This window comes from Prunus mume, linkage group LG6 (assembly GCF_029339155.1).
Source record: "Prunus mume cultivar Tortuosa linkage group LG6, ASM2933915v1, whole genome shotgun sequence".
Taxonomy (NCBI): domain Eukaryota; kingdom Viridiplantae; phylum Streptophyta; class Magnoliopsida; order Rosales; family Rosaceae; genus Prunus; species Prunus mume.
This window is the reverse complement of record NC_142703.1, coordinates 18062975-18135063: the sequence shown is the minus strand read 5'-3', so window position 1 is coordinate 18135063 and position 72089 is coordinate 18062975. Positions and strand designations below refer to the sequence as shown.

The 72089-nt window shown below is 38.6% G+C and overlaps 3 protein-coding genes and 1 pseudogene across 4 annotated transcripts; all 4 read right to left on the bottom strand.

The window, feature by feature from the left end:
* Window positions 1-11842: 11842 nt before the first annotated feature.
* On the bottom strand, window positions 11843-13616 carry LOC103335679 (S-adenosyl-methionine 4-1-methyl-2-pyrrolidinyl-3-oxobutanic acid methyltransferase-like; annotated as a pseudogene). The gene is made up of 4 exons (XR_016127949.1): window positions 13520-13616; window positions 12917-13321; window positions 12419-12680; window positions 11843-12329 (listed from the first exon to the last, which is right to left on the bottom strand). The product of XR_016127949.1 is annotated as an S-adenosyl-methionine 4-1-methyl-2-pyrrolidinyl-3-oxobutanic acid methyltransferase-like (transcript).
* A 21036-nt stretch (window positions 13617-34652) lies between these two features.
* On the bottom strand, window positions 34653-36502 carry LOC148916313 (S-adenosyl-methionine 4-1-methyl-2-pyrrolidinyl-3-oxobutanic acid methyltransferase-like). Its single transcript, XM_089054639.1, has 4 exons — window positions 36342-36502; window positions 35731-36135; window positions 35232-35492; window positions 34653-35142 (listed from the first exon to the last, which is right to left on the bottom strand). The coding sequence occupies exons 1-4, from the start codon at window positions 36414-36416 to the stop codon at window positions 34783-34785; spliced, it is 1101 nt and encodes a 366-aa protein (XP_088910765.1). The 5' UTR covers window positions 36417-36502; the 3' UTR covers window positions 34653-34782.
* Window positions 36503-43657: 7155 nt separating this feature from the next.
* Window positions 43658-45479, bottom strand: LOC103335680 (S-adenosyl-methionine 4-1-methyl-2-pyrrolidinyl-3-oxobutanic acid methyltransferase-like). The gene is made up of 4 exons (XM_008238701.2): window positions 45365-45479; window positions 44782-45186; window positions 44237-44497; window positions 43658-44147 (listed from the first exon to the last, which is right to left on the bottom strand). Exons 1-4 carry the CDS (start codon window positions 45437-45439, stop codon window positions 43788-43790), a joined length of 1101 nt encoding a protein of 366 aa, XP_008236923.2. The 5' UTR covers window positions 45440-45479; the 3' UTR covers window positions 43658-43787.
* A 17721-nt stretch (window positions 45480-63200) lies between these two features.
* On the bottom strand, window positions 63201-65062 carry LOC148916312 (S-adenosyl-methionine 4-1-methyl-2-pyrrolidinyl-3-oxobutanic acid methyltransferase-like). The gene is made up of 4 exons (XM_089054609.1): window positions 64910-65062; window positions 64327-64731; window positions 63780-64040; window positions 63201-63690 (listed from the first exon to the last, which is right to left on the bottom strand). Exons 1-4 carry the CDS (start codon window positions 64982-64984, stop codon window positions 63331-63333), a joined length of 1101 nt encoding a protein of 366 aa, XP_088910735.1. The 5' UTR covers window positions 64985-65062; the 3' UTR covers window positions 63201-63330.
* Window positions 65063-72089: the final 7027 nt, after the last annotated feature.

The window sequence follows — 72089 nt, the reverse complement described above, 5'->3', positions numbered from 1 at the left end:
AATCGAACTCATCAAAAACTCAAAATGGAACCGAAATCATAAACACCCACACTTGAAAAATTACTCTATGCACCTAACCCCAAAATAGAGATTCAACCTCTTCCAATTCAATTTCTCCAACACTCAAAAGACTCAAAATACTCTTTAAGGGACTAGAAACACACAACACAAGGTTGTAAATCAAAATTTGAAATTGACTCACCTTAGAGATTTTTATGCTCTTTGTGGGAGCGATTTTCGTCCCACTAGAATATTCACCCAAGATTCCTTCGTGTTCTTCACTTCTCTTTCTCCTTGCAAAACATATCGGAGTAAAAGGACCACACCCGGGGGGTGTTGGCCAAAAGCCCTCCGATACCTAAGTTGGGTTGGGTGTTTCAAGGAAAACCGAGTGGGCGGAGCCTTGTGTGAGAGAGAGAAAGAATATGGTGGCTAGGGTATTTGAGAAATAATTTCTGCAGAGTTTTAGTAGGAATTTAGACGTACCTCAACCCTTGTGTGTGGCCATCCTTTTATAGTGGTCTCGGAGGCTAGAGTTTCAGAGGAGTAATTCTGTAGATGGAAAGGAATTATTCCTCCCCGATTTGGAATTGATTTGATTAATTGATTTGATTAATTAGGGTAAATCAAACCCCTAATTGTGGTAGGTATCAAATCAATTCCTAATTTAATTAGGTAACTCCTCATTTAATTGGGAATTGTAGTAGGAATCAAATCAATTCTCAACCTAATTAGGTAACGTTCAATTTAATTGGGTAGTCCCCAATTAAATTGAGTAACTCCCAATTAGGATGAATAATTCCAAATTAGGTCAAATAATCCCTAAATGGAAGAAATTATTTGACCTAGGGTCTGATTTAATTCGGTTCCCACAAATGCCCCCCCAGCTTCTGCATGGTGAGTGGGGCCATGTAGGAGATGTGGATTAACCGTTGGGCCATCCAACTGCAACTGAGCTTCCTTTTTGATCGGGCTCCTACACGGAGGGGTTTTTTGTTTGTTTTTTTTTTTTTTGCCGTGCATCGACTAACTTTTGTCTTCTGCTTGTAGATGATACCATTCGAAAGAAGCTCGTTCTCGACCCAGACATGACAAAAGAGTTTGGCAAGCTTTGAGCATCCCCGTCAAGTTTCGTGAATGGCGATGGCTGCTCCGCGAACATCGAAAGAAAGTCGTTGGCCTGCCCCCTGCTGAAGATATTGAAAGGTGGAAGTTGCACTGCTTGGAGCTAAGTGACTTGCTAGTTGAGCAAGAAGAGTCATCGACCGAGTCCCCCGAGGATAGGAAGGCGTGCAGTAAACCTGCCCGCGATGAAGCTATAGTCTCACGATCTTTGGATACATCTCCACAGCGAAGGCATCTGAGATCTTCTCTTGTCGCGAACAAATCTTCCTCAAGGGAGGTCTCGTCTGCTAAGAAGGCCCTCATGCCGTGTTGAGTGGGATCAAATGCCTCGTTAGTGCAAACAACAAGAAGGCCAATGGCATGCAGGAGGTTCGGGATATTCTGCTCAAGTCTCGCCCGTACTGCCCAAGTCTCCACCGGCCTTGCAAGGAGGCTGAGAAGCAAGGTTTGGGGCGTCTGCAGTGTCTGGGGACCAAATTGAGTGGTGTACCTCTGCCTAGCAACCATGACTCGTCTATGGGGCCACGAGCAATCAAGCGTGGAGCTAACTCAATGTTGTAAGTTACTGACCAATGGAGTTGAAGAGTTATGCGCTTGAGCAAAAAGTCCTTGATTCTTGCGAATCGGTTCGGGATTTGGTGATAGCTCTGTGGGGTGAGCCCGTGTATGATCTGCTAAAAACAGGCTTTCTGTCAAGTCCATCAACTTGCACTAAGCTAGTTGACCACGTGTATCGAGCTGGTGATCTTTGTGCCTTCTCGAGCCTTCCCTTGGATAAGCAAGAAGAAGCTGCCACGTATCATCTTCAAAAAGGGATGGTTTTTGCTGTTGGGGCTATGCGGAACTTGTGTGATGTTGCCCCCTCTTACCTTGACGAGTGGTGAAGAAGAATGCCGACTGATTGACAAGCTATCGAACGAGCGGATTCGCCATGACGTGAGGATTTATGAGATGAAGGAGAGTATGTCCACGCTCAAGAGTTCTATTGGCCAAAAGGATGGTGAACTCAAGTCTCTTATGGCTACCCTGCTCGAACAGAAGGAAGCCTACTTTTGCCTCAAACGTAAGCATGCTGCTGTGGCCTAGGATTGTGACAAATTGCTGGTTAAGTTTAACACCTATGTGGAAGCCATGGAGGCATCCAAGCATGAGATTTTTGCTAATACGTATAAGCTAGGATACCTGGATTGCTAGAATGGTGCTTCTCCTTGCTGCCCTTTCGAAGAAAATGATGGTGGCTTGATCTGTCTTGACACCCCGCTTTCGAATAGGCGGTCAATGTTGTGGATCACGAAGCGGTTGAAAGCAGATAGCGGATGAAGTTGCAATGGAGGAAGACAAACCACAAGGTGGGTCAGGTGATGAGGCTAAGCGCAGATCGAAGGAGCAAATGGCAAGGCAGTTGAGCAAGTGGTGGTAGTTATGCAGTGAGGTGTTGCCCGGCATAGTCGAGGATGTGATCGGCCAAGGGTCACCTGCTGAAGTTCCCTAGTAGATGTAGTTCATTTTTGTTATTTTTGAACTTTGTAATTTTCTTTCAATAAGTGGTCTTTGGTTAACCACCTTATTTCTTATTGAACTCGGCTGGTTGGCCGCTTTGTTATGGAATATTCAGTTGTCTTTCAAACTTCAATTCTCATTGTATCTTGTAAGTGTATGTCCAAAGACATAGCACTTAAAAGCGACTCCATTAAGTTTGTACTCGTGAAGTAGCTTGCCTACAATAGAAGTAAGGCTTGCCATCTGTTTGCGTATGTCGGGGACATAATGCTTGAAAAGACTCTATGAAGTTTGTACTCGAGGAGCAGCTTGTCTTCAGTGGAGATGAGGCTTGTCGCCTGCGAGTATATGCCGAGGACATAATGCTCAAAAAAGGGCTCCATTGAGTTTGTACTTAAGGAGTAACTTGTCTGCAATGGAGATAGGGCTTGTCGCCTGTGTGCGTATGTCGGCGACATAACGCTTGAAAAACTCCATAAGGTTTGTACTTGAGGAGTAGCTTGCCTTCAGTAGAGGTGAGGCTTGTCGCCTGCGAGCATATGTCGAGGACATAATGCTCGAAAAACTCCATTGAGTTTGTACTTGAGAAGTAGCTTGTCTGCAATGGAGATAAGGCTTGTTGCCTGCATGTGTATGTTTGTGGGACATAATGCTCGAAAAAATACTTCATTGAAAAGCTTGCTTTTGTATTCATGTTGGTGTGAATACGTAGCTTTATTGAATAAAGGAAATTAACAACATAGATAACATCGAAATCAGTTTGTCTTCAATGGAAATACGGGAGGCTCGTCGACTGCTAGGAGCCGAGCTGGTAAGTGAAGAGTTTCATGGATAGTATCTCCGAAGGTGGTGGGCATTCCATTGTCTTGGAATTTCTTTCCCTTCTAGAGTGTCGAGGGTGTAACTTCCTTTGCCCCCAGATCGGCTGATCACGTAGGGACCTTCCCAATTTGGCTTCATCTTCTTTGACCCTTGCATTGGTCTTTGTGATGAAAGTTTTTTGAGCACAAGGTCTCAGTGGCTATGCGATCTTGGCCTTCTTATTGTAGTAGGATGTCAACTGCTGCTGGTAGGCTGCAACTCGAACAATGGCCTTTTCTCGTTCTTCTTCAAGCAGATCAAGGTTGACTTTCATCGCTTGTAGTTTTACTCAGCCTGCCTCAATGATCATGGAAGGGATTGTGATGTGTGGGGGGAATGATTGCTTCCATCCCATATGCTAGAGAAAATTATGTCTCTCCGGTCAATCTCCTTTTGGTTGTGCGATAAGCCCATAGGACTCTTGGCAGCTCGTCGACCCATTTTCCTTCTGCGCCTTCCAGTCTTTTCTTTCAAGCAGTCCAGCACGATCTTGTTGGATGCTTCTACTTAATCATTGCCTTATGGGTATCTGGTTGTTGACAAGCGCTACTTGATGCCGTACTTCTCAAGGAATGCGGTGATTTGCCTGCCCACGAACTGTGTACCATTGTCGGTGACTATCGATTGCGGGCAACCAAATCTGCAAATGATGTTCTTCCAGATGAATCGCTCAACATTAGCTTCCTTGGTAAAGGATAAAGCTTCGGCCTTGATCCATTTGGTGAAGTAATCAATGACGACAATCATCATCTCCTTCTTGGCAGTTGCTGTCGGCATAAGTCCCACCAAATTAATGGTCCCTTTGCATGAATGGCCATGGATTGTTACTGTCGATGGTATTCCTCAGCTGGCAGGCCATGGACCGACTTGTAGCGTTGGCATCGATCACATCTTTGAGCATACTCCATGGAGTCTTGTCGCATGTTAGGCCAGAAATAGGCGATCTTGAGAGCCTTCTATCTTGGTCAAGGTGCTTAGCAGGGATAGAGCGTCTGGCGGGTATCGGCGCTAATCTTAAGCTTGCCAATGCATCTGCGCGCGCGTTCTCTGCTCGGGGCACCTGCTGGATGGTGAAGGTGGGAAACGCCTTTAATAGCTCTTGGACTTTGTCAAGGTACAAGATCATCCTTGGGTGCTTCGTCATGTATTCTCCTGAGGCTTGACTTGTGATCAGTTGGGAATCCGAGTAGATGGCTAGCTTCTTGATTGATAACCCCTTTGCCAAGCGCAAGCCCGCGAGCAATGCCTCGTACTCTGCCTCGTTGTTTGAAGCCGGGAAGCTAAGCGTGATAGCTTGCTCTAATAGGGTCCCATCCGGTGCGATAGCGGCGCTGCTCGCTCTTTTTAGGTCGACGCTCCATCTACGTGCAACGCCACATGTCTCTGGGTTGGTCGGTTTTCGCGAAGGTCTTATCTGCTCTCGAACTTTCCTTATTTTTGCGACCACTTCTCTTATTCGGCCGATGGTGTGATTGCAACAAAGTCGATATGGCACATTGCTTTTATTATAGTCTTCGGCGGTAGGAGGTCATATTGGCTAAACTCTATAGCCTACTTCATGAGTCATTGAGAAGCATCGAGGCTGTGGAGGATTGATCTCAAAAAATTGATTATGCGATGACTCGGTGAGCTTGGTAATAGGGTCGCAGCTTTCTCGCGGAAACCACAAGGGCTAAAATGAGCTTCTCCAATTTGGGTAGCGAGTCTCGCATCGAGGAGAGTTTTGAAGTGTAGAATACGGATGTTGGGCCCCAAGTTCTTCTTAGATGAAGCGGGGTGAGTCTAGGTGAAGTGAGGTAAGTCTTTAGATTATGAAAAGCTACTTGCCTCCTCGTCCCACTTGTCTTTTGTCCCTTCTTCAAAGTTTTGAAGAATGGTATGCTTGATTGGTAGATTTGAGAGGAATCTGTTGAGGGCATTGCTCTGCTAGTCTTTAGGGCATGCTTTGTTAAGGTCGGTGTAATCGACGCACTCTCCATTTGCCCTTTTCTTGTTTCACCACTAGAACAACGTTGGCCAGCCATTAAGTAGGAGACCTCTTCAATGAAACCGCGGTTAGAAGCATCGATCTCGGCTTCAATGATCGCGACCGCTCGGGAGCTAAATTGCGTCTCTTTGCACCACAGGCTTGCTAGCAAGGTTGACATGGAGCCGGTGGCGATATCTTGTTTGGGTCGATACCGAGTATGTCGGATGGCGACCATGTGAACATGTTTTGTTGTTCTAGAAAGGTGGTCAACTCCACCTTCGTCTGAGCGCGGTGATCCGCGCTTTCTTGTGGTGATAATGATCGAGGGTACTAATTTAACGTCTTCATAAGGCTTCAACCTTCTTCAAGAAAGCCTTTGGGCAGATTCCTTGTCTCGATCCTTCTTGTTTGGATTATGGCGCGAGCCGATCTACGCTTCTTTGTCTAGCTAGCGGGATCGGGGTACTAACTCGACGTCATCCTTAGACTTTCAACCCTTTTCAGGGGAGTCTTCCGAGTGGATTCCCTCGCCTTGATCCAGGCTCCTTAATTGCTATTGTGAGGTAGTAACTCCTTTCTGTTCGGGCTTGCTTATGCATTAGGATCACTTCTGCCTCATTGGCCATTACCAATGTGAACTGCAATGCTTGCTCTTCTTGAGCCATTGGGCTATGCATCTCTTTGCCATGGATTGGTCACTGCGATCTGCGGATCCGTCCCTAGGGATGGGGTAGCGGATCTTATGGTATATAGCGGATGTGATGGCCTCAATCTTGCGATTTCGATCGCCAAGATTCCGTTGGCGAAACCTCGTCGATGACTATGAAGGTTTGCGGCGACCCTTTGGGGGTGAGTGGACGTCAAGGTCGATCATTCCAAGCTGTGATTGTGAGGCCCATTGAAGCTAGATGAGCGATCGGCGGTTTGCTAATCTTGGACTCCAATCCTATCATTGGATAATAGATAGTTGTAGGATGTTGGCTGCATTACTCCACCTACATGAACTTGCCCGATCACAGCTTGTTCAATTTGGATGCAGATGACTAGGCGTCATTATGCGGCCGATAAAGCCCGATCAAGTCCTTCTTTGGAAGCTGAAGATGGGTGTATCCACAGTGAAGGTACTCCGTTGTGACTTGAGAGATATAAGTTGCATGTGATATCTTTCTCTTGCACTCATTGGTGGTTAGCCCGGACTCCTGGGAGTCAGCTAGAATGGTGTTGATTCTAATGACCTTTTGGGGAGGTTTCTTGGCACTTGCATCACGATCCTCGATTTGCTGGATGACCTTCTTTGCGATGAATTCGGTGCAATGGCCTTCTCTGACTAGCTCCTCAAGGTGCCTTTCCAAGCGTTGCAGTTGTTGGTGTAATGACTATGCTCCCCGTGGAATGCGCAGTATTTACAGGTGTCCCTCTTAGAAAGGTCTCCCCTCATGGGTGGCGATCTTCTCACCCACGGCTTGTCCTTCACTTGTGCCAGGATTTGGTGGATCGGGATGGCGAACTCGATAAATATCCCTGTTTCTGAGCCTCCCTCTTTGGGCTGCGATCTGCGCTTGCTCCTGGGCTTTTTGCTCCAACTTGTTTCTCTTTTAGCTTGCTGCTTCGTCTGCTGTGATCAACTTGCTTGCTTGCTTTCTTCGTTGCGATACGGTCATCGTCCCAAAGTGCGTAGGGCTCTGCCGTCGTGAAGACTTCGCCAAGGTTTGGCTTGGAGTTATAGCCAACTCCCGGTAGAGGTTGTGCTCGGTTGGCAAGCCTTTCTTGAGGTCGAGGATGCAACAGTTGTTGCATCCTATGATGTTAGCCTTCTTAGCCTTAAACCGTCTCGGGTAGTCTCAAAGAGACTTCGTCGGCTTTGTAGGTTGAAGCAAGGTGGTCGCATGCTTTCTGACTGTCTTGTAGGAGGTGTACTCCTTTATGAAGATGAGGCTAACTCCTTGAAGTTGCCTATCGATGTGAGCGGTAGAGTGTGGAACCAGTCTTGAGCTGCTCTCGTAAAGTCGCGAACACTTTTCACATCAGGAGGGCCGTCGCCTAGGATCATGCCGCTTTTGAAGTGCCTCGGATGGCTCTGAGCGAGAGTCCCCTGAGTCCCCGTTAATCGAAGTGGAACGGTTCCACAGTAAAGCGAGCAATCAACTTCGATCAATTTCCTTGCATGGGCCTCCTTCGTGCTTCCTTTAAGTTGAAGACCTTAAGTCGGTCATTTACTAGCTTCTCAACATTTTACGCCCATTAGGCTGGAGGCTTAGGCGATGTCCTTAATGCCTCGAGCGCCGGTGGCTAACTTGTTCCTCGGCTTCTGGGGTTGATCCTAGTTGGACTTGCCCATGGGGCAAATTAAGAGATTGAGCTTGTGAGGATTCCTCTCCGACTTTAGCCTCATCTTTGGTCCTCGAGTCATCTGGCTGGTAAGTGTCGATCGACATCTTCGCGCTCGCATAAGGAGGTCGTTCGGGTCGACGTTTTCGATGCCTCGAGCGCGACTGGCTAACTTCTTCCTCCACTCTCAAGGGTCGATCATCTTGGTTGCCCTGCCCGTGAGGAGATGAGAAGATTGAGCTTGGGAGGATCTCTCTACAGCTTACCGCCGCATGTTGGTCCTCGAGCGGGCTAGTGGGCGTCGATCGTTGCGCTTGTCACGTGACTGCTCACAAACTCGAACTCCTTGTGGGCCCAAGCTAGCGTGGATGTTAGACTGTGGGCCCAATCTCTCGAGCACATTGGTCCTTAGACCTAACCTCGAATGGCTCAGTCTGACTCGCATTTGTTTGCATCTCGTTGCACTATCTCGTTCTCTCCCAGACCTATTTGCCTGTCTAACTAGCCTGAGGACCTCTCGAGCTGCTCTCCAACTTACTCCGCATCCTCATCTCCTCGTCACGGGGTCCAAGGTTAGGGCCTTGATTCAAGTTGATCTGCCTGAGTAGCTGACCAATTAGGTTGTTTTGATCGTCGACCCTCTGTGTGAGTTGATAAAACCGTGAGTTAATATCCACCTGACTACGCAGGTCAAGTAGAGTGGTGTGCATTGGGCCCAACGGCATATGAGCTAGGGCTCTGTTAGACTTCGTGCAGGTGCATACATCAAGTGTGGTTACTGAGAGGAGGGAAGAATGGATCTGCTCCAAGGCCCTGGGACGGCGTTGAAATAGCCGTGGGGCTATCTGCAGATTTGGCGGTGAGTGGTGTGGCTGCTGTTGTGCCGGCGCAAGATAGCATGGCGAGCAACTCCAGCAATCGCCCTGCGGTTTGCAAGGCTGTGAAAGTCGCGGGATCATGTGGTGGCTATTCTACAATTCCGGGTTTATCTGTGGCGGTGTTATGCAATTCGGTTCATTCATGCGTGGTACACTGCCAGCAGAAAGCGGAGACGGCTGCAAGGGAATTGGCAGCCACGATTCTGTGCGGTTGCATTAAGGTTTCCACCACGAAACCATGAGATGGCCCGTCGTGGTGGCGTTACTCTTCGTACGTCTTGTATCAACCATGGTTGTTTGAAAAAATGTATGGAAGATGAATTTGGAGCACGCTTTGAGTATTAGCGGACGCTCTCAATTAAAGCACCAATTTGTGGGAGCGATTTTCGTCCCACTAGAATATTCACCTAAGATTCCTTCGTCTTCTTCACTTCTCTTTCTCCCTGCAAAACATATCGAAGTAAAAGGACCACACCCGGGGGTTGTTGGCCAAAAGCCCTCCGATGCCTAAGTTAGGTTGGGTGTTTCAAGGAAAACCGGGTGGGCGGAGCCTTGTGTGAGAGAGAGAAAGAATATGGTGGCTAGGGTATTTGAGAAATAATTTCTGTAAAGTTTTAGTAGGAATTTAGACGTACCTCAACCCTTGTGTGTGGCCATCCTTTTATAGTGGTCTAGGAGGCTAGGGTTTCGGAGAGAAATAATTCCGTAGATGGAAAAGAATTATTCCTCCCCGATTTGGAATTGATTTGATTAATTAGGGATTTGATTTATTAGGGTAAATCAAATCCCTAATTGTGGTATGTATCAAATCAATTCCTAATTTAATTAGGTAACTCCTCATTTAATTGGGAATTGTAGTAGGAATCAAATCAATTCTCAACCTAATTAGGTAACGTTCAATTTAATTGGGTAATCCTGAAATTGGTACTTAGGTGACGAGGGGTAAATTTAAAATATATTCAACCAAGAACGCAACAAACTTCACACACTCTAGACCTTGACCAAATATTCTTATGACTAGTCAACTGTCAGATATGAATTATACCAAACAATAACATACACAGAGCATACCAAGATGTACCTGCAAGCCTAGAGAATTACTAGTGACAACCTAGGCACTCAGAAGGACCGGTCAATCTAGGCATCCCCTGTGCTAGCAACAACTATGGTGAAAGTGTGTGAAGACAACATAATCAAGCAAACACCAAATAGCAGAAAAAGATGACTAGTCAACCGCACAAACCCAGATGACTAGTCAACTATCAAGAACACAAACTCAGAAAATTTACAGAGATGGAAACCAGAAATTGTTCACTCAGAAACTCACCTTTGGGAAAAACTGGGGGCTATCAACCGACCAGGCAATCTACTAAGCAAAAAGATTCTTACAAAGAACATTAGCAAGCTCAAGAAATTCCTAAGTCTATTTAGGAAGATGAGCTATACCTCCTTTGTGCAATCTTCTTTTCCAACTTAGCAAAGCTTGAAACTCAGTTCTTCATGGCAATGGCAGCTCCTTCTCCAGCTTTTTCATCCCATGGCACTAGCTTGCAAGATCTAACTTAGACAGAAATGAAATTTGGATTCATGGAGAAAATGACCAATTTCTTCAAGAAACCATACTCTAAAAAAAATCAATCTTGAATCTGACTTAGATATATATGATAGAGTGTTTGATCTAGCAAGATGAAGTTTTCATATTTCAAATGCAGTTTTCAAAAAGAAACAATTTGGAAAACATAAAGATGAAAAATATGAAGGTTACTCTTGAGGAAGAAGAAGCGAAAGTTTGCTATGAAACTTTCCAAAACTTGTCCCCCAAAGTGACGGCTACCAAACGAGGAATGCATGTGTTTTTACACAAAAATTCCTAGGTTGGAATCGCACAGGCAGCAGGAGGATTTGAATAGGACAAAAAGTGGGTAGGATCCAGCTGGAAACAGTGGCCTGGAAAAACTTACTAATGCAAAGGTTGACTAGTCATATGGATAAAGGATGACTAGTCATAATCTTCAGGAATAGGTTAATGCAATGTGATGCAATGCAAAACATACCTTTGTCAAACACAATGTTGTCCATCATAATGTAGCCAGATAAGAACACACCTAGAGATGAAATTCTTAATCTAAACTTGAGCTTGAGAAAATATAATGATTGTCCTATTACAAACTTGTCAAGGGAAGCCAAAAGAAAATTACAAAATCCATACATTTACAAATCCCCACTTAAATTGAGTAACTTCTAATTAGGATAAATAATTCATAATTAGGTCAAATAATCCCCAAATGGAAAGGAATTATTTGACCTAGGGTCTGATTTAATTCGGTTCCCACATTCTTATCTTCTTCCTATTCTCCTTGTTCTTAGTTTTCTTCTTCTTCTTCTTCTTCTTCTTCTTCTTCTCTCTCTCTCTCTCTCTCTCTCTCTCTCTCTCTCTCTCTCTCTCTCTCTCTCTCTCTCTCATTATCTTCTCCCTCCTACCAGCAATTCACCTCCCCTAGTTCTTAGCTTCATCAAGAAAAATCCCTTAGGCTTAGTGACTCATCCTCATCCCTTCATGATGGAGGTTTTGAAATGAGGCAATGGGGGAAGAATGGGAGGAGGATGGTTTAATTCCCTCCACGTTTTAGATTCTTCTTCTCTTTCTTTTTTTTTGGCTTACATGGATATTTTGGTAATTAACCACACATAAGGGTATTTTTGTCATGTTTGTCCAACTTCAAATTAAACACATTTAATTTACTAATCTCCATCCAAAATCACTTAATAAAATACCCATAATCAGTCTCCACTATGATATTATTTTGCACTAAAATATGAAAAACCCCCTTGAATTTTTCGGGGTATTACAGGAGCAGTCCATTTCTCTGAAGTCTCAATAATTTCTCGTCCATGTGATATCACAATCACACCTGTGTGGGGGAATTTTATTTTATTTTATTTTTAAAAATATTTTTAAAACTTGAAATGGAGTTTCTAAATCTTCTTTGTGTGATTCTAATCAACAAAAAACATCTAATTAACAATCTTGAACATGAACTTTTTTCAAGGGTCTTAAATTTGAGTTTGGATAGCTAGTTAGGGTTTTGGGTTTTCCACGAATCGAAAACTGAAGCTAAATTGATAATTTTCCGAAGAAACACTTCCATTTCCTTTAACGCGTTTTAAATCGAAGTATGAATAACACAAAGATGACCAGATGTCAACAACTTTATTCTTAACAAGAAACTGAAGTCCAAGAGACCTGAAAGGTACAAACGTTACATAAACAAAGCATATGGAACATAAGCCCCATTTCTTGAATATTCATCTCAACGCTTCTTTGTCAACGAGATAACCAGGTTAATGAACTGGCAGTTTTCCCTTTCCATGTGATCAAGAACATCTGCTTCAAACCTACTGAAACAAATCGTCCATGGGTGCTTCTCCGAATTGGCTAGCCAGAATCGGCTCTCCACAGCCCTTATGTCAGTGGCAAATATTGCAGCCCTTGTCTTCTTATCAACACTATTAGCTTGCTTGACATAAGAGTCCCAATCATTTTTGAAAACTTCAAGCTTTTGCAAAATAAAAGATCCTTCAGCCTCGATCACCTCTTCGATCTCCTTGGTTGTAGGTGCATAGTATGGCATATTGAATGTGTCCAATTTTTTCTCTTCAATCAAACCCTGAAAATTCATCAAAGTACATTTCAAATTAGCAATAATTATTGTGTCCCAAATCTATCGGAAATAAATGTGATCTAATATTTGATTACCACTAAAACCATGTCACTGAGCTTCATTCCTAAAAATTCCCAAATGCAGAGGGGATCGTCACTCTTAATGCTGCCCATGGTTGTGAGGACCATACTGCCCCCAAGGGACGAGCTCTTCGGCACGTGACCTCAAAAAGACTGTGAAGTCCCTTTTGAATTGCTCCAAGTATTGCTTAAACACAGCTGGAGGGCTTGTCTTTGCTATATATATGTTCCCCTTGTTAAGTCCCTCTCCTTCTTCGGTCACCAAGCCTTTTGGAACCTACGTACACACGATTTTAGAATTATAATTATTTTACCAATTGAATAAAGTAATTAAAAAAAATAAAAAATAAAAAATCATAGAAGACTGGTTGATAAAGCTAAAAAATTAGACAAACTTGCAAGATATATAATTTTTTTTAAATCCCTAGTTGATTGAGAAAGTCTTCTCATGGAGACATTTTTATGTTTAACTGGAGCATCCTAACTAATGAGTGATTGAAAAAAGAAATCAACCTCAGAGATCCAGTGAAGAGCATAAGAAGAGTGAACAAAGTGGAGAGAATTGTTGGGGAAGAGCCTGCCATAGAAAGAACCAGGCATTCCTGCAATAAAACATGACCCGAACTTCTTCTCATATTCGTCATCAAGTTTCTTATAGAAGCCTGGGAATGACCTGAACAACGTGTTGAAATCGTTTCCAGGAAGATCATTCAAGAAGGCTTGGAGTGATGGAGGTGGGCGGTTGAGTTTTTGGTAAGTTGTGTGGATGCTGTCTATGATTTCTGATACCACCAAAAGGGTGTTGGGTCCTGAAGAGCATCCCAAGTCCGCTACTTTCAAACACTCTGGGAAGAGAGTGCAACATAGCTCCTCTATGCGTGCACCAACTATGGGCTTCACCATTGAAATCACTGCTCTCTGAAGAAAAAAATAAACGAGGTTTGAAGGAAGCATGAATATTGCATAATTCCTCCTCTCTACCAGATTTTTTTTTTGGGTGCATAATTTTGGTTATAACTTATAACTATCAAAATAATTTTAGAAAACCATGTTCTTTAAGTGGTGGATATATATATATATATATAGAGAGAGAGAGAGAGAGAGAGGGTGACTAACTTGAAGTAGGGAATTGTTTGCATAGCTTGTTTTCCCAACTTCTCCATTCATGTGTAGGACTTGCTCTACCTTCATTTTTGTGTTCTCAAATAATACTTCTCTCCTTCTTGGTACCATTTCTACTAGAAGACTCCCACATACTTATAGCCAAAGCCGAGACTTTTAGCAAGCCAACAACTTGAAACGTTTACCCTCTCTCTAAGACACTACAGGTGTACGATCTAAGACACTACAGGTGACGTGAAATTAACCACGTCATAAGCTAAAGAAAAATATAATATGATTAGCCAAGTGCACAAATTTAAACACCCTAATTACGTAGGGCTCCATAGGTCACAGATAGTGCAACTTATTACGTAGGGCTCCATAAGTCACGGACTTTATATATCCTGGGCTATGAGTACTAAGATTCCTACGTAACTTAACACATCTTTGGCATCATTTGACAAAAAATAATTAAAAAAACAGCGGGCGCTAATTAAGTAGATCGCATACAATAAGATTCCTTGTTTAACTATCACTTCTCTTGAATTAAAAAATTGATGGAAGTGCTGTCTCTACTCTCAATTTCCCTATGATTGACTAATCAAGCTACAATTTTGACACTTATAATTGGCTAGAGGTAGAGGGATTCAAACTTAGGTGTAAAGGTGTCCTTCTAAGCTTTTCTACTCTAAATGCTCAAAATCCCATATTTTAAAAAAATTAAAAAAAAAAAAAGCATTAAAAACGACGAACTACATGATGAGAATGATAAAAATAAAAATAAAAAAAAAGTTTAAGAGTGCATTGAGCAGCCTTTGGGCTTGATTTTGAGTTGGTGTTGCACCCTCGTTTCATCATCTTTTCTCCCACTTTGCATCAGCCACATCGGAGGGCTCCGAGAAGAGATATAAAGAAAGGGAGAGATTGACCTCGAAATTTGATGTCAATCACCTCAAATTTGGAGTTTGGCAAGCTCGCCGCCGCTTCCACTGTTGTTGGATTGAAGAGAGAGAACAAGAGGGAGAGATGAGAAGAGATAGAAAACACCAATGATGGAGGAGGGGATGGGATAAAAAGGATGGAGGATGGCGGTGTCGAATTTGACGCCGAAGCTGACAAATATGGCAAGGAGCGGCGGTCGTGATGAGAAGGGCTTGAATGTTGGTCTGAAGAAATTTTTGGGTTCAAGTGTTAAAGTAGAGTTGCAAAATTTGCATAGGATGGAAGAGCAAAGGCAACAAATTAAATTTTTTTTGTAAAAATATTAGTGGGTTTAGGCGGGGATACTTAGCTGGATTGCTTACCTTGGCACGGGATTTTTCTCGTTGAAAAGGGTGGTGAAGATACCTTCGGTTAAAATTGTGAGCAAAAATGCTCTTGGCCCTTTATGTGGCACATGATTGTGATGACCATTCAACTCTTAGGCACCAGTTCTTGCACACGTGACCTCAAAAAGACCATGAAGTACCTTTCAAATTCCTAAGTATTCCTTGAACACAACATGTTGAATAATTTTTGTATGTTCCAGGTCACCATGTGACTGGTGTACCATCTTACACATGGGATCATGTGGAAATATTCTCCAATACACATAGCATATAAAATAAAATATTTTAACGTAGCCATGTGTATTGGATGGTACACCAACCACGCGGTGTACTCGAAACATATAAAAATTTCTCCAAACATGTGGGCTTGTCTTTGATATACATATGTTTCCCTTGTTCAATCCTTCTCGTGCTCTGTTGGAACCTACACAAATTAATTTTTCTTAATCATATAATAAATAAGTATGATCTGATTAAATAATCAGACACAACTTTAAAATTTCCACGTCCATTTCTTAATGTCATAGAAGACTGGTTGATAAAGCTAAATAAATAAAGTTATATACGACTGGTTGATTAGTCAATACATGACCCGTGAATTGCGCCTTGATTAAAACATACTAATTTGACATATACTATATATATTTTTTTTTTCAAATGATGGACAGATTTTATTTTAAATGATTAACGTTTACATCTTTTGCTTAAATATTGAAGAACTAGGCAAAATTGTAGCAATGGTTCCTAGACTAAGACCAAATTTTACTTTTTGTTTCTCATATTGCTAAATTGTTACAGTGGTATTTTAATTATGCCTTCACTTTCAAAAAGCGTCCTTTCCGTCATCTCAGTCAACTTTTCCGTTAAAAATGAGGGCATATTTGTCTTTTCAATAATTTTAAATTGATTAAAATGTTAAAAATAAAAAAAACTCTATCTCTCTCCCCACTGATTTCTTCTTCCCCATTCTCCATGACCACCACCTGCCCCATGAACCCAGAGCCCCAACAACTATGCAACCCCAGCAACTACTGGAAAAGAAAAAAATCATTCACTGAGGCTTTCTTTATATATATATATATATATATTCTTTTCTTTCCTTTGTTGTTTGGTTTGTTGGAGGATTTGGGTCTGATGTGTGTTATCTCATCAAATAGATGGGTGTGGGGGAGAGAAACTTGGAGCCAGATTCCACATCTAAAGGAGAAATTGGTGGGGTCGATGTGGGTTATCGGGTGGGAGAAGAAATTGGTGGGGTGGGGGGAGAAGAAATTGGGAGAGAGAGAGAGAGAGAGATTTATTTTTAAAATTTTGTGCGAAAATACATTTTTGCCCATGCCATGTTATCATTTTAATGGACAAGTTGGTGGTGTGACGAAAAACGATTACTGAAAATAGGCATAATTAAAGTACCATCGTAACAATTTAGCAATATGAGGGACGAAAAATAAAGTTTGGTCTTAGTTCAGGGACCATTGCTACAATTAGCCGAAGAACTATTATGGTCGCAATTGACACATTCTCAAAGCCTATTCTAAGGCTTTGACTTTTTCATGATAAACAACTTTATCATAATGTCTTCTAGCACATATCATAATGTGAGATTTGTCTTCTTACATGTATCATAATGTGAAAGCATGTGTGGCCATGAGGCGTAACACGTGAATAAATTATATTCTTATACCATGATTGAATTAATTAGAAAATTCAACAAACACGATCTAGTAACAAATGATTCGACTCATAAAAAACTAATTGAGAATAAAGTATGTATTACGTATATCATAAGCTAAAAAAATATGATATAATTAATCCAAGGCACAAACAACCTAAGTCTGACGGATTAAGATTGCTCTAACTAAGGCATCTTTGGCATCATTAGTTGTCTAAGTGTACATTAATTAAGCTTAACATGGACAGGGCATACTATACATTAAGATATTGATAAACTATATTCCTATAGCATGACTCGACTCAAAAAAACTAATTAGGAATATGGTGTGTATTATTAGGTATATCATAAGCCAAAAAAAAATGATATAATTATACTATACATTAAGATATTGATGCTCCTGGTCGATCCTTTCCTAGTATTGACTAATCAAGGAGCAATTCTGAAGATTATTAATATGCAAACTATCAAAATCAGTATTGAAAAGGAGGCATGAAATATATATGTATATATATATATATATCGGAATTCATACTTTCTGATTCTTACCTTTGCACACTTTGACAACTATATATATTTTTATTCAAAAACACTTGGAAAGCCCAATATTGGAGGAAAAAAAGTCACCAGCTAGCTTGTTATCTTTGAATTGGTTCTTACTGCAGGAACCAATGTTTTCTTTACATAATTCTTGCAGGAAGCTTTTAACACTATACATGCATTCTAGCGCAAAGCATCTGCTTCTTTTTCTTTTGTTTTCCTTATCGCATTTTAAGACAAACTTTGGTTCACGTGGCCATGAAATTTTTTTTATGTTCCGGGTCAGCTTATTTCCATGTCTCATAGCTAGTTGTTGGTGTTGGCCCCGGACAGTTGCAGGCAGCGCGAATGCTCTGAGCCCACTACCTCCAGGCACCAGCTCTTGTGCACGTGACCTAAAAGACCATGAAGTCCCTTTTGAATTGCTAAGTATTCCTTGAACACAACATGTGGAGTAATTTTTGTATGTTTCGGTTCACCTCGTGATTGATGTACCATCCAATACACATGGGTCATGTGGAAATATTCTCCAATACACATAGGACATAAAAATTTAAAAAAATTCACATAACCCATGTGTATTGAATAGTACACCAGCCACATGATATACTCGGAACATACAAAAATTTCTCCAACATGCGGGGTTTTCTTTGATATACATATGTTCCCTGGTTCAATCCTTCTCTTGCTTTTGTGACCAACCACTACTACATTTTACGCTTTGAGCGATGAAGGGACTTTCATCGCGGAAAGTTACCTTTAGTCGCACATAACTGCGCGATGAAGTTTCGTCACTCACATTCTGTCACGCAAAGAGCATAAAGAAAGACTTTGTGCCACCAATTTTTTTTCGCTTCGTCATAGCAAAACTGCGGCGTAGCACTTCGTTATAGAAAGGGTTTGAATGACACAACTGTTCGCGCACAAACCTTTGCGCGACAAAATGGTATTAGTCGCACAAGTGCGTGGCGGAAACTTTAAATCGTGCAAGATTCGTGTCCCGGACATTTGCGCGACGAAGATCCTTCGTCGCACCATTACTCTTTAACGTGGACGAAAATCCGTCGTCGATACATATTCAAGATATGAAGACCGTCGCATGATTAAATTAAGTGTATTTAAAATTTATTTTTAACGTTTTTTTAAAAGTAAATTTTTTGACGAGATATTTTTCGTCACGCAAAATTAATATATATTATATAAATTTAATATTACTTTTTTTTTTGGGTAAAAAATAAATTTGGTTTTTTTTGTTTGTAATAAAATGAAATTGCAATAAAAAAATTGAATCGTAAAGAATACATTTATTATATAAAATAAAATAAATGTATAATACAAGAGAAATATTTTAAAAATAATTATGAAAATAAAAAACTAATCAAATAATGTTCCAAAATCTACATGGTCATGCCACATGCGACTCGAAGGTGCAGCGTCTCTGGGTCGTGTGGTGGGGATGCTCGGGGTGGACAGGCTCGGAGGTCGGCGCAGCAAAATTTAGGATTGGAATGTCGGACCGCTCGAGGGACTACAGAATCACCGACATCTAACCCTCAAGCTCGGCAGCAGCGATGTCAAAGCAGTCCACATTTGTTGCCGATGATGGACCGGGGTCGAGGTTCCCTCTATCGGGCATTCCCCATCCCTCTACAATATGTTCCCGGCCTCCTCCCGAGAGTCTAATCCAACGTCTCCGTCAAGATCTGAAATCCAGCATCCTGTGGAGGATCCACAGACTTGATCGGAGTCTTAGGAGGAAGTTGGGAGGCGGACTCCTAAGAACCAACTGGCTCCTCTCCACCATCATCGTCTGTTTAACATAACATAAAATATAAATTAAAACATGCATATAAATTGAATGCGTAATATAAGAATTAAAATTCAATAATACTTACATGAAGGGACTCGGCCAACTCATTCCCAGGTCGAACATAAACGTCACCAAAGACGTCGATCTCTGGGAATTTCGACCCCCCTAATTTGAACAAGAGAAGAAAAATATTAGTATGAACAAAATAAATTAATAATAATGACATATTAAAAATTAAATATAAATTATTTTATTATTACCCGCCGCCGTGCATACATCCTATATGAGAAGGGCTGGGCGGAATGGTGGAGAAGAGTCTTCTTCTTCCTATTGCCCTTATACACTTGGGCTTTATTCTATTATACAAAAAATAAAACGTATTAGTTGAAATATAAAAAATTAAATAATAATGAAATATAAAAAATGAAATAAACATTAATAAGAAATATGTAATAATTAAACAAATATTATTAAAAAATATCACATAATCGGGCGCCTGAAAATGAGCGCGAGCCACGTAACTATCGAAAACGAAGATATTCATCTATGCACAAAGATTGCTCTCGGCCAAGAAACAATAACAATCGATCATCCCGAGTCTGGCACGTGCAAATGCCCTCTGCCAAACAACGATCAATCGCCTACCCCTTGCAAAGCTGTTTTTGATTCGAGTCATACTCCTACAAACAACTCAGAACAACAAGATGAAGACGCCCCCTCTCACTCAACAGTACCAACGGACCAATATCCTGAGAATATATTTGAGGTAAATACTCCTACTAGATTTGTGCATTTAGAGGATAAAACTATTAGATATCAATTACCTTTCAGGCAAAATCGTGGGAAGCCACCAAACCGTTATTCACCTAATATTGACAAGGCATCCAAGTATCCAATTGCAAATCATGTATCTACTGAGAAGCTGTATGAACCACTCAAGGCTTTTGTGCATCAGTTGTCTGCTATCCAGATTCCAACCAAGGTCTCCGAAGCATTGAAAGATCCTAAGTGGGTCCAAGCTATAAAAGAGGAGATGAGAGCTCTTGAGAAAAATCATACTTGGACATTGCAGACTATACCACAAGGAGAAAAGACTATCGGATGTAGGTGGGTGTTTACTATAAAACACAATGCAGATGGATCTGTCGAGCGATACAAGGCAAGACTTGTGGCAAAAGGGTACACACAGACCTATGGTATAGACTATGAAGAAACATTTGCACCAGTTGCAAAGTTAAATACCGTCAGAGTCTTATTGTCCCTTGCAGCTAATTTGGATTGGCCACTACACCAGTTTGATGTAAAGAATGCTTTTCTACATGGCGAACTCGCGGAGGAGGTGTACATGGACATTCCTCCTGGATATAATACTACTCAGACTGGAACAGTTTGCAGGTTACAAAAGCATTGTATGGATTGAAACAGTCACCACGTGCATGGTTTGGGACGGTTCACCATGGCAATGAAGAATAATGGTTTCAAACAGTGCAACTCAGATCATACTCTGTTCTTGAAACATCGGAAAGGGAAGGTAACAGCATTAATAATCTATGTTGATGATATGATTATTACTGGGAATGATAAACAGGAAATATCACAGCTACAAGACTATTTGGCTACTGAGTTTGAGATTGAAGGATCTAGGTGGACTCAAGTATTTCTTGGGAATTGAGGTTGCTCGATCGCAGCAAGGCATATTTCTATCTCAAAGGAAATATATCTTAGACTTGTTGACAGACACAGGAATGCTAGACTGCAAACCTGCGGACACTCCCATTATTCAAAATCATCATCTTGGAGAATATCCGGATCAAGTTCCAACTAACAAAGAAATATACTAAAGGTTAGTGGGAAGATTGATCTCTTTGTCACATACTCGACCGGACATTGCTTATGCGGTGAGCGTTGTCAGTCAATTTATGCACTCTCCAAGTGAAGACCACATGAATGCAGTTCTTCGGATACTTAGATATTTGAAAGTCCTGCACCTGGAAAAGGACTTATGTTCTCAAAGCATGGTCATCTAAATATTGATGGTTATTGAGATGCAGATTGGGCAGGTAATGTAACAGATAGAAAATCCACATCGGGTTACTTCACATTCGTGGGAGGTAATTTGGTGACATGGAGAAGCAAGAAACAAAATTTAGTAGCTTTATCCGGTCATGAAGCCGAGTTCAGAGGTATGACTAAAGGGATTTGTGAACTTCTTTGGTTAAGAAAGTTGCTTCTTGAACTTGGGTATAAACCTACATCCACAATGAATCTCTTTTTGTGACAAGGCTGCTATAGCCATTACGAATCGATTCATGATCGTACTAAACATGTTGAGGTGGATCGACACTTCATCAAATGAAGCTTGAGGCTAAAGTGTTTCAGTTTCCTTTTGTCAAATCCGAGGATCAATTGGCGGATATTTTGACAAAGGCGATTTCCAGATAAAGCATTCCACAATTCACTTTGGATCAGTTGGGCATTAGCGACATCTATGCACCAACGTGAGGGGGAGTGTTGGCGTGATTTGTGGATATTGACTTACTTTCCTTACACACCAAGGATTCCTATTATAATTGTAATTGATTTACTTTAATTCCTGATTTCCTACTGTAAATAGATTTAGGAATCTATTATTTACTTGCCCATTCAGGTTTTGTTGTATTATAAATATGACCTCCTACAAGGAGAAGAATACACAGAAAATTCCCACAAACAAATATTCTATCATAGTTCTCATATTTTAGCACTATCCTCCTGCCCCTCAAGCTCCTTCGGGCAACCCTCCTGAAGAGCAACTTGCGGATCATCAAACACCTCAAAATGGTGGTGCAAGTCGCTCTTCCACTGCTTGTACCTCTCAGTGAAAAGTCTGTTGACATACACTAACGACTCCTCGTCGAGGTCCTCTAAGTTGTAGTTCGTCTACAATAAATTAATTACATACATTAAGTAATAGAAATATATAAAGTTTGAAAGAAAAATAATTAAAAGGTAGGATACATACCGACAACTGGCCGCGAACCTCCATCTTGATCTCGTCAAGCATGACCTTCCAAGACTTCCATTGAATCAGGCAATGGGTCCGAACGACGTGACTAATGTCGTGGGCCAAAGAGCTATGCAACCGCCGTCGGTGCAACCCGATGACACTCGTCGTATCCGATGCGTCGATACGATTGGTCACTGGTGACCTTACGCCTTCACCGCCGACATGGCCCTCGGGTGTTCTTCTTGGCTGCAAAGAGATATGACAATAATGTTAAATAAATAACAAATTTAACTATAAAATTCACAATACAAAAATTAAAAAAAGAACTACAGTTGAAGGATATCTATACATGCGTCGGACCGAGGCACCGATCACGATCGGTCGAGGTGGTGTTGGTGGTCTTGGCGGGCGGTACCGCCGCCTTAAGCGCTAACGGTGGCACCACCGATGAAGCCGATGGCAGCGCTGGGATACCGGGACCAACTAGCACGTGGTCCATCGGTCTGGAGCGATGGCAGCGGATCGCGGGAGCCAGGGCTCGAACTTCGTGTAGTCGTCACCGCCCTCGACATCTAATCAAGTCTGACATCTGCACAATTTCATTAATACACATACAAATTAATCAAATTTACGAATATATACTTAAGCACATACAACGCCATTAAGAATTTGAACTAATTAATTACAAGCATAGCTTGACCTAGGGTTTGCGATTTCGGAGTATCGGGACCCTGATCCATGATCCGTCAAATCCTACACGATCTTAGAAATACAAGGTACAACATACGTGAGTTTGAGTTCGATCCAAAGGTCTGAACATACCAAACCCAGATCGCACAATAGGCAAAATCCGTTCGAGACTCAAACGGTAACCAAATTCCAATCCGAACACACCTACGTGCGGGTGACAACTAGGAGATTGCACTGGGACCCAATGCACACTGCAACATATCCCACGCGCCACCACACGCTGGAATTTTCTACAAATTAAGGGCCAAGGTTCCTACCCTAGGTTCAAAACATCAATTGGAACACTTTTGTTCTCGGGCTAACCCACGGCGGAAGTGGCGGACTTTCAATTTAAAAACTGGCTGAAACCTAGGGTTTCAAATCCACTGCCCTATTCAAACAATTAATGAAATCCTACCTAAGCATTAGCTAAAGTATAAAAAATAGTCCAGAAACCATACCTCAATTGTCGGATTTGGTGGCGGAGGAGAGAGAACAAGGTCGGCAAAGATTCGGTGAAAACCCATCAAATAACGGCGGCAGGATGGAAGGCGACGACGGGAACCTCCGGGGTTCGAGGGTTGTGGCGGCCCGGTCTCAATTGCGGCGGAGTAGGGATGAGGTGGCGGAGAGAGAGAGAGAGTTAGGGTTAATTTGACAAACTGGGGAAGAATGAGAAGCTCGCTGCGTTTACGAAAACTTATTCGACTTTATGCGCGACGTAGAACTAAGAGCGTCGCAAAAAATGTTTTAAATGAATTTTGCGCCACGAAAGGAAACCAATTTCCGTCGTGCAATGTTGTAACTCCGCAAAAAATTTGAATTAGGGTTTAGGCTTTGTGCATTTTGCGCGACGAAGAATACAGTATGTCGCGTAAGGTTCTCAAATTGTCCACTTTGCGCGATGAACAAACACGTGTTGCATTGCGCAAGGTTGTCTATCCGCCAAAATTTTGGGATTTAGGGTTTGCACGGGGAGATAAATTGAATGAGCTTGCGCGACGAAGAACGAATAGCTTCGTCGCGCAAGCCTTCGTTGTACACTTTACGCGACGAATTGTCGTTAGTTCCGTCGCGCAATCACCGTGATTGCCAAAAATTTGGTTTAAGTGTTCTGTTGGGGAGTGAAAGGTCTGAATGAGATTGCTCGACGAAGAACAAATAGATTCATCGCTCACGCCTTCGTTCTGTACATTTTGCGCGACGAATTATCGTTAGTTTGGTCGTGCAATCCTGTCATTGCCAAAAATTTGGTTTAAGTGTTCAGTTGGGGAGTGAAAGGTCTGAATGAGATTACGCGACAAAGAACGAATAGATTTGTCGCGCAGGCCTTTGTTCTGTACACTTTGCGCAATGAATTGTCGTTAGTTTCGTCGCGCAATCCTGTGATTGCCAAAAATTTGATTTAAGTGTTCCGTTGGGGAGTGAAAGGTCTGAATGAGATTGCGCGACAAAGAACGAACAGATTCGTCGCGCAAGCCTTTGTTCTATACACTTTGCGCGACGAAGAACGAATAGATTCGTCGCATAACCATAAACACTTAACCCTAAAATCTAAACCCCAAACCCTAAACCCTAAACTAGTTTCAATGATTCAACTAGCAAACTTGTTTTTTTATACTTCGAGATCGTATACGTCCAAAATCGGGAAACACAAACATTCAGAAATTAAGTAACGGGACAAAACTTTTCGACAGTTATAAAGGAAAAGTCACGATTTAACGGTTATTTTAACTCCGATTTTGAAATTTTTTTACAGCTGCATTTCTTGACCGAATACGAATATAATGACTAAATTTGATCATCAATTTAAGATATTTACACAAGGTGATATCACATAATCTTATGTTATGTTTAAGGAAAGTATAAATAAACTCTTCATTGTTGGTGAATATTGTGTTTTGATGGCATACGCATTCTACGAAACTAGTTTCAGTAATCCACTCATAAAACTTGTTTGTTTATACTTCGAGATCACGGACCCCAAAAATCCAAAAAAAAAAAACATTCAGAGATCAAGTAACGGGACAAAACTTTTCGACGGTTATAAATGAAAAGTCATGATTTAACGGTTATTTGAACTCCGATTTTGATGATTTTTTACAGCTACAATCCTTGACCCTATATGAATATAATGAACTAATTCTATCGTCAATTTCAAATATATACGTGTGTATATATTAAATATATATATATTTGCGCGACCAGTATGACTATTTCGTCCCGCAAAATTTTAAGTTTACACGACGAGTACCTACTGCGTCGCGCAAAATAAGTACGACGATGCCTCCTTCGTCGCACAAGGATTTGGGGCCATGTCAGATTGTTTATCATTTTAAAAATTATTATTAAAAGGGTTTGGATATATTGATTTACCAATGTTTTATAACTAAATTTATTTTAATAATGTTTTATTTCTCCACATATATAATGTTTGGATATAACAACTACATATATTCAAACATTTGTATTACATAAAATATGTACAGTAACATAATAAAATTACAAAAAAATCATTATTCATCATCTGAACTATAATAACTTTCGTTATCGTCGCTATCATCACTTTCGGTCTCCCAATCCTCCTCCTCTTCCTCTATGACTACATCATCGTCGTTGCTTGGGCCCACTGCAACATCGTATCGCGAAAGATCACCGAGGTCAATTGTAATTGACTGAATCGGTATTTCGATTGAAGACACTTCTTGTATTTGAAACGGTTCTTGTATAACATTTGTATCTTGAAGTGTTTCTGGATCATTTTCCATTGAAGATTCTAAACATTGGTCAGCCACATTGTCGACGTCGTTGTCAGTTGGTCTAGTTCTGGTTTAGCACACACATTCCTATGATCCATATTCTGAACAACTTTCCAACTGCTCCCGGCTTTAGGGTCATCTAGATACACAATTTGTGTTGCTATGTTTGCCAAAATGTAAGGGTCATCATCATACCAAGTTCTATTATTGTTCACAGATAGTAAGCCATGATCGATTTTAACACTTCCCTGCCTATTTGGGTTGGTGTCAAACCATCGACACTTAAACATGATCACTTGGTATCGATCTTTGTAAAGCAATTGCACGACAGTTGTGAGTTTGCCATAGAAATCAATGTCCGTACTTTCGCCTCCACCTAGGACATGGACACCGCTGTTTTGCGTACACAACTTGCCATCTCGTGCAACCCCCAAAAATTTGACGCCATTAACATTATAACCCGAGAACAATTCAGCGCGAATCGGGCCGAATGCGAAGTTATATAACTCATCACTGTAAGTGGGGGAATTCGATGATTTCAACTTATTCACCTAATATTATACAAAATCATTCACATGTTAGTCTGACAAAATTAAATACTATAATTTATATTTGTCAAATAAAAAATACTTATACCTTACAGAATCCAATACCCATTGTGGAAACAATTCACTGTGTTTCTGGGCAACCAACTGTGATGGATGTTCTCGCTTCATCATCTCTTCATGCTCATCTAAGTATGCCATGATCTCATCACAATTGTTCAGTACGAACCAATGGGCTACTTCCATGTCATTTCTAGAAAACGACTCTCCTCGTCCAGGATCTCCAAAAGGTCGTGCGCTTTGGGCAAAAACAGAAAGTTTTTCATTTCTCATACCTCCGTCATTATTGCGCTGAGGACGAGTGAAAGCCGTATCCACATCTTTTAAATACATTCCACAGAAAGTAAGCGACTCATATTGAACCCAAGCCTCTATAATTGATCCTTCGAGTTTCTCCCTGTTGCGTACACTTTTTTTTAGCTGTCCGAGAAGTCTGCCAAAATAAAACAATATCATACAAATTAGCAAGCATGTGATAATGATGCATACACAAACAATAAGGATTATATACCTTTCAATTTGATACATCCAGCGACAGTTGACAGGACCAGCAAGCAATGCCTCTTTTGGCAAATGAACCATCACGTGCATCATACTTGTGAAGAAAGCTTGGTGAAATATCATCTCAAACTTGCATAGGACTTGGACAATGTTATGGTGCAACTGAAACATGTCCGTCTTTCGCAATGTTTTTGCTGTCAATTGGGAAAAAAATCTGGACAATAACATGATTGGCTTTAGTACATCTTCCGGCAATAGGTGTCGAATACCCACATGAAGTAGGCGTTGCATAAACACATGGCAGTCATGGCTCTTAAATCCAGTAAATTTACCTCCGTCAACATTCACGCACCATGCGATATTAGAAGCATACCCATCGGGAAACTTTACAGACGATACAAACTTTAGAAACTCTTTCTTGTCATATTCGGTTTCATAGAAAAGAATGGAAGATCCCTTCTAGCTTTATCACTGTCCCTATTCATCCATAAACCTCTTCGTATGCCCATTCTTTCCAAATCAAGATGAGCTTTGATTGTGTCCTTTGTCTTGCCCTCGAGATCTAGAATCGTGCCCATCAATGTGTCGAATACATTTTTCTCAACATGCATCATATCTAGATTGTGCCTCAATTTGAGTTTCGACCAATATTCAAAAAACATAGGCTTGTGTGTCCAGTTCATATGTGTAGAAGGTCTGAGTCCGACTAAATGTTTTCCCGAATAGAGCAAAATCCAAGCACGGTTAAGCTGTTCCAAGATCTCATCACCGGACCATTCTCTAGGTCTAAGGAAACACTCTGTGTTTCCGTCGAACTCTTTATCTTTTTCCCTCCACTCATGGTCCCATGGTAACCATCTCCAATGACCAAGGTAACAAACTTTTCCAGCGTGCCAACCAGAAGTTACATTTTCCTTGCATACAAGACATGCCATATAACCATTTGTGCTCCACCCAGAAACTATTGCATATGCTGGGAAATCATTCACAGTCCACATAACTGCTGCCCGCAAAGTGAACATCTTCCAAGTTGATTTATCGTACGCGCGAACACTGTTTGTCCATAAATTCTTAAGCTCATCAACCAGCGGCCTTAAGTAAACATCGATTAACCTGCTAGGATCCTCAGTTATCAAAGCAATCATCATCATGCATTCTTTTTTCATGCATTTCCAAGGCGGCAAATTATATGGGAATACGAAAATCGGCCAATTGATGTGGTGTTGGTTTAGAACCCTATACGGATTGAATCCATCAGTGGCAAGTCCCAATCTAACATTTCGGGGATCAGCAAGCAGAACTCGGGGAACGTTCGATCGAACTTTTCCCATGCCTCCCCATCTGCAGGATGCCGCATCACATCATCGTCTACCCGTTTTTCCTTATGTCATCTCATGTCTGTGGCAGTATGCGTCGACATATACAATCGCTACAACTTAGGTTTCAGGGGCAGATAACACATGACTTTTTGAGGGATCTTAGTCGTTCTATTCTGAGATGTCATTTTGAACCTCGACTCATTGCATATAGGGCATGTATCCAACGTTTCATGCTCTTTGTAGAAAAACATGCAATTGTTTTTGCAAGCGTGAATTTTTTCATAACCCAATCCCAGACCATTCAACACCTTCTGCACGTGTTAATGGTCTTTCGGCAAACAATTGTCCGTCGGAAGCATTTTCTTGAAAACCCCCAAAAAGTAATCAAAACACAGGTTCGAAATACGATACTTTATTTTTTCATGCATTAGCTCTACAATGGCCGTGAGAACGGAAAACCTCTCGCACCCCGAGTATAACTCTTGGTTGGCATTTTTTAACAATTTTTCATATTGTTCAAACTCCGCACTGTCTATTGGTGTAGGCACGTCATCTTCCCCTTCCTGATTGATGTTGATCGATGCAAATGGAAAAGCATCCTGTATAAGATCCATAACTTGATCATTATGATCCACAATAAGTTCAACATTGTCCACTCTTGTGGCATTTGAAGACGAAGCATGGTCTAATTATTCCTCGTGAAGGTTCCAAATGCTATATGTCTCAATCATTCCATTCTTTACTAAATGAAATCCAACATTTTCAATTGTCTCCCACAACGTGTTATTACACATTCTACAAGGACAACGGATTCTAGTTGCACACCGGTTGTGTCTACATGCAAACTCAATAAAATCTTCCATTCCATCCAAGTATTCGTCTGCGCATCCATTTAGGTTATGTATCCACCTTCTACTCATAATTTCTGAAACCACAATCACAACACAACAATCACAACAACTTCATTCGAAGTTATAATGTCACCTTAGGCCTCCGGTAAGAGCCCTATCCCATTTTGGAATGCATAGTCCTGTCACATAACCTACGGCTACATGAGATTAGATTTCGACGTGGATGAATTTCGCCAACATCTCGATACAGTTCTTGAGGTGGGCAAAGGTATAAATACCTACGTACCACCCGAAGAACGTACCAAGATGACACCGAAATCTCCACAATCGAAACCTAATCTTGTAGCCGTAGATTACGTGGCAACACTATGCATTACCAAACTGTCCAAATAATGGGAAAATTCAAGAATTAATTGGACCGCGGTCACGTTGTACGCATCCATGCACGAAATCCAACTAATCTCGAACGGGAAACTAAGTGTTACTAAAAAATAATAATAAAAGCACGAAGTTAATTTCAATTAACTTCGTACATCATAACACATTGTGCTACGTTACACACAATTTAACAACATAATATAAATATAATTTCACAACAAAAAATATAAATATAACAAACTAAGTTCAACATAATGTAATTAATTTAATATAAAATGAATAAAATACATTCTCAATCGTTCTCCTCAATCGCAAATTAAAAATATCTATAATAAGAACAAAATTAATAGCGTTAGTACAATTTTACATTAATACTTTCAAACAAATGACAAATAATACTTACCCAATGAGTGTATTGAATTCCCAGCAGAGGTAGCAGCGCAGCACAGACAGAGAGAGTTTTTAAAAAAATTTACATTCTGCCTCTGTAATGGCAGAATCCAGATATGTAGAAGAAGGATTTTGCGCGACGGAACCACATTTTCGTCGCGTAGAACCACATTTTCGTCGCATTAAATAACTTTTTTTCATCGCTCAAGAACCTGTCAACATTGGATTTTTGCACGACGAAACGGTACCATTCGTCGCACAAACTCTAAACGGCGTCGCGCAAATGAAAATTTTCGTCGCCCGAGAACATGTCGACATCGGACTTTACGCGACGAAACATATGTCTGTCGCGCAAGTATTTGGCACCAAAAATTGGTATCTCAGTTTTTTCTGTCCACTTTTACGCGACGAAATTCTAAACCGTCGTGCCAATATATCTTTCGCGACGATCTATATCGTCGCACAAATGTTTGGCGCTAAAAAAAATAAACCCGAGTTTTTCTTCCCCACTTTGCGCGACGATTGATTTGTTTGTCGTGCTAAGTCTCTTTTGCGCGACCAAAGTTTTTGTCGCGCAAAATTTCTTATGTTTGCGGGACGAATGTTGTTTTCCGTTGCAAAATTGTGTTTTGCGCGACGAATATTTGTTCATCGCGCAACGTATCGTCATGCAAATAGTAAAATGTAGTAGTGAACCCTTTTGGAACCTACACATGTTAATTTTTTTAATCATACAATAAATAAGTATGATTTGATTAAATAATCAGACACAACTTTTAAATTTGCACATGTCCATTTCTTAATGTATTTCCAAGAAGAATAAATAAATAATGTCGTAGAAGACTGGTTGATAAAGCTAAAAAAATAGGAAGTTTATTACTCCCTGAGTGATATTGAGAGTCTATTTTAAAACATACTAGTAATTTCACATATACTTTTTTTTTTTTTCAAACGATGGAGAGATTTTATTTTAAAGGATTAACACTCACATCTTTTGCTAAATATTGAAGAACTATTCTGGTTGCAATTCACACATTCTCCAAATCTATTCTAAGGCTTTGATTTTTTCGTGGTAAACAACTTTATCGTAATGTGAGACACGTCTTCTCACATATATCATAGTGTGAAGGCATGTGTGGCCGTAAGGCGTAACATGTGAATAAACTATATTCTTATACCATGATTGAATTAATTAGAAAATCCAACAAATATGATGCAGTAATCAATGATTCGACTTAAAAAATTAATTGGAAATAAGGTGTGTATTACATATATCATAAGCTTAAAAAAATATGATATAATTATCCAAGTGCACAAACAACCTAAGTTTGACGGATTAAGATTGCTCTAACTAAAGCATCTTTGGCATCATTAGTTGTCGTGTAAATTAATTAAGCTTAACATGGACATTAGATATTGATGCTCCTGGTCGATCTTTTCCGAGAATTGTTGACTAATCAAGGCGCAAATTATCAAAATCGGCCTTGAAAAGAAGGCATGAAAAATAGTTATATATATTTTATAAAAAAACAATTGGAGAGGATAATCTTTTCACGGTTCCATGAGTGTCGGTGCATAAACCATGCAATGCAGGAATTGGGGCTTACCCAAATTATCTATGAAGGTCACCGTCATATATTAGCACCCTTCTCTCACATATTAGGGTTTAGGGTATAGTTCATTGTACCTCACATATTAGGGTTTAGGGTATCAGTGTCAACTGGCTTAGTTTGATTAATAATTGGTGAATGATTACAGCTTAGAACTAGTTCGCGACTTTCGCCCAAATAAATTTAGAGTGGTGCTATTACAACCCCATTTTCCTATTTTAAGAAGCCGTTGATGCATCTAGGCAAAGAGCAAAAGTCTTACTCTACACTCCTTATGCAAGCCTATGTAGGGTAGGGTTTTTGTGCTTGTAATGTGTGCAAAAGTCTTACTCATCCATATGTATAGGTGACAGTACTAGGGTCCATATGACCCTTTTGATCCAATATGGTAGGGTTTTTTGTGCTTGTAGAGTGTGCAAAAGTCTTACTCTACACTTCTTATGCAAGCCTATGTAGGGTTTTTTGCGCTTGTAATGTGTGTATAAAAGAGGAGACCTAAGCTTTATATGCATAGGTGACAGTATTAGGGTACATATCTTTTGACCCAATATGGTTTCCACTTGCATTTTAGGCTTTTGTTTGGTTATTGTTTCCACCTTGGGCAAACCGAATAAAGTAAAGTCTGAACGAGCCAAGGTGGAGGAGAGCTTCAACTTCTAAAACAGAACAAAAAGAGATCATCGCACTGCATCAACTACTCTTTTCCCTAATATAAGCTTGAGTGCCTCTTCACCATGCTCATCAATTCGTATCTTCCAAAACAACAAAAGGGGGCTTGAGAAACACTCAAAAAATCTTACTTTCCTGAGCAAATTTCGATTTGATTTGTGATTTTTTGTTCCTCTCTATTTCTAACCAATAATTTGCGTACGAGAATATGAAATTTTTTTGCACTTCTACAAATACCGTATTTGTTTTCTTATACCAGCAATATTACGGTAAGGGGAATAAAACTACATCAAGTGTAACGATAAACACGCTTACTCACTTAAGTTACAAGTCTTTTATTTATAAATAAGATTTAAAAAAACCTTGTTGGCTTCTGATATCACAATCACACCTTTAATAATAGAGGAACTTTTTTCTTTGGTCAATTAAATAATAGAGAAACTTTAAGTCCTACCCAACCGAGGATCCCAGGTTATGCCCACTCACAAATGTACGGACGTGACCCCACGAAGGATGTTAATGGGATCATAAACGCGAAATATATATTATGGGGCGTGAGAAACAAAATTCTTTTTCTTTTTTTTGGTCAAAACAAAATCCAATTAGGCGAAAATATTGCAGAAGACGTCGCGCGTTGGTGTGATACCTCTTTTTTTTTCTCTGTTTTTTTTATTTCAACATTAAACCCAAATCGATGATTCATATTAAATTCAAGCTACTTTAAGGGTAAAAAAAAAAGATCAAACGACTAATATTTAAATTTAACGGTTAAAATAATATCTTAAATTAATTTAATCATATCCAACCCCAAAATTCACACCAAACTCTATAAATACTCACTTATTTCTCAAATAAAAATTCTATATTTATGGAATTTCAATTTTTTTTAGTCAAATTGTTCAAAAAATTAAAGTATGAAGTTATTTAAACATATTAAATGAAGAAAAGTTATCCATAGAAAAAAAAAATAAGACTTAAACCATTCTTTAAACAATTTAATAAAGTTGTGGACTTAAAATTTGAGTATGAAGGGTTGGGAGAAAAAACGGTTTTGGTCTAGGCAAAACCCAAATGGTTACTTTTTGAAAGGGAAAACTTGGGTTTATGACCAAATGGGTTGGAGAAGGTCTACGAGAATTAATTAATATGGTTTTCACACCAACTGCTTGAAGCTTCAAGGAGGTTTCTTCTTAATGTTCACCATGTGACAAGTATTCTGTTGACTAGAACTCCATTATCCCGTCTCCTGAGACCACTGTTAGTAACTCAATACCTTTTTCACTAGACTAGATCCTGTTGGCGAAAAAATTATTATATTCTATATTAATGTTGTTCAAAAACTGGTACAAATCACCTTTTTACCCAAACTAGTGTGTCTCTTTTGTTGTTGTTGTCTTAGTTAGATATACTTGAATACTTTTTCTCCTTGAGTGGATTGTATTTTCCAGCGATGATCTTCCCGTGATGACTTAAGAAAATGAACTATTCAGATAATGGGAAGTATTAGGGAGTGAATCCAAACAAATAATTGTCGTATTAGCTTATTAACTAGTTAGCGCTTAAAAGCTGTTGATTGTAGTAAACATATTTCTGACATGTAGTCTAGATAACAACCATAAATGTGGTTTAATGTTAGTTAATAGCTACTTACTATTATCTATCTAGCTAATATCTAATAATCTATATTACACATTACATCTAAAACCATGTCATTAAGTTTCAATCCGACCAATTCCATAATGTAGAGGGGATCATGGCTCTGTATGCTTGTTTTTCCTAGGTGCTAACCAGAAGTGTGTGCCATATTAATTCATTCACACAAACACTAGCTAGGTGCAACAAGTATCTGCTTGTTTGTCCTTTATTTCCTTATAGCTTTTTCAGACAAACTTTGGTTCACGTGGCCATGAAAAAGCTTGAGGCTGAGGATTAAGTACAAAAACAACCGAACCTTAATTCTGGTATTCAGTTAGGCTTCTATCATGGAGTGGCTAAGATTGTGCAATAGTCATCTGTTTAATAAGACAATTTTACTATTAGACCCCTTGGCCCCTCTGCTTTTGTCTGTGATCTCCCTCAACTTCTTTCAATGTCTGATAGCTATTTAATAAAATCTTAATCTCCTGCCATCGAGGTTTAGTTCATTGGAAAACAGTATTGATTTGCATATTAGAGGTTTTAAGTTCGAACCCCTGTAACATCTCCCATCTCTAATTATGTGTGTGAATTTAGACTATCGTTTGTACTAAAAAAAAAATTCCTAATCTCCTTTTCCAACTCATCAACCCTCTATTTTATATGTATATTAAAGAGAAGTAGTTGCATCTCGGCAAGAGCAAAAGCTCTAGTGCACACTCCTTAGTCCTTATGCAAGCCTATATGGGAGAGGGGACTTAAGCCGATAACGAAACAATCCTTAGAAAAGATAAAAAAAACAAACCCTTATTTGGTGTTGATGTATATTGTGGATGCAGATGGAGCAGTCTATTTCTCTGAAGTCTCAATAATTTATCATCCATGTGATATCACAATCACACCTTTAATAATAGAAAAAAGTTAAGCCGTATCAACCGAGTGAATGGATCATAAACACGAAAACATATTATGGGGTATGAGAAACAAAAATCCAATTACATGAAAATATCAATGACCAACAAGCTTATTAAATCATAAAAATTCACATTCAATTTCGCATACAATAACTAAATTGGAGTTTTGGGTTCAAGCATCAATTGTGTGGCGGATTTTTTTTTTTTTTTTTAAATCTTGTTAAACTTGAACTGGAGTTTCTAAATCTTCTTTGTGTGATTCTAATCAACAAAAAACATCTAATTAACAATCTTGAACATGAACTTTTTTCAAGGGTCTTAAATTTGAGTTTGGATAGCTAGTTAGGGTTTTGGGTGGGTTTTCCACGAATCAAAAACTGAAGCTAAATTGATAATTTTCCGAAGAAACTTCGCTTCCATTTCCTTTAACGCGTTTTAAATCGAAGTACGAATAACACAAAGATGACCAGATGTCAACAGCTTTATTCTTAACAAGAAACTGAAGTCCAAGAGACCTGAAAGGTACAAACGTTACATAAACAAAGCATATGGAACATAAGCCCCATTTCTTGAATATTCATCTCAACGCTTCTTTGTCAACGAGATAACCAGGTTAATGAACTGGCAGTTTTCCCTTTCCATGTGATCAAGAACATCTTCTTCAAACCTACTAAACAAATCGTCCATGGGTGCTTCTCCAAATTGGCTAGCCAGAATCGGCTCTCCCACTGCCCTTATGTCAGTGGCAAATATTGCAGCCCTTGTCTTCTTATCAAGGCCACTGTTAGCTTGCTTGACATAAGAGTCCCAATCATTTTTGAAAACTTCAAGCTTTTGCAAAATAAAAGATCCTTCAGCCTCGATAACCTCTTCGATCTCCTTGGTTGTAGGTGCATAGTATGGCATATTGAATGTGTCCAATTTTTCCTCTTCAATCAAACCCTGAAAATTCATCAAAGTACATTTCAAATTAGCAATAAATAATGTGTCCCAAATCTATTAGAAATAAATATGATCTAAAATTTATTTACCTCTAAAACCAAGTCATTGAGTTTCATTCCTACAAATTCCCAAATGCAGAGGGGATCGTCACTCTTACTGCTGCCCAGGGTTGTGAGGACCATACTGCCCCCAGGGACGAGCTCTTCGGCACGTGACCTCAGAAAGACTGTGAAGTCCCTTTTGAATTGCTCCAAGTATTGCTTAAACACAGCTGGAGGGCTTGTCTTTGCTATATATATGTTCCCCTTGTTAAGTCCCTCTCCTTCTTTGGTCACCAAGCCTTTTGGAACCTACATACACACGTTTATGCTCATGACTTGTCAGATTAAATTATCAGACGCGATTTCAGAATTAATTTTTTTTTTTTTTTTTTTAATCCCTAGTTGATTGAGAAAGTCTTCTCATGGAGATATTTTTATGTTTGAATGGAGCATCGTGCCATGTGGTGTAACTAATGAGCTATATATAACTAGGTGTATCAAGAGTTTATGCCTAATAACGACTCAATGATTGATTAAAAATCCAAACCTCAGAGATCCACATGAGAGCATAAGAAGAGTGAACAAAGTGGAGAGAATTGTCGGGGAAGAGCCTGCCATAGAAAGAGCCAGGCATTCCTGCAATGAAACATGGCCCAAGCTTCTTTTCAGGTTCTTCATCAAGTTTCTTATAGAAGCCAGGCAATGACCTGAACACCGTGTTGAAATCATTTTGGGGAAGATCATTCAAGAAGGCTTGGAGTGATGGAGGTGGGCGGTTGAGTTTTTGGAAAGTGTTGCGGATGTTGTCTATGATATCTGATACCACCAAAAGGGTGTTGGGTCCTGAAGAGCATCCCAAGTCTGCTATTTTCAAACACTCTGGGAAGAGAGTGCAACACAGCTCCTCTATGCTTGCATCAACTATAGGCTTCACTGTTGAAATCACTGCTCTCTGAAGAAAAAAAAAAGTTTAAGAAAGCATGAATATATTGCGTAGTTTTGGTTAACAAACTAGTTTGAGAAAGAGCCATGCTCTTTAAGTGGTGAATATACAAATTATTTACTTTTCCTCTTATAAGAAGTACTTCATATAAAATCAACTAGGGCAAGAGAGAGAGAGAGAGAGAGAGAGAGAGAGACAGAGAGAGAGAGACTAACTTGAAGTAGGGAATTGTTTGCATAGCTTGTTTTCCCAACTCCTCCATTCATGTGTAGGACTTGCTCTACCTCCATTTTTATGTTCTCAAATAATACTCCTCTCTCTCTCTCTCTCTCTTGGCGTATCTATTCTGCTGGAATACTCCCTCATATTTATAGCAAAATGCTTACCTAACACAACTAACTTGTTACTTTTTTACCTTGATAAAAAAGTTAAAAGCTCGGTATGTGGTTATCTAACATGATATCAAAATTCCAATTCACAACTAGTACCTCTTAATTACTAACTTGCACCAACAACTTTTAACGTTTTGAGGTGCATGATCTAACACAGCTTACGTGGGATTAAGTACGTCATAAGCTAGAAATATGATTTGATTGACCAAGTGTACAAACAACCTAATCAACTTTTGAGAGGCGACTAAGTAGTGCAGCTTATTACGTAGGGCCCCATAAGTCACCAACGTTAATTATATCCTAGGTCTTAAGTATTAGATTCCTATTGTAACTAACACATCTTTGGCAGCATTAGGTGTCTAACAGTGTACACTACTATCCCTGAATTAAAAAATTGATGGAACTGCTGTCTCTACTCTCAATTTCCCTATGATTGACAAATCAAGCAACAATTTTGATACTTATAATTGCTAGAGGTAGAGGGATTCAAACTTAGGTGTAAAGGGTGTAAGGGTGGGCTTAATGTGCTGGCAAAATGGACAATTAATCAATCGGGCCGAGTGGGAGTGTTAACAAAGGCGTCCTTCTAAGCTTTTCTACTCTAAATGCTCAAAATCCTTTTTTTTTTTTTAAAGCATTAAAAACTACGAACTACATGATGAGAATGATAAATAAAAAAAGTTTAAGAGTGCATTGAGCAACCTTTGGGCTTGATTTTGAGTTGGTGTTGCACCCTCGTTTCATCATCTTTTCTCCCACTTTGCATCAGCCGCATCGGAGGCTGCCAAGAAGAGATATAAAGAAAGGGAGAGATTGACCTAGAAATTTGATGTCAGTCACCTCAAATTTGGAGTTTGGCAAGCTCGCCGCCACTTCCACTGTTGTTGGATTGAAGAGAGAGAACAAGAGGAAGAGATGAGAAGAGATAGAACACCAATGATGGATGAGGGGATGGGGATAAAAAGGATGGAGGATGGCGGTGTTGAATTTGACACCGAAGCTGATGAATGTGGCGAGGAGTGGCGGTGGTGATGAGTAGAGCTTCAATGTTGGTCTGAAGAATTTTTTTTTTGTTGTTCAAGTGTTAAAGTAGAGTTTCAAAATTTGCATAGGATGGAAGAGCAAAGGCAACAAATTAAATTTTTTTTATAAAAATATTAGTGGTTGACAGCTGTCGAGAGGTCATTAGGCGGGGATACTTAGCTAGATTGCTTACCCTGGCACGGGGTTTTTCTCATTGAAAAGGGTGGTGAAGATACACCTTAGGTTAAAGTGGTGAGCAAAAATGCTCTCGGCTCTTTATGTAGCAGATGATTGCGAGGACCATTCAACCCTTAGGCACCAGTTCTTGTGCACGTGACCTCAAAAAGACCACGAAGTCCCTTTCAAATTCCTAAGTATTCCTTGAACACAACATGTTGAATCATTTTTGTATGTTCTGGGTCACCACGTGACTGGTGTACCATCAAAACACACATGGATTATGTGGAAATATTCTCCAATACACATAGGATATAAAATAAAATATTTTCACATAGCCATGTGTATTGCATGGTACACCAACCACGTGGTGTACTCGAAACATATAAAAATTTCTCCAAACATGTGGGCTTGTCTTTGATATACATATGTTTCCCTTGTTCAATCTTTCTCATGCTCTTTTGGAACCTACAAAAATTAATTTTTCTTAATCATATAATAAATAAGTCTAATCTGATTAAATAATCAGACACAACTTTAAAATTTCCACGTCCATTTCTTAATGTCATAGAAGACTGGTTGATAAAGCTAAATAAATAAAGTTATAGACGACTGGTTGATTAGTCAATACATGACCCGTGAATTGCGCCTTGATTAAAACATACTAGTAATTTGACATATACTGTTTTTTTTTTCAAACGATGGACAGATTTTATTTTAAATGATTAACGTTTACATCTTTTGTTTAAATATTGAAGAATTAGGCAAAATTGTAGCAATGGTTCCTAGATTAAGACCAAATTTTACTTTTTGTTTCTCATATTGCTAAATTGTTACGGTGGTATTTTAATTATGCCTCCACTTTCAAAAAGCGTCCTTTATGTCATCTCAGTCAACTTTTTCGTTAAAAATGAGGGCATATTTGTCTTTTCATTAATTTTAAATTGATTAAAATGTTAAAAATAAAAAAACTCTCTCTCTCTCCCCACTGATTTCTTCTCCCCATTCCCCATGACCACCACCCGCCCCCATGAACCCAGAGCCCCAACAACTAGCAACTACTGGAAAGAGAAAAAAATTCATTCACTGAGGCTTTTCTTTTTATATATATATAATTTCTCTTCTTTCCTTTGTTATTTGGTTTTGTGGGAGGATTTGGGTCTGATGTGTGTTATCTCATCAAATAGATGGGTGTGGGGGAGAGAAACTTGGAGCCCAGATTCCACATCTAAAGGAGAAATTGGTGGGGTCTGATGTGGGTTATCGGGTGGGAGAAGAAATTGGTGTGGTGGGGGGAGAAGAAATTGGGAGAGAGAGAAGAGAGAGAGAGAGAGAGAGATTTATTTTTTAAAATTTTGTGCGAAAATACATTTTTGCCCATGCCATGTTATCATTTTTAATGGAAAAGTTGACTGAGTTGACGGAAAAGACGATTTCTGAAAATAGAGGCATAATTAAATTACCATCGTAACAATTTAACAATATGAGGGACGAAAAATAAAGTTTGGTCTTAGTTCAGAGACCATTGCTACAATTTAGCTGAAGAACTATTATGGTCGCAATTGACACATTCTCAAAGCCTATTCTAAGGCTTTGACTTTTTCATGGTAAACAACTTTATCATAATGTCTTCTAGCACAAATCATAATGTGAGATATGTCTTCTTACATGTATCATAATGTGAAAGCATGTGCGGCTGTAAGGCGTAACGCGTGAATAAATTATATTCTTATACCATGATTGAATTAATTAGAAAATTCAACAAACACGATCTAGTAACCAATGATTTCACTCATAAAAAACTAATTGAGAATAAAGTATGTATTACGTATATCATAAGCTAAAAAAATATGATATAATTAATCCAAGTGCACAAACAACCTAAGTCTGACGGATTAAGATTGCTCTAACTAAGGCATGGCATCATTAGTTGTCTAAGTGTACATTAATTAAGCTTAACATGGACAGGGCATACTATACATTAAGATATTGATAAACTATATTCCTACAGCCCATGTTTTCTTTACATAATACTTGCAGGAAGCTTTTAACACTATATATGCATTCTAGCCCAAAGCATGTGCTTCTTTTTCCTTCGTTTCCTTATCGCATTTTAAGACAAACTTTGGTTGACGTGGCCATGAATGTTTTTTGTGTTCCGGTCAACTTATTTCCATGTCCCATAGCTAGTTGTTGGTGTTGGCCCCGGACAGTTGCAGGCAGTGCGAATGCTCTGAGCCCACAACCTCCAGGCACCAGCCCTTGTGCACGTGGCCTCAAAAAGACCATCAAGTCCCTTTTGAATTGCTAAGTATTCCTTGAACACAACATGTGGAGTAATTTTTGTATGTTTCAGTTCACGTCGTGATTAGTGTACCATCCAATACACATGGGTCATGTGGAAATATTCTCCAATACACATAGGACATAAAAATTAAATATTTTCACATAACATGATATTGGATAATACATCAGCCATATGGTATACTCGGAACATATAAAAATTTCTCCAACATGTGGGCTTTTCTTTGATATACATATATTCCCATGGTTCAATCCTTCTCTTGCTTTTGTGACCAACCCTTTTGGAACCTACACATGTTAATTTTTTTTAATCATATAATAAATAAGTATGATTTGATTAAATAATCACACACAACTTTAAAATTTGCACATGTCCATTTCTTAATGTATTTCCCATAAGAATAAATAAATAAATAATGTCGTAGAAGACTGGTTGATATTGAGAGTCTATTTTAAAACATACTACATATACTTTTTTTTTTTCCAAACGATGGAGAGACTTTATTTTAAAGGATTAACGTTTACATTTTTTGCTAAATATTGAAGAACTACTCTGGTTGCAATTCACACATTCTCAAAATTTATTCTAAGGCCTTGACTTTTTCATGGTAAACAACTTTATCATAATCTCTTCTTACATGTATCATAATGTGAAGGCATGTATGGCCGTAAGGCGTAACATGTGAATAAACTATATTCTTATACCATGATTGAATTAATTAGAAAATCCAACAAACACGATCCAGTAACCAATGATTCGACTTAAGAAAAAACTAATTGGAAATAAGGTGTGTATTACATATATCATAAGCTAAAAAAATGATATAATTATCCAAGTGCACTAGCAACCTAAGTTTGACGGATTAAGATTGCTCTAACTAAAGCATCTTTGGCATCATTAGTCGTCGTGTAAATTAATTAAGCTTAACAAGGACATTAGATATTGATGCTCCTGGTCGATCTTTTCCAAGTATAATTGTTGACTAATCAAGGCGCAAATTATCAAAATCGGCCGTGAAAAGGAGGCATGAAAAATAGTTACACAAATTTTATAAAAAACGCTTGGAGAGGATAATCTTTTCACGGTTCCATGAGCGTCGGTGCATAAACCATGCAATGCAGGAATGGGGGCTTACCCAAATTATCTATGAAGGTCACCGTCATATGTTAGCACCCTTCTCTCACATATTAGGGTTTAGGGTATAATTCATTGTACCTCACATATTAGTCAACTGGCTTAGTTTGATTAATAATTGGTGAATGATTATAGCTTAGAACTAGTTCGCGACTCTCGCCCAAATAAATTTAGAGTGATGCTATTACAACCCCATTTTCCTATTTTAAGAAGCCGTTGATGCATCTAGGCAAAGGGCGAAAGTCCTACTCTACACTCCTTATGCAAGCCTATGTAGGGTAGGGCTTTTGTGCTTGTAATGTGTGCAAAAGTCTTACTCATCCATATGTATAGGTGACAATATTAGGGTCCCTTTTGATCCAATACGGAGGGTTTTTTTAGGGTTTTTTGTGCTTGTAGTGTGTGCAAAAGTCTTACTCTACACTTCTTATGCAATCCTATGTAGGGTAGGGGTTTTTGCGCTTGTAATGTGTGTATAAGAGAGGAGACCCAAGCTTTATATGCATAGGTGACAGTATTAGGGTAAGGGGAATAAAACTACATCAAGTGTAAGGATAAATACGCTTACTCACTTAAGTTACAAGTCTTTTATTTATAAATAATTTTTAAAAAACCTTGTTGGCTTTTTTGTTTTTTTAGTGTAGGTGTTTTGTTGATGTGTAGTGTGGATGCAGATTTGTCCCAAAAAAAAAAACAGTGTGGATGCAGATAGAACAGTCTGTACCATCCAAAGCTAGTTGTTGACGTGGCCATGAAATTTTTTCCATGTTCTGGGTCAACTTATTTCCATGTCCCATAGCTAGTTGTTGGTGTTGGCCCCGGACAGCGCCGCAGTGCGAATGCTCTGAGCCCACTACCTCCAGCACCAGCTCTTGTGCGCGTGACCTAAAAGACCATGAAGTCCCTTTTGAATTGCTAAGTATTCCTTGAACACAACATGTGGAGTAATTTTTGTATGTTTCGGTTCACCTCGTGATTGATGTACCATCCAATACACATGGGTCATGTAGAAATATTCTCCAATACACATATGACATAAAAATTAAAACAAAATTCACATAACCCATGTGTATTGAATAGTACACCAGCCACATGATATACTCGGAACATACAAAAATTTCTCCAACATGTGGGGTTTTCTTTGATATACATATGTTCCCTGGTTCAATCCTTCTCTTGCTTTTGTGACCAACAACTACTACATTTTACGCTTTGAGTGACGAAGGGACTTTCATCGCGCAAAGTTACCTTTAGTCGCACATAATTCTGCTTGACAGAAGTTTCGTCGCTCACATTCCGTCGCGCAAAGAGCATGAAAAAGACTTTGCGCGACCAATTTTTTTCCTTCGTCGCGCAAAACTGGCGACGTAGCACCTTCGCATGTAACGGGTTTCGGACGACACAACTGTTCGACGACAAACCTTTGCGCGACGAAATGGTATTAGTCGCGACAAGACTGCGCAACGGAAACTTTCGTCGTGCGAGATTCGTGTCCCAGACATTTGCGCGACGAAAGATCCTTCGTCGCGCCATTACTTATGAACTGAAACGGCCACGCTTCGCTAGGCATTTTGCCCTCCGAAAACAAAAGAAAAAGCTGCAAAGGTAGAATCCTCTCGGCCTCGCGACCGCGATATTATGGGCCAAAGCCGAGGGCTGTAAAAGATATGGCCGAAGATATCTGCAGTCAAATCGCCACGTGGCCTCAGGGTCCCACGCCCATTTAATGAAGTAATGCCTCTGACTATCGCAGCAAGCCCACTAGTTGCAAGAAGCATTTAATGCACGAGGGGAGAGGGAAAGTGACTGAAGTCAGGATTTGGTAATGGAGATCAGAGTGGTTAGGCACAAGCATTCTCACAAGTATGCAAGCCTATATGGGAGAGGGGACTTAAGCCGATAACGAAACAATCCTTAGAAAAGATAAAAAAAAAACAAACCCTTATTTGGTGTTGATGTATATTGTGGATGCAGATGGAGCAGTCTATTTCTCTGAAGTCTCAATAATTTATCATCCATGTGATATCACAATCACACCTTTAATAATAGAAAAAAGTTAAGCCGTATCAACCGAGTGAATGGATCATAAACACGAAAACATATTATGGGGTATGAGAAACAAAAATCCAATTACATGAAAATATCAATGACCAACAAGCTTATTAAATCATAAAATTCACATTCAATTTCGCATACAATAACTAAATTGGAGTTTTGGGTTCAAGCATCAATTGTGTGGCGGATTTTTTTTTTTTTTTTTAAATCTTGTTAAACTTGAACTGGAGTTTCTAAATCTTCTTTGTGTGATTCTAATCAACAAAAAACATCTAATTAACAATCTTGAACATGAACTTTTTTCAAGGGTCTTAAATTTGAGTTTGGATAGCTAGTTAGGGTTTTGGGTGGGTTTTCCACGAATCAAAAACTGAAGCTAAATTGATAATTTTCCGAAGAAACTTCGCTTCCATTTCCTTTAACGCGTTCTAAATCGAAGTACGAATAACACAAAGATGACCAGATGTCAACAGCTTTATTCTTAACAAGAAACTGAAGTCCAAGAGACCTGAAAGGTACAAACGTTACATAAACAAAGCATATGGAACATAAGCCCCATTTCTTGAATATTCATCTCAACGCTTCTTTGTCAACGAGATAACCAGGTTAATGAACTGGCAGTTTTCCCTTTCCATGTGATCAAGAACATCTTCTTCAAACCTACTAAACAAATCGTCCATGGGTGCTTCTCCAAATTGGCTAGCCAGAATCGGCTCTCCCACTGCCCTTATGTCAGTGGCAAATATTGCAGCCCTTGTCTTCTTATCAAGGCCACTGTTAGCTTGCTTGACATAAGAGTCCCAATCATTTTTGAAAACTTCAAGCTTTTGCAAAATAAAAGATCCTTCAGCCTCGATCACCTCTTCGATCTCCTTGGTTGTAGGTGCATAGTATGGCATATTGAATGTGTCCAATTTTTCCTCTTCAATCAAACCCTGAAAATTCATCAAAGTACATTTCAAATTAGCAATAAATAATGTGTCCCATATCTATTAGAAATAAATATGATCTAAAATTTAATTACCTCTAAAACCAAGTCATTGAGTTTCATTCCTACAAATTCCCAAATGCAGAGGGGATCGTCACTCTTAATGCTGCCCATGGTTGTGAGGACCATACTGCCCCCAGGGACGAGCTCTTCGGCACGTGACCTCAGAAAGACCGTGAAGTCCCTTTTGAATTGCTCCAAGTATTGCTTAAACACAGCTGGAGGGCTTGTCTTTGCTATATATATGTTCCCCTTGTTAAGTCCCTCTCCTTCTTTGGTCACCAAGCCTTTTGGAACCTACATACACACGTGTATGCTCATCACTTGTCAGATTAAATTATCAGACACGATTTTAGAATTATTATTATTTTACCAATTCAATAAAGCTAAAAAATTAGACAAACTGCAAGATATATATATTTTTTTAAATCCCTAGTTGATTGAGAAAGTCTTCTCATGGAGATATTTTTATGTTTGAATGGAGCATCGTGCCATGTGGTGTAACTAATGAGTTATATATAACTGGGTGTATGAAGAGTTTATGCCTAATAACGACTCAATGATTGATTAAAAATCCAAACCTCAGAGATCCACATGAGAGCATAAGAAGAGTGAACAAAGTGGAGAGAATTGTCGGGGAAGAGCCTGCCATAGAAAGAGCCAGGCATTCCTGCAATGAAACATGGCCCAAGCTTCTTTTCCGGTTCTTCATCAAGTTTCTTATAGAAGCCTGGCAATGACCTGAACACCGTGTTGAAATCGTTTCGGGGAAGATCATTCAAGAAGGCTTGGAGTGATGGAGGTGGGCGGTTAAGTTTTTGGAAAGTGTTGCGGATGTTGTCTATGATATCTGATACCACCAAAAGGGTGTTGGGTCCTGAAGAGCATCCCAAGTCTGCTATTTTCAAACACTCTGGGAAGAGATTGCAACACAGCTCCTCTATGCTTGCATCAACTATAGGCTTCACTGTTGAAATCACTGCTCTCTGAAGAAAAAAAAAAGTTTAAGAAAGCATGAATATATTGCGTAGTTTTGGTTAGCAAAATAGTTTGAGAAAGAGCCATGCCCTTTAAGTGGTGAATATACAAATTATTTACTTTTCCTCTTATAAGAAGTACTTCATATAAAATCAACTAGGGCGAGAGAGAGAGAGAGAGACTAACTTGAAGTAGGGAATTGTTTGCATAGCTTGTTTTCCCAACTCCTCCATTCATGTGTAGGACTTGCTCTACCTCCATTTTTATGTTCTCAAATAATACTCTCTCTCTCTCTCTTGGCGTATCTATTCTGCTGGAATACTCCCTCATATTTATAGCAAAATGCTTACCTAACACAACTAACTTGTTACTTTTTTACCTTGATAAAAAGTTAAAAGCTCGGTATGTGGTTATCTAACATGATATCAAAATTCCAATTCACAACTAGTACCTCTTAATTACTAACTTGCACCAACAACTTTTAACGTTTTGAGGTGCATGATCTAACACAGCTTACGTGGGATTAAGTACGTCATAAGCTAGAAATATGATTTGATTGACCAAGTGTACAAACAACCTAATCAACTTTTGAGAGGCGACTAAGTAGTGCAGCTTATTACGTAGGGCCCCATAAGTCACCAACGTTAATTATATCCTAGGTCTTAAGTATTAGATTCCTATTGTAACTAACACATCTTTGGCAGCATTAGGTGTCTAACAGTGTACACTACTATCCCTGAATTAAAAAATTGATGGAACTGCTGTCTCTACTCTCAATTTCCCTATGATTGACAAATCAAGCAACAATTTTGATACTTATAATTGCTAGAGGTAGAGGGATTCAAACTTAGGTGTAAAGGGTGTAAGGGTGGGCTTAATGTGCTGGCAAAATGGACAATTAATCAATCGGGCCGAGTGGGAGTGTTAACAAAGGCGTCCTTCTAAGCTTTTCTACTCTAAATGCTCAAAATCCTTTTTTTTTTTTTAAAGCATTAAAAACTACGAACTACATGATGAGAATGATAAATAAAAAAAGTTTAAGAGTGCATTGAGCAACCTTTGGGCTTGATTTTGAGTTGGTGTTGCACCCTCGTTTCATCATCTTTTCTCCCACTTTGCATCAGCCGCATCGGAGGCTGCCAAGAAGAGATATAAAGAAAGGGAGAGATTGACCTAGAAATTTGATGTCAGTCACCTCAAATTTGGAGTTTGGCAAGCTCGCCGCCACTTCCACTGTTGTTGGATTGAAGAGAGAGAACAAGAGGAAGAGATGAGAAGAGATAGAACACACCAATGATGGATGAGGGGATGGGGATAAAAAGGATGGAGGATGGCGGTGTTGAATTTGACGCTGTGAATGTGGCGAGGAGTGGCGGTCGTGATGAGTAGAGCTTCAATGTTGGTCTGAAGAATTTTTTTTTTGTTGTTCAAGTGTTAAAGTAGAGTTTCAAAATTTGCATAGGATGGAAGAGCAAAGGCAACAAATTAAATTTTTTTTATAAAAATATTAGTGGGTGACATTGTCGAGAGGTCATTAGGCGGGGATACTTAGCTAGATTGCTTACCCTGGCACGGGGTTTTTCTCATTGAAAAGGGTGGTGAAGATACACCTTAGGTTAAAGTGGTGAGCAAAAATGCTCTCGCTCTTTATGTAGCAGATGATTGCGAGGACCATTCAACCCTTAGGCACCAGTTCTTGTGCACGTGACCTCAAAAAGACCACGAAGTCCCTTTCAAATTCCTAAGTATTCCTTGAACACAACATGTTGAATCATTTTTGTATGTTCTGGGTCACCACGTGACTGGTGTACCATCAAAATACACATGGAATTATGTGAAAATATTCTCCAATACACATAGGATATAAAATAAAATATTTTCACATAGCCATGTGTATTGCATGGTACACCAACCACGTGGTGTACTCGAAACATATAAAAATTTCTCCAAACATGTGGGCTTGTCTTTGATATACATATGTTTCCCTTGTTCAATCTTTCTCATGCTCTTTTGGAACCTACAAAAATTAATTTTTCTTAATCATATAATAAATAAGTCTAATCTGATTAAATAATCAGACACAACTTTAAAATTTCCACGTCCATTTCTTAATGTCATAGAAGACTGGTTGATAAAGCTAAATAAATAAAGTTATAGACGACTGGTTGATTAGTCAATACATGACCCGTGAATTGCGCCTTGATTAAAACATACTAGTAATTTGACATATACTGTTTTTTTTTTCAAACGATGGACAGATTTTATTTTAAATGATTAACGTTTACATCTTTTGTTTATATATTGAAGAATTAGGCAAAATTGTAGCAATGGTTCCTAGATTAAGACCAAATTTTACTTTTCGTTTCTCATATTGCTAAATTGTTACGGTGGTATTTTAATTATGCCTCCACTTTCAAAAAGCGTCCTTTATGTCATCTCAGTCAACTTTTCCGTTAAAAATGAGGGCATATTTGTCTTTTCATTAATTTTAAATTGATTAAAATGTTAAAAATAAAAAAACTCTCTCTCTCTCCCCACTGATTTCTTCTCCCCATTCCCCATGACCACCACCCGCCCCCATGAACCCAGAGCCCCAACAACTAGCAACTACTGGAAAGAGAAAAAAATTCATTCACTGAGGCTTTTCTTTTTATATATATATAATTTCTCTTCTTTCCTTTGTTGTTTGGTTTTGTGGGAGGATTTGGGTCTGATGTGTGTTATCTCATCAAATAGATGGGTGTGGGGGAGAGAAACTTGGAGCCCAGATTCCACATCTAAAGGAGAAATTGGTGGGGTCTGATGTGGGTTATCGGGTGGGAGAAGAAATTGGTGTGGTGGGGGGAGAAGAAATTGGGAGAGAGAGAGAGAGAGAGAGAGAGAGAGAGAGAGAGAGAGAGAGAGAGAGATTTATTTTTTAAAATTTTGTGCGAAAATACATTTTTGCCCATGCCATGTTATCATTTTTAATGGAAAAGTTGACTGAGTTGTGACGGAAAAGACGATTTCTGAAAATAGAGGCATAATTAAATTATCATCGTAACAATTTAACAATATGAGGGACGAAAAATAAAGTTTGGTCTTAGTTCAGGGACCATTGCTACAATTTAGCTGAAGAACTATTATGGTCGCAATTGACACATTCTCAAAGCCTATTCAAAGGCTTTGACTTTTTCATGGTAAACAACTTTATCATAATGTCTTCTAGCACATATCATACTGTGAGATATGTCTTCTTACATGTATCATAATGTGAAAGCATGTGTGGCTGTAAGGCGTAACGCGTGAATAAATTATATTCTTATACCATGATTGAATTAATTAGAAAATTCAACAAACACGATCTAGTAACCAATGATTTCACTCATAAAAAACTAATTGAGAATAAAGTATGTATTACGTATATCATAAGCTAAAAAAATATGATATAATTAATCCAAGTGCACAAACAACCTAAGTCTGACGGATTAAGATTGCTCTAACTAAGGCATGGCATCATTAGTTGTCTAAGTGTACATTAATTAAGCTTAACATGGACAGGGCATACTATACATTAAGATATTGATAAACTATATTCCTACAGCCCATGTTTTCTTTACATAATACTTGCAGGAAGCTTTTAACACTATATATGCATTCTAGCCCAAAGCATGTGCTTCTTTTTCCTTCGTTTCCTTATCGCATTTTAAGACAAACTTTGGTTGACGTGGCCATGAATGTTTTTTGTGTTCCGGTCAACTTATTTCCATGTCCCATAGCTAGTTGTTGGTGTTGGCCCCGGACAGTTGCAGGCAGTGCGAATGCTCTGAGCCCACAACCTCCAGGCACCAGCCCTTGTGCACGTGGCCTCAAAAAGACCATCAAGTCCCTTTTGAATTGCTAAGTATTCCTTGAACACAACATGTGGAGTAATTTTTGTATGTTTCGGTTCACGTCGTGATTAGTGTACCATCCAATACACATGGGTCATGTGGAAATATTCTCCAATACACATAGGACATAAAAATTAAATATTTTCACATAACATGATATTGGATAATACATCAGCCATATGGTATACTCGGAACATATAAAAATTTCTCCAACATGTGGGCTTTTCTTTGATATACATATATTCCCATGGTTCAATCCTTCTCTTGCTTTTGTGACCAACCCTTTTGGAACCTACACATGTTAATTTTTTTTAATCATATAATAAATAAGTATGATTTGATTAAATAATCACACACAACTTTAAAATTTGCACATGTCCATTTCTTAATGTATTTCCCATAAGAATAAATAAATAAATAATGTCGTAGAAGACTGGTTGATATTGAGAGTCTATTTTAAAACATACTACATATACTTTTTTTTTTTCCAAACGATGGAGAGACTTTATTTTAAAGGATTAACGTTTACATTTTTTGCTAAATATTGAAGAACTACTCTGGTTGCAATTCACACATTCTCAAAATCTATTCTAAGGCCTTGACTTTTTCATGGTGAACAACTTTATCATAATCTCTTCTTACATGTATCATAATGTGAAGGCATGTATGGCCGTAAGGCGTAACATGTGAATAAACTATATTCTTATACCATGATTGAATTAATTAGAAAATCCAACAAACACGATCCAAGTAACCAATGATTCGACTTAAGAAAAAACTAATTGGAAATAAGGTGTGTATTACATATATCATAAGCTAAAAAAATGATATAATTATCCAAGTGCACAAGCAACCTAAGTTTGACGGATTAAGATTGCTCTAACTAAAGCATCTTTGGCATCATTAGTCGTCGTGTAAATTAATTAAGCTTAACAAGGACATTAGATATTGATGCTCCTGGTCGATCTTTTCCAAGTATAATTGTTGACTAATCAAGGCGCAAATTATCAAAATCGGCCGTGAAAAGGAGGCATGAAAAATAGTTACACAAATTTTATAAAAAACGCTTGGAGAGGATAATCTTTTCACGGTTCCATGAGCGTCGGTGCATAAACCATGCAATGCAGGAATGGGGGCTTACCCAAATTATCTATGAAGGTCACCGTCATATGTTAGCACCCTTCTCTCACATATTAGGGTTTAGGGTATAATTCATTGTACCTCACATATTAGTCAACTGGCTTAGTTTGATTAATAATTGGTGAATGATTATAGCTTAGAACTATTTCGCGACTCTCGCCCAAATAAATTTAGAGTGATGCTATTACAACCCCATTTTCCTATTTTAAGAAGCCGTTGATGCATCTAGGCAAAGGGCGAAAGTCCTACTCTAGACTCCTTATGCAAGCCTATGTACGGTAGGGCTTTTGTGCTTGTAATGTGTGCAAAAGTCTTACTCATCCATATGTATAGGTGACAATATTAGGGTCCCTTTTGATCCAATACGGTAGGGTTTTTTTAGGGTTTTTTGTGCTTGTAGTGTGTGCAAAAGTCTTACTCTACACTTCTTATGCAAGCCTATGTAGGGTAGGGTTTTGCGCTTGTAATGTGTGTATAAGAGAGGAGACCCAAGCTTTATATGCATAGGTGACAGTATTAGGGTAAGGGAATAAAACTACATCAAGTGTAAGGATAAATACGCTTACTCACTTAAGTTACAAGTCTTTTATTTATAAATAATTTTTAAAAAACCTTGTTGGCTTTTTTGTTTTTTTAGTGTAGGTGTTTTGTTGATGTGTAGTGTGGATGCAGATTTTGTCCCAAAAAAAAAAAAGTGTGGATGCAGATAGAACATCTGTACCATCCAAAGCTAGTTGTTGACGTGGCCATGAAATTTTTTCCATGTTCTGGGTCAACATATTTCCATGTCCTATAGCTAGTTGTTGGTGTTGGCCCGGACAGAGCCCAGCAGTAATGCTCTGAGCCCACTACCTCCAGTGCACCAGCTCTTGTGCGCGTGACCTAAAAGACCATGAAGTCCCTTTTGAATTGCTAAGTATTCCTTGAACACAACATGTGGAGTAATTTTTGTATGTTTCGGTTCACCTCGTGATTGATGTACCATCCAATACACATGGGTCATGTAGAAATATTCTCCAATACACATATGACATAAAAATTAAAACAAAATTCACATAACCCATGTGTATTGAATAGTACACCAGCCACATGATATACTCGGAACATACAAAAATTTCTCCAACATGTGGGGTTTTCTTTGATATACATATGTTCCCTGGTTCAATCCTTCTCTTGCTTTTGTGACCAACAACTACTACATTTTACGCTTTGAGTGACGAAGGGACTTTCATCGCGCAAAGTTACCTTTAGTCGCACATAATTCTGCTTGATGAAGTTTCGTCGCTCACATTCCGTCGCGCAAAGAGCATGAAAAAGACTTTGCGCGACCAATTTTTTTCCTTCATCGCAAAACTGTGCGACGAGCACCTTCGCTACAGAACGGTTTCGGACGACACAACTGTTCGACGCACAAACCTTTGCGCGACGAAATGGTATTAGTCGCGACAAGACTGCGCAACGGAAACTTTCGTCGTGCGAGATTCGTGTCCCGACATTTGCGCGATGAAAGATCCTTTGTCGCGCCATTACTTATGAACTGAAACGGCCACATTTCGTTAGGCATTTTGCCCTCCTGAAAACAAAAGAAAAAGCTGCAAAGGTAGAATCCTCTCGGCCTCGCGACCGCGATATTATGGGCCAAAGCCGAGGGCTGTAAAAGATATGGCCAAGATACTGCGGTCAAATCGCCACGTGGCCTCGTGGTCCCACGCCCCATTTAATGAAGTAATGCCTCTGACTATCGCAGCAAGCCCACTAGTTGCAAGAAGCATTTAAGGCACGAGGGGAGAGGGAAAGTGACTGAAGTCGATTTGGTAATGGAGATCAGAGTGGTTAGGCACAAACATTCTCACAAGTATGCTTACAACTTGAGGTCAGATCACCAACCACCAGACCAGGGCATTAAATGCATTCCCACGCCCAAGGGGGCAGAACCCACGATTAGGGCAGTGACCGAGATTTACCCAGATCCATGGGGGTCACACCACCATGCTTCATGATCCCAAATGCCGATTTGACTACCCACTTGCCCCGATCAGGCTCCACCACGCAGATCTTTTCAACCACGATTGTCCCTCCAGGACTCCCCCTATAAATACTAAACTCAAGACTACATTCAAAGGGTTCAAACACCAAACCAAAAGTCTCTCACGGAGCAAATTATATTTTCCTATAATGCACTTTCAATACCTTTATTTGCTTTCCTAGGAGTAGTGGTAGATTGTAAGGAAAATCCATTCATCAATATATCATACGACCCTTGGTTTTCAAGGCGCCGGAGCACCATCTCTGTTGTCATCTCATTTACCTCATATATCATACAACCGTCGCTCTCGAGCAACGCGCCGGAGCACCGCCTAAAACCCGCCACCAACACCACCATTAAATGGCCTTGTAGCTCAGGTGTGAACCCGACGGCCGAGATCAGTTCCTCTCTCACCACAATCGTTTGATAAGGAGTCGAACTCGACACAGGCGCATCATTTAAACCATCTTCTACCCAAACCTCATCACCATCTCGACGCACGGTAGACCGTGCTGGCATGCCCGCGCACAACCACACCGCATCCAAAAGAAGGACGTCACGTGTTAACGCACATCCTCGGCCCGGAGCACCATGCCGTGAGATTTGCGCCGCCAACATGACTTTGCGCGACGAAGAACTAAGAGTGTCACGCAAAATGTTTTAAATGAATTTTGCGCGACGAAAAGAAACCAATTTCCATCGCGCAATGTTGTAACTCTGCCAAAAATTGGAATTAGGGTTTAGGCTTTGTGCATTTTGCGCAATGAAGAATACAGCATGTCGCGCAAGGTTCTCAAATTGTCTACTTTGAGCGACAAACAAACACGTGTTGCATTGCCTAAGGTTGTCCATCCGCCAAAATTTTAGGATTCAGGGTTTGCGCGGGGAGATAAATTAAATGAGCTTGCGCGACAAAGAACAAATAGATTCGTCACGCAAGCCTTCGTTTTGTACACTTTACGCGACGAATTGTCGTTAGTTTCATTGCGCAATCCTGTGATTGCCAAAAATTTGGTTTAAGTGTTCTGTTGGGGAGTGAAAGGTCTGAATGAGATTGCGCGACGAAGAACGAATAGATTCATCGCGCAAGCCTTCGCTGTACACTTTGCGCAACGAATTATCGTTAGTTTCGTCGTGCAATCCTGTGATTGCCAAAAATTTGGTTTAAGTGTTCCGTTGGGGAGTGAAAGGTCTGAATGAGATTGAGCAACAAAGAACGAATAGATTCATCGCGCAAGCCTTTGTTCTGTACACTTCGCGCGACGAAGAATGAATAGATTCGTCGCGTAACCCTAAACACTTAACCCTAAACCCTAAACTAGTTTCAATGATTCAACTGGCAAACTTGTTTTTTTATACTTCGAGATCGTATACGTCCAAAATCGAAAAAAACAAACATTCAGAGATTAAGTAACGGGACAAAACTTTTCGACAGTTATAAAGGAAAAGTCACGATTTAATGGTTAGTTTAACTCCGATTTTGAAAATTTTTTACAGCTGCATTTCTTGACCGAATACGAATATAATGACTGAATTTGATCATCAATTTAAGATATTTACACTAGGTGATATCACATAATCTCATGTTTTGTTTAAGGAAAGTATAAATAAACTCTTCATTGTTGGTGAATATTGTGTTTTGATGGCATACGCATTCTACGAAACTAGTTTCAGTAATCCAGCCGTCAAACTTGTTTGTTTATACTTCGAGATCACAAACCCCAAAAATCGAAAAGAAAAAAAAAATTCAGAGATCAAGTAACGGGACAAAACTTTTCGACGGTTATAAATGAAAAGCCATGATTTAACGGTTATTTGAACTCTGATTTTGATGATTTTTTACAGCTACACTCCTTGACCCTATATGAATATAATGAACTAATTATATCATCAATTTCAAATATATACGTGTGTATATATTAAAAATATATATATATTTGCGCGACCAAGATGACTATTTCGTCCAAAATTTTAAGTTTACGCGACGAGTACCTACTGTGTCGCGCAAAATAAGTACGACGATGCCTCCTTCGTCGCACAAAGATTTGGCGCCATGTCAGATTGTTTATCATTTTCATTTTTTAAAAGTGTTTTGTGAAAATAATTTTAAAAATTATTATTAAAAAGGTTTGGATATATTGATTTACTAATGTTTTATAACTAAATTTATTTTAATAATGTTTTATTTCTCCACATATATAATGTTTGGATATAACAACTACATATATTCAAATATTTGTATTACACAAAATATGTACACTTACATAATAAAATTACAAAAAAAAATCATTATTCACCATCTGAACTATAATAACTTTCGTTATCGTCGATATCATCACTTTTGGTCTCCCAATCCTCCTACTCTTCCTCTATGACTACATCATCGTCGTTGCTTGGGCCCATTGCAACATCATATCGCGGAAGATCACCGAGGTCAATTGTAATTGACTGAATCGGTATTTCGATTGAAGACACTCCTTGTATTTGAAACGGTTCTTGTATAACATTTGTATCTTGAAGTGTTTCCGCATCATTTTCCATTGAAGATTCTAAACGTTGGTCAGCCACATTGTCGACGTCGTTGTCAAGTTGGTCTAGTTCTGGTTTAGCATACACATTCCTATGATCCATATTCTGAACAACTTTTCAACTGCTCCCGGCTTTAGGGTCATCTAGATACACAATTTGTGTTGCTATGTTTGCCAAAATGTAAGGGTCATCATCATACCAAGTTCTAATGTTCATAGATAGTAAGCCATGATCGATTTTAACACTTCCTTGCCTATTTGGGTTGGTGTCAAACCATCGACACTTAAACATGATCACTTGGTATCGATCTTTGTAAAGCAATTGCACGACAGTTGTGAGTTTGCCATAGAAATCAATGTCCGTACTTTCGCCTCCACAGGACATGGACACCGCTGTTTTGCGTACACAACTTGTCATCTCGTGCAACCCCCAAAAATTTGACGCCATTAACATTACAACCCGGAGAACAATTCAACATGAATCGAGCCGAATGCCAAGTTATATAACTCATCACTATAAGTGGAGGAATTCGATGATTTCAACTTATTCCTTACAGAATCCAAATTATTCCTTGACAAATACAATGCTACAATTTATATTTGTCAAATAAAAAATACTTATACCTTACAGAATCCAAAATACCCATTGTGGAAATAATTCACGGTGTTTCTAGGCAACCAAATGTGATGGATGTTCTCGCTTCATCATCTCTTCATGCTCATCTAAGTATGTCATGATCTCATCACAATTGTTTAGTACGAACTAATGAGCTACCTCCATGTCATTTCTAGAAAATGACTCTCTTCGTCCAGGATCTCCAAAGGGTCGTGCGCTTTGGGCAAAAACAGAAAGTTTTTCATTTCTCATACCTCCGTCATTATTGCACTGAGGACGAGTGAAATGCCGGATCCACATCTTTTAAATACATTCCACATAAAGTAAGCGACTCATATTGAACCCAAGCCTCTATAATTGATCCTTCGGGGTTCGCCCTGTTGCGTACACTTTTTTTTAGCTGTCCGAGAAGTCTGCCAAAATAAAACGATATCATACAAATTAGCAAGCATGTGATAATGATGCATACACAAACAATAAGGATATATACCTTTCTATTGGATACATCCAGCGATAGTTGACAGGACCAGCAAGCAATGCCTCTTTTGGCAAATGAACCATCACGTGCATCATACTTGTGAAGAAAGCTGGAGTGAAATATCATCTCAAACTTGCATAGGACTTGGACAATGTTATGGTGCAACTGAAACATGTCCGTCTTTTGCAATGTTTTTGCTGTCAGTTGGGAAAAAAATCTGGACAATAACATGATTGGCTTTACTACATCTTCCGGCAATAGGTGTCGAATACCCATAGGAAGTAGGCGTTGCATAAACACATGGCAGTCATAGCTCTTAAGTCCAGTAAATTTACCTCCGTCAATATTCACGCACCATGCGATATTAGAAGGATATCCATCGGGAAACTTTACAGACGATACAAACTTTAGAAACTCTTTCTTGTCATATTCGGTTTCATAGAAAAGAATGCAAGATCCCTTCTAGCTTTATCAATGTCCCTATTCATCCATAAACCTCTTCGCATGCCCATTCTTTCCAAATCAAGACGAGCTTTGATCGTGTCCTTTGTCTTGCCCTCGAGATCTAGAATCGTGCCCACCAATGTGTCGAATACATTTTTATCAACATGCATCACATCTAGATTGTGCCTCAATTTGAGTTTCGACCAATATGGGAGCTCAAAAAACATAGGCTTGTGCGTCCAGTTCATATGTGTAGAAAGTCTTATCCGACTAAATGTTTTCCCAAATGGAGCAAAATCCAAATGGTTAAGTTGTTCCAAGATCTCATCACCGGACCATTCTCTAGGTCTAAGGCAACGCTTCTATAGTATCCGTCGAAACTCTTTATGACGCTTTTTATAAAAACCGTCCACTCATTGTCCCATGTACCATCTCCAGATGACAAGGCAACAAACTTTTCATAAGTCGTCGTCTATTGTATGTAAAGACATGACACTTTTTATAAAAACCGTCGAAACTATTGCATATGCAAAGATGACGCATAAAAAATCTTCCAAGTTGTCTATTATATGTAAATATGACGCTTTTTTATATATAAAAAGGTCTCTATCAACCAGTGGCCTTATGTAAAGATGATTAACGCTAGGATCCTTTATCAAAGCAATCATCTATCATGTATGTAAAGATGACGCTTTTTTCATGCATTTCCAACCGCGGCAAATTATATGGGAAGATGACGAAAATCGTCGTCTATTGTATGTAAAGATGACGTTGGTTATAAAAACCCTATACGCCTATTGAATCCATGTAAAGTCCCAATGACGCTAACATTTCGGGATAAAAAAGCGTTCGTCGTCTATTCCCATGCCTCCCCATCTGCAGATGCCGCATCACATCATCGTCTACCGTTTTTTTATAAAAACCGTCATCTATGTCGTATGGTAAAGATGCGTCGACTTTTATAAACAATCGTCTACAACTTAGGTTATCAGGGGCAGATAAACATGACTCTTTTGAGGGATCTTAGTCGTCTATTGTATGTAAAGATGTCATTTTGAACCTCGACTCATTATATGTAAAGATAACGCTCTTTATAGAAAAACAGTCGCAATTGTATGTAAAATGACTGCGTGTTAATTTTTATAAAAATTGTCCGTCGTATGAAGCATGACGCTTTCTATGAAAACCGTCCAAAAAGTAATCAAAACACGTTCGAAAAGATGACGCTTTATTTTTAAAATCATCGCTCATTGCTCTACAATGGCCGTGATGACGCTTTCGCACCCCGAGTATAAAAACCGTCTTGGTCTGGCATTTTTTAAACATGATTTTTCATATTGTTCAAAATCCGCACGTCTATTTGTAGGTACGTCATCTTCCCCTTCCTGATTGATGTTGATCGCTTTTTATGCAAATGGAAAAGCATCCTGTATAAAGATCCATAACGCTTTCATTATGATCCAAAAAGTTCAACATTGCCACTCATTGTGGCATTTGAAGACGAAGATGACGTCTTCCTCGTGAAGGTTCCAAATGCTAATGTCTCAATCATTCCATTGTTACTAAATGAAACAACATTTTATAAAAACCGTCGTTATACACATTCTACAAGGTACAACGGATTCTAGTTGCACACCGGTTGTGTCTTTGCAAACTCAATATCTTCCATTCCATCCAAGTAATCGCTGCGCATCCATTAGGTTATGTAAAGATCCACGCATTTTTATAAACAATCAAACCTTCATTCTAACAATTAAGAGTTTATCTATACTTTCGTTAAATATAACATAAGATTTTGTGGTATCCACTAGTGAGGTAAATATTTTAAATTGAAGAAAAAATTCAGTCATTGTATTACCATCCAAATAATGGGAAAATTCAAGAATTAATTGGACCGCGTGTCAGCTGTATCAAAATCATCAACTAATCTCGAACGGGAAACTAAATGTTTAAAATAACCTTTAATTCATGATTTTTCATTTACATCACAACCATTGCAATTTTTTGTCTACGTTACACACAATTGATCTCTAATATAATTCACAACAAAAAATATAAATATTTTCCGATTTTTGGCATTTATGATCTCGATGAGTATAAACAATACACGTTGATCGCTCTCCTAGATCGTTGAAACTAGTTTCTTAGAATGCGTATGCCATCAAAACAAATATATTCACTAACAATTAAGAGTTTATTTATACTTTTGTTAAATATAACATAAGATTTTATGGTATCCACTAGTGTAAATATTTTAAATAGAAGATCAACTTTTTCATTCAGTCAACATTGTATTCATATAGGGTCAAGGAGGTAGCGGTCGCGCAAAAAAAATTTCATCAAACATCGGAGTTAAAATAAGCAAGTTGGCACCAAAAATGATGATTTTTCATTTATAATCGAAATGTTTTGTCGTCGTGCCAATTATCTTGATCTCGTCGCACAAATGTTGGCGCTATTTTTTCCGATTTTTGGACGATATGATCTCGTGCTAAGTATAACAAACAAAAAGTTTGACGAATGTTGATCGTTGAAACTAGTTTCTTGCGCGACCAATATTGTTCATGCAACGTATCCGCAAATAAAAAAAAATTCCTAACAATTAAGAATTTATTTATACTTTGTTAAATATACACATAAGATTTTGCACATGGTATCCACTAGTGCAAATATTTTAAATTGAAGATCAAATTAAGTCGTAGAAGATTGTATTCATATAGGAAGGAGTGTGAGAGTCGGTATTTTAAAACATCAAAATTTAAAATATACCGTTCAAATGATGATTTTATTTATACACTCACATCGCTAAATGTTTATTCTCGTTACTTGATTCTAATCTATTCTGCTTTGATTTTTTCCGATAAACAACTTTTGGCGTATGTGACGTCTTCTCGAATGTATAAACAAACAAGTTTGGACCGTTGGATCGTGTGAAACTAGTTTCTTAAAATGCATATGCCATAAACATGAAAATATATTCACTAACAATTAAGAGTTTATTTATACTTTCGCTTAAAAAAATATGATATAAGATTTTGTGGTATCCACAAGTGTAATGTTTTAAATTGAAGATCAAATTCAGTCATTGTTGTCGTGTAAAAATTAATCGCTTAACTATTAGATATGTAAAGATGACCTGGTCGATCTTTATCCGAGAATTGTTGACTAAAGATGACGCTTTTTATCAAAATCGGCGTCTATTGTATGTAAAGAGACGCATAAAAATCATCGTTATATGTAAAGATGACACTTTTTTTATAAAAAAACCGTCGTCTATGTAAAGGATGACAAATTCTTTTAAAAAACGTTCCATGAGTGTCTTGCATAAAACCACGCTAAAAATGGCAGGAATTGGGGCTTACCGACAAATTTCTAAAGGTCACCCCATCTTACCCTTCTCTCACATATTAGGGTTTAGGGTATAGTTCAGTACCTCACATATTAGGGTTTAGGGTAACTGTCAACAACGCTTAGTTTGATTAATAATTGGTGAAGATCTACTTAGAATTCGCGACTTTCGCCCAAATTTTCAGATTTTGGTGCTCAAAACCTTTCTCTCCTAAGAAGCCTTGAAACCCTCCTGCACTCTAGGCTAAAGACACCCTCATGAAAGTCTTACTCTACAAAACTCCTTATGCAAGCCTATGTAGGGAGTTGAAAGGTTGAGGTCTTAGCAAATCCATAAGATGTAGAGGGACATGTCTAGGGTCCATATGAGATCAAATGGTTGAAAGGTTTGATTTGAAAGTCACCTACACTCTCTTAAACCCTTGTATATTTGCTGTGAATGTGTGGATTAGAGGCGACCTTTAAGCGTTTTTGTTATGCATAGGTGACAGTATTGTCTCCCTTCTCTCTTGACCCAATATGGTTTCCACTTGCATTTTAGGCTTTTGTTTGGTTATCTGGTTTCTTGGGCAAACCGAATAAAGTAAAGATTTTCTGAACGAGCCAGGTGGATGAGGAGGAAGCTTGCATATTTAATAACAGATTTTTTAGAGTCGTATCGCACTTTACTGTTTTGAAAATAAGCTTGCAGGTGCCTCGATGGTCACCGTGCTCATCAAGTTCGTATCTTCCAAAACAACCAAGGGGGCTTGAGAAACACTCAAAAAATTTCTTTCCACCAAATTTTTTTGATCTGTAGCTTCTTTTTTTTTCTCTCTTTGTAACCATAATTTGATTTATTTACGAGAATGATGGAAGATTTTCAGTTTGCATTTCTACAAATTCCTGTATTTGTTTGGATCTCATACCAGGAATGCTTGGATTACGGTAAGGGGAATAAAACTACATCAAGTGTAACGATAAACACGCTCACTCACTTGTTAGGAAGTATTTTATTGTATAATAAAGATTGGTTAACTATGTAATAACTATTGAATCTTCAAGTTTTATGAAAGAAACTATTTTTGATATAAGCTTTAAGTCCTGGTTGGTTTTCTAGTTAAAATCGTTGTATAAGCATCATAAGAAATCAAAAAGCATTATATGCGTAAAGATCTTTTTTTTGGTCAAAACAAAATCCTTTTGAAAATATTGCAGAAGACGTCGCGCGTTGGTGTATACGTCTCTTTTTTATGTTCTGACTGTTTTTTTTATCAACAAAACCGTAAATCGATGATTCATATTAAATTCAAGCTACTTTAAGGGTAAAAAAAAAAGATCAAACGACTAATATTTAAATTTAACGGTTAAAATAATATGACGCTTAAATTAATTTAATCATATCCAACCCCAAAATTCACACCAAACTCTATAAATACTCACTTATTTTATAAAAATCGCCGTATATATTTATGGAATTTCAGATTTTTTTTAGTCAAATCAAAAAATTAAATTATGATGAGTTATTTAAACATCTATTAAATGAAGAAAACGTTTATCCATAAAAAAAATAAGACTTAAAGATCTTTAAACAATTTAATAAAGTTGTGGACTTAAAATTTGAGTATGTAAAGATGATGTCTTTATAGAAAATCCACGACGGTTTTTCTAGGCAAAACCCAAATCGTTATCTTTTTGAAAGGGAAAACTTGGGTTTTATAACCAAATGGGTCATCTTGGAGAAGGTCCTATAATTAATATGGATTTTACCTGCTTAAACAAGGACGTTTCTTCTTAATGTTCACCATGTGACAAGTATTCTGTTACTAGATAAACTCCATTATCCGACGTCTCCTGAGACCAGTCGTAACTCAAACCTTTTTCAAGATAGACGGCGAAAAAATTATTATTTCTATATTAATGTTGTTAAAAACTGGTACAAATCACCTTTTTACAAACGTGTGAATTCTCTTTTGTTGTTGTTGTCTTAGTTAGATATACTTGAATACTTTTTCTCCTTGAGTGGATTGTATTTTAGCGATGATCTTCCCGTGTGACTTAAGAAAATGAACTATTCAGATAATGGGAAGTATTAGGGAGTGAATCCAAACAAATAATTGTCGTATTAGCTTATTAACTAGTTAGCACTTAAAAGTTGTTGATTGTAGTAAACATATTTCTGACATGTAGTCTAGATAACAACCATAAATGTGGTTTAATGTTAGTTAATAGCTACTTACTATTATCTATCTAGCTAATATCTAATAATCTATATTACACATTACATCTAAAACCATGTCATTAAGTTTCAATCCGACCAATTCCATAATGTAGAGGGGATCATGGCTCTGTATGCTTGTTTTTCCTAGGTGCTAACCAGAAGTGTGTGCCATATTAATTCATTCACACAAACACTAGCTAGGTGCAACAAGTATCTGCTTGTTTGTCCTTTATTTCCTTATAGCTTTTTCAGACAAACTTTGGTTCACGTGGCCATGAAAAAGCTTGAGGCTGAGGATTAAGTACAAAAACAACCGAACCTTAATTCTGGTATTCAGTTAGGCTTCTATCATGGAGTGGCTAAGATTGTGCAATAGTCATCTGTTTAATAAGACAATTTTACTATTAGACCCCTTGGCCCCTCTGCTTTTGTCTGTGATCTCCCTCAACTTCTTTCAATGTCTGATAGCTATTTAATAAAATCTTAATCTCCTGCCATCGAGGTTTAGTTCATTGGAAAACAGTATTGATTTGCATATTAGAGGTTTTAAGTTCGAACCCCTGTAACATCTCCCATCTCTAATTATGTGTGTGAATTTAGACTATCGTTTGTACTAAAAAAAAAATTCCTAATCTCCTTTTCCAACTCATCAACCCTCTATTTTATATGTATATTAAAGAGAAGTAGTTGCATCTCGGCAAGAGCAAAAGCTCTAGTGCACACTCCTTAGTCCTTATGCAAGCCTATATGGGAGAGGGGACTTAAGCCGATAACGAAACAATCCTTAGAAAAGATAAAAAAAACAAACCCTTATTTGGTGTTGATGTATATTGTGGATGCAGATGGAGCAGTCTATTTCTCTGAAGTCTCAATAATTTATCATCCATGTGATATCACAATCACACCTTTAATAATAGAAAAAAGTTAAGCCGTATCAACCGAGTGAATGGATCATAAACACGAAAACATATTATGGGGTATGAGAAACAAAAATCCAATTACATGAAAATATCAATGACCAACAAGCTTATTAAATCATAAAAATTCACATTCAATTTCGCATACAATAACTAAATTGGAGTTTTGGGTTCAAGCATCAATTGTGTGGCGGATTTTTTTTTTTTTTTTTAAAATCTTGTTAAACTTGAACTGGAGTTTCTAAATCTTCTTTGTGTGATTCTAATCAACAAAAAACATCTAATTAACAATCTTGAACATGAACTTTTTTCAAGGGTCTTAAATTTGAGTTTGGATAGCTAGTTAGGGTTTTGGGTGGGTTTTCCACGAATCAAAAACTGAAGCTAAATTGATAATTTTCCGAAGAAACTTCGCTTCCATTTCCTTTAACGCGTTTTAAATCGAAGTACGAATAACACAAAGATGACCAGATGTCAACAGCTTTATTCTTAACAAGAAACTGAAGTCCAAGAGACCTGAAAGGTACAAACGTTACATAAACAAAGCATATGGAACATAAGCCCCATTTCTTGAATATTCATCTCAACGCTTCTTTGTCAACGAGATAACCAGGTTAATGAACTGGCAGTTTTCCCTTTCCATGTGATCAAGAACATCTTCTTCAAACCTACTAAACAAATCGTCCATGGGTGCTTCTCCAAATTGGCTAGCCAGAATCGGCTCTCCCACTGCCCTTATGTCAGTGGCAAATATTGCAGCCCTTGTCTTCTTATCAAGGCCACTGTTAGCTTGCTTGACATAAGAGTCCCAATCATTTTTGAAAACTTCAAGCTTTTGCAAAATAAAAGATCCTTCAGCCTCGATCACCTCTTCGATCTCCTTGGTTGTAGGTGCATAGTATGGCATATTGAATGTGTCCAATTTTTCCTCTTCAATCAAACCCTGAAAATTCATCAAAGTACATTTCAAATTAGCAATAAATAATGTGTCCCATATCTATTAGAAATAAATATGATCTAAAATTTAATTACCTCTAAAACCAAGTCATTGAGTTTCATTCCTACAAATTCCCAAATGCAGAGGGGATCGTCACTCTTAATGCTGCCCATGGTTGTGAGGACCATACTGCCCCCAGGGACGAGCTCTTCGGCACGTGACCTCAGAAAGACCGTGAAGTCCCTTTTGAATTGCTCCAAGTATTGCTTAAACACAGCTGGAGGGCTTGTCTTTGCTATATATATGTTCCCCTTGTTAAGTCCCTCTCCTTCTTTGGTCACCAAGCCTTTTGGAACCTACATACACACGTGTATGCTCATCACTTGTCAGATTAAATTATCAGACACGATTTTAGAATTATTATTATTTTACCAATTCAATAAAGCTAAAAAATTAGACAAACTGCAAGATATATATATTTTTTTTAAAATCCCTAGTTGATTGAGAAAGTCTTCTCATGGAGATATTTTTATGTTTGAATGGAGCATCGTGCCATGTGGTGTAACTAATGAGTTATATATAACTGGGTGTATGAAGAGTTTATGCCTAATAACGACTCAATGATTGATTAAAAATCCAAACCTCAGAGATCCACATGAGAGCATAAGAAGAGTGAACAAAGTGGAGAGAATTGTCGGGGAAGAGCCTGCCATAGAAAGAGCCAGGCATTCCTGCAATGAAACATGGCCCAAGCTTCTTTTCCGGTTCTTCATCAAGTTTCTTATAGAAGCCTGGCAATGACCTGAACACCGTGTTGAAATCGTTTCGGGGAAGATCATTCAAGAAGGCTTGGAGTGATGGAGGTGGGCGGTTAAGTTTTTGGAAAGTGTTGCGGATGTTGTCTATGATATCTGATACCACCAAAAGGGTGTTGGGTCCTGAAGAGCATCCCAAGTCTGCTATTTTCAAACACTCTGGGAAGAGATTGCAACACAGCTCCTCTATGCTTGCATCAACTATAGGCTTCACTGTTGAAATCACTGCTCTCTGAAGAAAAAAAAAAGTTTAAGAAAGCATGAATATATTGCGTAGTTTTGGTTAGCAAAATAGTTTGAGAAAGAGCCATGCCCTTTAAGTGGTGAATATACAAATTATTTACTTTTCCTCTTATAAGAAGTACTTCATATAAAATCAACTAGGGCGAGAGAGAGAGAGAGAGACTAACTTGAAGTAGGGAATTGTTTGCATAGCTTGTTTTCCCAACTCCTCCATTCATGTGTAGGACTTGCTCTACCTCCATTTTTATGTTCTCAAATAATACTCTCTCTCTCTCTCTCTCTTGGCGTATCTATTCTGCTGGAATACTCCCTCATATTTATAGCAAAATGCTTACCTAACACAACTAACTTGTTACTTTTTTACCTTGATAAAAAAGTTAAAAGCTCGGTATGTGGTTATCTAACATGATATCAAAATTCCAATTCACAACTAGTACCTCTTAATTACTAACTTGCACCAACAACTTTTAACGTTTTGAGGTGCATGATCTAACACAGCTTACGTGGGATTAAGTACGTCATAAGCTAGAAATATGATTTGATTGACCAAGTGTACAAACAACCTAATCAACTTTTGAGAGGCGACTAAGTAGTGCAGCTTATTACGTAGGGCCCCATAAGTCACCAACGTTAATTATATCCTAGGTCTTAAGTATTAGATTCCTATTGTAACTAACACATCTTTGGCAGCATTAGGTGTCTAACAGTGTACACTACTATCCCTGAATTAAAAAATTGATGGAACTGCTGTCTCTACTCTCAATTTCCCTATGATTGACAAATCAAGCAACAATTTTGATACTTATAATTGCTAGAGGTAGAGGGATTCAAACTTAGGTGTAAAGGGTGTAAGGGTGGGCTTAATGTGCTGGCAAAATGGACAATTAATCAATCGGGCCGAGTGGGAGTGTTAACAAAGGCGTCCTTCTAAGCTTTTCTACTCTAAATGCTCAAAATCCTTTTTTTTTTTTTTAAAGCATTAAAAACTACGAACTACATGATGAGAATGATAAATAAAAAAAGTTTAAGAGTGCATTGAGCAACCTTTGGGCTTGATTTTGAGTTGGTGTTGCACCCTCGTTTCATCATCTTTTCTCCCACTTTGCATCAGCCGCATCGGAGGCTGCCAAGAAGAGATATAAAGAAAGGGAGAGATTGACCTAGAAATTTGATGTCAGTCACCTCAAATTTGGAGTTTGGCAAGCTCGCCGCCACTTCCACTGTTGTTGGATTGAAGAGAGAGAACAAGAGGAAGAGATGAGAAGAGATAGAACACACCAATGATGGATGAGGGGATGGGGATAAAAAGGATGGAGGATGGCGGTGTTGAATTTGACGCCGAAGCTGACGAATGTGGCGAGGAGTGGCGGTCGTGATGAGTAGAGCTTCAATGTTGGTCTGAAGAATTTTTTTTTTGTTGTTCAAGTGTTAAAGTAGAGTTTCAAAATTTGCATAGGATGGAAGAGCAAAGGCAACAAATTAAATTTTTTTTATAAAAATATTAGTGGGTGACAGCTGTCGAGAGGTCATTAGGCGGGGATACTTAGCTAGATTGCTTACCCTGGCACGGGGTTTTTCTCATTGAAAAGGGTGGTGAAGATACACCTTAGGTTAAAGTGGTGAGCAAAAATGCTCTCGGCTCTTTATGTAGCAGATGATTGCGAGGACCATTCAACCCTTAGGCACCAGTTCTTGTGCACGTGACCTCAAAAAGACCACGAAGTCCCTTTCAAATTCCTAAGTATTCCTTGAACACAACATGTTGAATCATTTTTGTATGTTCTGGGTCACCACGTGACTGGTGTACCATCAAAATACACATGGAATTATGTGAAAATATTCTCCAATACACATAGGATATAAAATAAAATATTTTCACATAGCCATGTGTATTGCATGGTACACCAACCACGTGGTGTACTCGAAACATATAAAAATTTCTCCAAACATGTGGGCTTGTCTTTGATATACATATGTTTCCCTTGTTCAATCTTTCTCATGCTCTTTTGGAACCTACAAAAATTAATTTTTCTTAATCATATAATAAATAAGTCTAATCTGATTAAATAATCAGACACAACTTTAAAATTTCCACGTCCATTTCTTAATGTCATAGAAGACTGGTTGATAAAGCTAAATAAATAAAGTTATAGACGACTGGTTGATTAGTCAATACATGACCCGTGAATTGCGCCTTGATTAAAACATACTAGTAATTTGACATATACTGTTTTTTTTTTCAAACGATGGACAGATTTTATTTTAAATGATTAACGTTTACATCTTTTGTTTATATATTGAAGAATTAGGCAAAATTGTAGCAATGGTTCCTAGATTAAGACCAAATTTTACTTTTCGTTTCTCATATTGCTAAATTGTTACGGTGGTATTTTAATTATGCCTCCACTTTCAAAAAGCGTCCTTTATGTCATCTCACTCAACTTTTCCGTTAAAAATGAGGGCATATTTGTCTTTTCATTAATTTTAAATTGATTAAAATGTTAAAAATAAAAAAACTCTCTCTCTCTTCCCACTGATTTCTTCTCCCCATTCCCCATGACCACCACCCGCCCCCATGAACCCAGAGCCCCAACAACTAGCAACTACTGGAAAGAGAAAAAAATTCATTCACTGAGGCTTTTCTTTATTATATATATATAATTTCTCTTCTTTCCTTTGTTGTTTGGTTTTGTGGGAGGATTTGGGTCTGATGTGTGTTATCTCATCAAATAGATGGGTGTGGGGGAGAGAAACTTGGAGCCCAGATTCCACATCTAAAGGAGAAATTGGTGGGGTCTGATGTGGGTTATCGGGTGGGAGAAGAAATTGGTGTGGTGGGGGGAGAAGAAATTGGGAGAGAGAGAGAGAGAGAGAGAGAGAGAGAGAGAGAGAGAGAGAGAGAGAGAGATTTATTTTTTAAAATTTTGTGCGAAAATACATTTTTGCCCATGCCATGTTATCATTTTTAATGGAAAAGTTGACTGAGTTGACGGAAAAGACGATTTCTGAAAATAGAGGCATAATTAAATTATCATCGTAACAATTTAACAATATGAGGGACGAAAAATAAAGTTTGGTCTTAGTTCAGGGACCATTGCTACAATTTAGCTGAAGAACTATTATGGTCGCAATTGACACATTCTCAAAGCCTATTCAAAGGCTTTGACTTTTTCATGGTAAACAACTTTATCATAATGTCTTCTAGCACATATCATAATGTGAGATATGTCTTCTTACATGTATCATAATGTGAAAGCATGTGTGGCTGTAAGGCGTAACGCGTGAATAAATTATATTCTTATACCATGATTGAATTAATTAGAAAATTCAACAAACACGATCTAGTAACCAATGATTTCACTCATAAAAAACTAATTGAGAATAAAGTATGTATTACGTATATCATAAGCTAAAAAAATATGATATAATTAATCCAAGTGCACAAACAACCTAAGTCTGACGGATTAAGATTGCTCTAACTAAGGCATGGCATCATTAGTTGTCTAAGTGTACATTAATTAAGCTTAACATGGACAGGGCATACTATACATTAAGATATTGATAAACTATATTCCTACAGCCCATGTTTTCTTTACATAATACTTGCAGGAAGCTTTTAACACTATATATGCATTCTAGCCCAAAGCATGTGCTTCTTTTTCCTTCGTTTCCTTATCGCATTTTAAGACAAACTTTGGTTGACGTGGCCATGAATGTTTTTTGTGTTCCGGTCAACTTATTTCCATGTCCCATAGCTAGTTGTTGGTGTTGGCCCCGGACAGTTGCAGGCAGTGCGAATGCTCTGAGCCCACAACCTCCAGGCACCAGCCCTTGTGCACGTGGCCTCAAAAAGACCATCAAGTCCCTTTTGAATTGCTAAGTATTCCTTGAACACAACATGTGGAGTAATTTTTGTATGTTTCGGTTCACGTCGTGATTAGTGTACCATCCAATACACATGGGTCATGTGGAAATATTCTCCAATACACATAGGACATAAAAATTAAATATTTTCACATAACATGATATTGGATAATACATCAGCCATATGGTATACTCGGAACATATAAAAATTTCTCCAACATGTGGGCTTTTCTTTGATATACATATATTCCCATGGTTCAATCCTTCTCTTGCTTTTGTGACCAACCCTTTTGGAACCTACACATGTTAATTTTTTTTAATCATATAATAAATAAGTATGATTTGATTAAATAATCACACACAACTTTAAAATTTGCACATGTCCATTTCTTAATGTATTTCCCATAAGAATAAATAAATAAATAATGTCGTAGAAGACTGGTTGATATTGAGAGTCTATTTTAAAACATACTACATATACTTTTTTTTTTTCCAAACGATGGAGAGACTTTATTTTAAAGGATTAACGTTTACATTTTTTGCTAAATATTGAAGAACTACTCTGGTTGCAATTCACACATTCTCAAAATCTATTCTAAGGCCTTGACTTTTTCATGGTGAACAACTTTATCATAATCTCTTCTTACATGTATCATAATGTGAAGGCATGTATGGCCGTAAGGCGTAACATGTGAATAAACTATATTCTTATACCATGATTGAATTAATTAGAAAATCCAACAAACACGATCCAATAACCAATGATTCGACTTAAGAAAAAACTAATTGGAAATAAGGTGTGTATTACATATATCATAAGCTAAAAAAATGATATAATTATCCAAGTGCACAAGCAACCTAAGTTTGACGGATTAAGATTGCTCTAACTAAAGCATCTTTGGCATCATTAGTCGTCGTGTAAATTAATTAAGCTTAACAAGGACATTAGATATTGATGCTCCTGGTCGATCTTTTCCAAGTATAATTGTTGACTAATCAAGGCGCAAATTATCAAAATCGGCCGTGAAAAGGAGGCATGAAAAATAGTTACACAAATTTTATAAAAAACGCTTGGAGAGGATAATCTTTTCACGGTTCCATGAGCGTCGGTGCATAAACCATGCAATGCAGGAATGGGGGCTTACCCAAATTATCTATGAAGGTCACCGTCATATGTTAGCACCCTTCTCTCACATATTAGGGTTTAGGGTATAATTCATTGTACCTCACATATTAGTCAACTGGCTTAGTTTGATTAATAATTGGTGAATGATTATAGCTTAGAACTATTTCGCGACTCTCGCCCAAATAAATTTAGAGTGATGCTATTACAACCCCATTTTCCTATTTTAAGAAGCCGTTGATGCATCTAGGCAAAGGGCGAAAGTCCTACTCTAGACTCCTTATGCAAGCCTATGTACGGTAGGGCTTTTGTGCTTGTAATGTGTGCAAAAGTCTTACTCATCCATATGTATAGGTGACAATATTAGGGTCCCTTTTGATCCAATACGGTAGGGTTTTTTTAGGGTTTTTTGTGCTTGTAGTGTGTGCAAAAGTCTTACTCTACACTTCTTATGCAAGCCTATGTAGGGTAGGGTTTTTGCGCTTGTAATGTGTGTATAAGAGAGGAGACCCAAGCTTTATATGCATAGGTGACAGTATTAGGGTAAGGGGAATAAAACTACATCAAGTGTAAGGATAAATACGCTTACTCACTTAAGTTACAAGTCTTTTATTTATAAATAATTTTTAAAAAACCTTGTTGGCTTTTTTGTTTTTTTAGTGTAGGTGTTTTGTTGATGTGTAGTGTGGATGCAGATTTTGTCCCAAAAAAAAAACAGTGTGGATGCAGATAGAACAGTCTGTACCATCCAAAGCTAGTTGTTGACGTGGCCATGAAATTTTTTCCATGTTCTGGGTCAACATATTTCCATGTCCTATAGCTAGTTGTTGGTGTTGGCCCCGGACAGGAGCCGGCAGTGCGAATGCTCTGAGCCCACTACCTCCAGGCACCAGCTCTTGTGCGCGTGACCTAAAAGACCATGAAGTCCCTTTTGAATTGCTAAGTATTCCTTGAACACAACATGTGGAGTAATTTTTGTATGTTTCGGTTCACCTCGTGATTGATGTACCATCCAATACACATGGGTCATGTAGAAATATTCTCCAATACACATATGACATAAAAATTAAAACAAAATTCACATAACCCATGTGTATTGAATAGTACACCAGCCACATGATATACTCGGAACATACAAAAATTTCTCCAACATGTGGGGTTTTCTTTGATATACATATGTTCCCTGGTTCAATCCTTCTCTTGCTTTTGTGACCAACAACTACTACATTTTACGCTTTGAGTGACGAAGGGACTTTCATCGCGCAAAGTTACCTTTAGTCGCACATAATTCTGCTTGAGAAGTTTCGTCGCTCACATTCCGTCGCGCAAAGAGCATGAAAAAGACTTTGCGCGACCCAATTTTTTTTCCTTCGTCGCGCAAAATCGTGCGACGTAGCACCTTCGCTATGTAACGGGTTTCGGGACGACACAACTGTTCGACGCACAAACCTTTGCGCGACGAAATGGTATTAGTCGCGACAAGACTGCGCAACGGAAACTTTCGTCGTGCGAGATTCGTGTCCCAGACATTTGCGCGATGAAAGATCCTTTGTCGCGCCATTACTTATGAACTGAAACGGCCACATTTCGTTAGGCATTTTGCCCTCCTGAAAACAAAAGAAAAAGCTGCAAAGGTAGAATCCTCTCGGCCTCGCGACCGCGATATTATGGGCCAAAGCCGAGGGCTGTAAAAGATATGGCCGAAGATATCTGCGGTCAAATCGCCACGTGGCCTCAGGGTCCCACGCCCCATTTAATGAAGTAATGCCTCTGACTATCGCAGCAAGCCCACTAGTTGCAAGAAGCATTTAATGCACGAGGGGAGAGGGAAAGTGACTGAAGTCAGGATTTGGTAATGGAGATCAGAGTGGTTAGGCACAAACATTCTCACAAGTATGCTTACAACTTGAGGTCAGATCACCAACCACCAGACCAGGGCATTAAATGCATTCCCACGCCCAAGGGGGCAGAACCCACGATTAGGGCAGTGACCGAGATTTACCCAGATCCATGGGGGTCACACCACCATGCTTCATGATCCCAAATGCCGATTTGACTACCCACTTGCCCCGATCAGGCTCCACCACGCAGATCTTTTCAACCACGATTGTCCCTCCAGGACTCCCCCTATAAATACTAAACTCAAGACTACATTCAAAGGGTTCAAACACCAAACCAAAAGTCTCTCACGGAGCAAATTATATTTTCCTATAATGCACTTTCAATACCTTTATTTGCTTTCCTAGGAGTAGTGGTAGATTGTAAGGAAAATCCATTCATCAATATATCATACGACCCTTGGTTTTCAAGGCGCCGGAGCACCATCTCTGTTGTCATCTCATTTACCTCATATATCATAC

Bases quoted from the DNA above. Each gene is read 5' to 3' on its own strand.
- LOC148916313 (XM_089054639.1), bottom strand. From the start codon at position 36,416: ATGGAGGTAGAGCAAGTCCTACACATGAATGGAGGAGTTGGGAAAACA. The intron at 36,136-36,341 runs GTTAGTCTCTCT...TTTTTTCTTCAG, and splicing joins CAAACAATTCCCTACTTCAA to AGAGCAGTGATTTCAACAGT. The intron at 35,143-35,231 runs GTAAATAAATTT...ATGAATTTTCAG, and splicing joins TCAATGACTTGGTTTTAGAG to GGTTTGATTGAAGAGGAAAA.
- LOC103335680 (XM_008238701.2), bottom strand. From the start codon at position 45,439: ATGGAGGTAGAGCAAGTCCTACACATGAATGGAGGAGTTGGGAAAACA. The intron at 44,498-44,781 runs GTTTGGATTTTT...GTGTGTATGTAG, and splicing joins CTCTCATGTGGATCTCTGAG to GTTCCAAAAGGCTTGGTGAC. The intron at 44,148-44,236 runs GTAATTAAATTT...ATGAATTTTCAG, and splicing joins TCAATGACTTGGTTTTAGAG to GGTTTGATTGAAGAGGAAAA.
- LOC148916312 (XM_089054609.1), bottom strand. From the start codon at position 64,984: ATGGAGGTAGAGCAAGTCCTACACATGAATGGAGGAGTTGGGAAAACA. The intron at 64,041-64,326 runs GTTTGGATTTTT...GTGTGTATGTAG, and splicing joins CTCTCATGTGGATCTCTGAG to GTTCCAAAAGGCTTGGTGAC. The intron at 63,691-63,779 runs GTAATTAAATTT...ATGAATTTTCAG, and splicing joins TCAATGACTTGGTTTTAGAG to GGTTTGATTGAAGAGGAAAA.